The 59,864-nt window shown below is 35.2% G+C and overlaps 1 protein-coding gene across 1 annotated transcript; it reads left to right on the top strand.

Moving 5' to 3' along the window:
• Positions 1-5,168: 5,168 nt before the first annotated feature.
• On the top strand, positions 5,169-50,882 carry LOC145266511 (mitotic checkpoint protein BUB3-like). The gene is made up of 7 exons (XM_080122248.1): positions 5,169-5,282; positions 27,396-27,598; positions 34,133-34,202; positions 35,109-35,260; positions 38,752-38,935; positions 49,012-49,231; positions 50,584-50,882. The coding sequence occupies exons 2-7, from the start codon at positions 27,401-27,403 to the stop codon at positions 50,741-50,743; spliced, it is 984 nt and encodes a 327-aa protein (XP_079978374.1). The 5' UTR covers positions 5,169-5,282; positions 27,396-27,400; the 3' UTR covers positions 50,744-50,882.
• Positions 50,883-59,864: the final 8,982 nt, after the last annotated feature.

The following is a 59,864-nucleotide window of genomic DNA, read 5'->3' as shown; positions in this document are numbered from 1 at the left end:
AAAGCTAGCCAGAGAGATGAAAGATGAAGAAAATCAAAATAATACCTATAATAGTAGGAGCACTAGGAACAATTCCGAAAAACTTTGAAAAAAGAATGGGAGAAATTGGAGCAGCTGTTGCCATAATGCAAATTTATTTGTTTATCAAAAGAGGTGGAGAGTGGAAACCTGGGGAGACTTGTTGTCACTCAGCTTCCAGGGAACATCACAGGCTGTTATCAGGGAAAGATTTATGAAGACCTGTGTGAAAGCTCCTTGTGAATTGATAATAATAATAATAATAATAATAATAATAATAGTAGTATTAGTAGTAGTAGTAGTAGTAGTAGTATTACTACGACTACTACTACTAATAATACTACTACTACTACTACTACTACTACTACTACTAATAATAATAATAATAATAATAATAATAAATAATAATAATAAAGAGAATTGGGACCTTGGGAAGGCTTATTGTCACTCAGATTCCAGAGAAGATCAATAGCCACTGCCAATGAGAAATCAATGGCAAGCAACTGTTGCTATAATGCAAATTTATTTGCAAATGTTATCGAAAAAGCTGGGGAGTACAGGAAACCTGGGGAACTTGTTGTCACTCAGCTTCCAGGGAACACCACAGGCTGTTTTCAGGGAGAGATCTTTGAAGACCTGTGTGAAAGCTCCTTCTGAGCCAATACTAATACTACTACTAATAATACGTTATATTATTTATTCAGGATCAAGATTTATATGTTTATGGAGAGTGCATTTATATATTTACAAAATGTTTTAATAAAACTTTTTAAACAAAAATTTGGATTGATAGCTTTATGAAAAAAAAAAAAAAAGAATAAATAAAAAAAGTCGCACTTGAAAAGATGCCTCCACAAAGTGCATGTACCAGAATGGATGATCAAAGGTAGAACCACATTAATGCAAAAAGACGCAGAAAAAGGAAGCATCCCCAACAAGTACAAGCCTAAAACCTGTTTACCTACAATGTGGAAAATACTACCTGCACAACTGAAGGAACAAATTTATCATTCCCTTCATAACTGCAGACTACTCTCAGAAAAACAGAATGGATGCCAGAAAGGAAAAAGAGGAACACATGATCTATTATACAAAGACCAAAGGATCCTGAAGGAGGTAAAAAGTAGAATAAAGAGTTTAGCCTTGGCATGGATTGACCACAAAAAAGCGTATGACAGAATCCTGCAAGCATGGATAATAGAATGCCTGAGAATGTACAAAGTACCAGGCAAGATTATTAATTTGATAGAAAATACAATGAGAACATGGAGACTTGAACTGACAGCTGATGGACAACACATAACTGAGATTAAAATACAAAGAGGGATCTTCCAAGGTCATTCCCTATCACCACTAATATTCACGATAGTCATGATACCCTTGAACAATATACTAAGAAAATGCCAAGCTGGATACAAGTTCATTAATACAGATGAAAGAATGAACCATCTAATGTACATGGATGACCTGAAACTGTTTGCAAAAACAAAGGCAGAATTAGAAAGATGAATAAACACAACCAGAATCTTCAAATATTCGAATGGAATTTGGTAGGGAAAAGTGCACACTGCTGAGGGGAAAACTGGAAGCAACAGAAGATATCATACTACCCAGAGATGAAGGCACTAGATGAACATGAGAGCTACAAATACTTGGGAGTTCTGGAAGCAGACACCATCAAAGCAAGAGGAATGAAAGAGAAAATTGGAAAGGAATACCTCATAAGAACAAGAAAACTTCTTGAAAGTAAACTAAACAGTAGAATCCTTTTGTTTCTTTGAGACACATTAATGCCTTAACGTGGGGCGAAATGTTATCATTTGCAAACACAAATGCCTTTATGTTGGGGGAAATATAATATATTTTGCATACTGTTGTGCCCTACGATTTGATTGACTGCCATTGTTACTTATATAATGTGTCTCCAAGATGCTTGTAAGGTCTACATTTTGACCTGCTCCTTGTCCACCATTCGGACGGCTATTTACAGTGAACTCCATGATGACTACTGGACTTGCAGCATTCACCCTTGAAAGGCATTACTTAACTCATTGACTTGTTGCAACTATTATTTAAACAGCATGGCGACTTGAATCCTGCAAACGCAAAGATAAACCATGAACTACTACCCTAACGGGTGTTACCAGCTCTGTTCAATAGAAAGTTAAAGATGCAGTTTGGATTTTTTAGTTTGGAGAGGACTAGGATATATATATATCCTAATCCCGTTACAAAAGAAAATAATGAAACAAATGGAATGAAGGAAACAAAAACTCAATTGCTGAATAAAATAAACGTGTCGTTTATTTACTGTTGAAAGAATGAATGTTTTAGGTATAACATATGTTCATGTCCGCGCGGGTGTCATCATCGTTTGTTGTGGGACTGGTGGTGTAGAAAGAACAGGAAATGTGTATTCATCTCACGTTCAGGTCACTATCATTTGTTCGCGCGTGGAAAAAGAAGTGAGTAATGTAGTGGAAATGGAAATGATAGTCCAGCGTGTAGACAAAGACAAAGATATAGGGTTGACATCAGTAAAGCTGTGCGCCATGTTAGCAGTTAGCTATGCGGAGGTGTTCTCTGGCACAAGTTGTAGATAGAGAGAGAAAGTCAATCCAGGTTATGGAGACAGAAAGTGTATAAGGTGTACGTACTGTTTGTTAGCTTTTTGCCCCACAAAAGGGAGGCGGCTGGTTTGTCGAACCGTTCAGCTCGGAAGCTTATCTGAAATGAAAGAAGCTGCTTATTGCCCTTGCTTTTATAGTTGTGTTATATAGGGGTTTCATTGAGAGTCTTAGAGAGAGATCTAGAGAGGGATGTTGAAAGAGTTCTAAAGAGATAGAGAGAAGTTGTATAAGTTGTTGTACGAGAGACTTTGAGAGATTGTTCATGTTAGGAGAGATTCTTATATTTATTTTACAACTGTTCATTCTTTTCTTTTCTTGTGTAGAATGGAAGAGAAGGAGAGCTCTTAGAGTGAAGGGATATAGTGTTCAGACAGTTCGGACATTGTGTAGACATGATGATGTTGAGACGTGTATATAAATACATATAACACAAATATATAATACAATTGGACTTTACCTTTGTATAAGAAACATAAGACACAAGACGAGCTTTACAAAAACACTTAATGGTTTATTCTTCACACGGCCGTGTTCCATCACCAAGAATTCAAAGTCTCACATTTTTCCTTGAAGTGACGTCTCACTCCCAGACGACTGACTGTCCCTGAGTCTCTTCACTGACTGTCTAACTCTAACTAAAGTTTTTCTCTATCCCTCGAACTTTCTATTTTCCGTGACGTCATACATATGTTAAAACATGTGCATTCTTTCACGTGTCCTGGACATACGGGTCCAAACTTTTCCTATTTGTACAAAAGGAATTTTAACCTATATTCAATATGTTAAAAACATTATCTTATAAGCTGCATTCTTTCAATTTAAAATTTCATAATAAACTTGACAGCTCACATTCTTTTCTTGAAATATTTATTTATTCCTAAACAAATGTTTTGTTTTACGTTTTTAAATTCTCACACGTAATCTATTTCTAAACTAGATTACGAGGTTCGAATTTCGCCTATGCTATTTCATTTTCATTTTAAACTAAATTCTCCATTTTTATACTTACATGAAAAGAGGACAGCCCTTATCATGTAACAGTTGTTTCCGGTGGTCTTGTGCGCATGTGTGGATTTCTAAAAGCTAAATAATTAGCTGGGGTAGTTGTACCCCAGCTAATTATTTAGCTTTTAGAACCCTCGATAAAAAACGACAAACTCCTTTTAACATTGAACCTTTGCAAGTCTTTATTCCACGGGATAATAGTGGTGGAGCTCGAAGTTCTTGAGTCAGGTCCACGTCGGACTGTCGGTGCTGGGTGAGGAGGAGAGGAAGGTGTGTCTTCGCTCGCGGCTCTGTGCTGACTGTTGGATGTTCCCTGCACTCTTTTTGGGGACAGTAGGATCAATGCGCCCTGCCTGTCGATTGGCCAGTCTATGGCCAAAGAACTTACAGGGAAGCATTGATCCGTCAGAGGGGGGGGTTGCTACAGATTTCCTTTGAAAGGGGAAATGATGTTGTCCATGTGTGCGTACATGTGCACGCATATGAGTACATGTGTGTACGTTAGCGTGTGTGTGTGTATACACGTGAAGGTGAGTGTATATACGCGAACGTGAATATATGTACGTGTGTGGACGTGGGCGCGTATGTTTGTGTGCGCGTATGCATATGACAAGTAATATAGCTTGAAATGTGAACGCATGTTTTTGTGTGAGACTAGAAAAGGCTCATACAACTTTCATAAAATTTACATTGAAGTTTAAAAGTGAGCCTGTTATGATTTCTGATTGCTTTCTTTCATTCTGCCAAGGGCAAAACAGAGGTGGATAATATTTCACACAGCGCAGAAGTATGTTATGTTACAACCCACCTCTATATTATTTAATTGGAATTCATTATTGAGATGAGTTTTATTTATTAATTGTTATTTATTGCGGACTATTATCCTCATCTTTGCTTAGTTGTTGATAGAGACGTTGAATCTCTATGGTTCCAAGTAAGCATTGGCTGGAGATAGCGGTTTCAATCCTACCTAAAGCCGGCCAGAGGCTTACTTGGCCAAAAACGGGGTGAGATGACAACAACTATGGAAGGCTGTAATTGCAGTAGATGCAGTCAGGAGATTCAGAGTTCCTATCCGTCGCGGTTACCACCTGATGAAGGGCAGAGGAATAGTTGGCTGAAACGTTGTGAAAACAATTAAGAAAAGATGAGGATAATAGTCCGCAATAAATAAAAATTAACCCACCTCTATTTTATTCATTGCTAGATTTTAACTAAGAACAGAAACGGCAAAATAAGAGAGAAAAACCAACTGTTTCCTACATTTTTGATGGACTTAAATGTATAGTTTATATTTTTTCGAAAATAAATAATAGTAGAAGTATGTTTTTTGCCTTCGGTCAGTGAAAGAGAAATTCTTCTAGACCGAGGTAAATATTTCTATTCCAACCTAAGGTGCACCTTTTGAGGGAGCTGTTTTTTTCCCCACAATAAATAAAACTGACCTTGTGTCTAACTTTGTTATCATGGGGAAGCAACCGTTCCATAGATTTATTTTTCTAAATCGACTACATTCGGCTGAAGACCTTGTTGCTGTATTTGTTGTCTGAGGTGGCCGCGTATTATGACATCACGTTTCAAAAACAACTTTACCGCTTAATTTCTTAAGGAATTTCTTGTCATTTTTTTGTAAGTAAATTTATATTTTTACTTGGTGATTCCTTCAAATTATCAATGTTTCATCAAATTTGATGAATCAAACGTTTTATTTGATGTTTTCATTTTTCTTTCTGTTTCGATTTCATTACAAAAACACAATATTGTTTTATAAACATCGCTAAAAAAATGAATGTTGCTAAAACCGTTGAAGCACGTTTTTTTCCAACCAACATTACAATCTTTTCTTTTTTAGTTATTAAAGAAATGTTGTAACTTTTTATTTTAGTTATTAAATCATTTAAAACGTTCGTGAATTTAACATCGATAAAAAACAAGGGTTTGTATTACTGTACACGAAAAAGTTGTCAAAAAACAAATATATACCAAACTGGATATAATTTTTGTGTTTTTATTTAATGTAAAATATTTATTCAGCTTGAAAACATAGTGTCTACCGATGTATTGGAAAATTTAAAATGGCGCCCAACTCTCTCTTTGACACTGTATGTTTGGGAAAGGAGTTAAAATAAAAAAAATGGGTTTGTATTACTGTACACATAGATTCGAAAAAGTTGTCAAAAAACAAATATATAACAAATAAATGTTATCAAAGGCAAGATAAGTTACTTTTCTACCTAACTCAACTGGATATATTTTTCGTGTTTTTATTCAATGTAACATGTTTATTCAGCTCGAAAAGCATACAGTGTTTACCGATGTATTGGAAAATTCAAAATGGCGCCCGACACTGTCTTTAACACGGTAAGTTCAGGAAAAGATGTTATAAATAATAAACTAGACAAAATACTGTTAGAAATTCGCTCATTATATGTTACCGTGACATAAGTTGACATATATTCGGTATTTTTTTAATAGTATTTTGTCTAGTTTATTATTTATAAAACCTTTTCCCAAACTTACCATGTTAAAGAGAGTGTCGGGCGGGCGCCATTTTGAATTTTCCAATACATCGGTAAACACTGCATGTTTTTCGAGCTGAATAAACATGTTACATTGAATAAAAACACGAAAAATATATCCAGTTAGGTAGAAAAGTAACTTATCTTGCCTTTGATTTATTTGTTATATATTTGTTTTTTTGACAACTTTTTCGTACAGTAATACAAACCCGTTTCTAACAGTATTTTGTCTAGTTTTTTTTATTTTTAACTCCTTTTCCTAAACTTTCCGTGTCAAAGAGACAGTCGGGCGCGGGCTCCATTTTAAATTTTCCAATACATCGGTAAACTGTTTTTCGAGCTGAATAAACATGTTACATTAAGTAAAAAGATCAATGTCAAGTTTCTTTCCAACTCGTCAAAAAACTTTATAGTGACAACTTTATAGGTTTTCGGTGGTGCTGAAAACGAATATCACATTTAAATTTTGGGGCAGATAAGTAGTTTTCATGATATGAAGAAATTACTTTTTCCAAAAAGTGGGGGATCACTTCCTTATATAAATTTTAACGTAATGTGAGCACCCACCTTTTGGCCACCTAGTAATTTCATATAAAACAAATTTAACTGTGATATTCGTTTTCAGCACCCCCGAAAACCGGCGCTGTTTTTTTTTTTTTTGGTTAACCTGTACGGATAGGGTCCCGATGTCCCGCCTCTTTCTTTTTTTTTTTTTTCTTTATTTTTTAATTACATTTTCACCCCAAACAAGGCACATTGCCACTTTGATGTAGGGGGCTACTATCAGGGGCAGCAACTACTGGGGCACTATGTTGGGATTAGGGCAGCAAGATGTCGGTTCACGTTACACTTGAACTTCTGCATGTCAGTATAGTTGGAGAAGCAGAGACCTGGAATGGAATTGCAGAGTCTAGCGGTTTTGGGAAAGAAACTACTGAAGTAGAAAGATCTTTTACATCTAGGGATCTCTACTGCATGGGGGTGGGATTTAGCTGCCTGTCGGGTTTGTCGAGGGTGTCTACGTCGTGGGGGCACAAGTGTCTGCAGTTCGTCTGAGCATTCACCATTAAAATACTTGTAGAACAGGTAGAGGGATGCAATGTTTCGTCGATGGGACAGAGGCTGAAGCTTAGATGCCAATTCAGGGCCTATCGGATTTGCAACTCTCTTTTGAACCTTGTCTAGGAGCGAGAGACTAGCAGCAGATGCACCAGCCCAAATGTGACAACAATACTCCATAAATGGCCGAATGATGGCCTTATAGAGATACAGGATACTTTCAGGTGTCAGTAGTTTTCTAGCACGGTAGAAAGAGCCTACCTTCTTCGCAGCGGCTCTGGCAATGTTTTCAATGTAATTGTTCCAACTCATGTTTCCTGTGAACGTTAGGCCAAGCAGTTCGAAAGATGTACTCTCAGATAGGGAGCCACTGGCCATTGCTATTGGTGGCAGAGAAGGTTTCTTGTAATTATTGAAGGAAACCAGTTTGGTCTTGGCAGCATTGAATGTGACCATCCATTTTTGTCCCCATTCCACTACAGATTGGAGGTCATCCTCTAGTGTTTTTGCTATTTCTTTAGTTAGTGTTTTTGCCATTTCTTTAGTTATGTGTTCAGTTTTCCTGTCATGCCTGTTATAGAGTGTGGTGTCATCAGCATATATACCCATCTCAGAGGCAGTTTTGTCGGGGAGGTCATAAATAAATATTAGGAACAATAGAGGTCCAAGGATAGACCCCTGAAGCACTCCCGCATTTATATCATATTGTTTAGATGTACGGCCGTCAAGGACCACCTAGATTATTTTATTATATAAGAAAGATTTAATTATGCTAAGTATTCTACCAGTGTTACCGTATGATTTAATTTTCCTGAGGAGACCCTCATGCCATACCCTGTTAAAATAGTAATACACACGGATGAAAAAACGCTTTGGATAATCACAGATTTCAAGGTAGTTCTACTAAAATAGCCATATTTTTTAAACCAAAGCACTTCAAGTCTTCAAATTACTACTGTTTTGTTCGGAAATGAATATACTTTCAAATGAATTAATAAATATGAATGTACATTATATATTTTAAGAGTTTTGAGCAAATAAAGTGATAAAAATGTGAACGTCATAAAATGGCGTTTTCGGTAAGGTTTTGTAATGACCCCCCCCCCCCCTGTTTTCTAAAGGTCCGTACTGTGATTGTATGAAGAATTTCGTCATGAAATTTGGGAATCAATAAGAAGAGGTGTTAATCTTAATACTGTCAAGTGTCCGAAATATTTTTGACCATTTCTTTTTTTGTCGTGTTAAAAATAAGACTTTAATATGCCGAGTATCGAACATTTTGAAAAAAAAATTCTTCGGACACCCAGTAGTAAGTAAATCAATCTTTTTACTATCTTTATCAATTAAAAGTATTATTTTATATTGAGTAGGACCGCGGTAATTGATAATTTAAAAGGACCTACCCGAAAAAAAAAATTGTTTCTATTTCTCGAATTTGGTAAAATGAAGTTAATATTAATAGAAGCAGCAGCAGCTACAGCCTGTAGAATCAGCCATAGCACAGTTGTATAAACAAACACGCGTTCTTTAATTTTTATTCAAGAACGAATTAAGAAAAACAAAATGAAACATAATGAAAATAATTAAGAAAAACAAAATGAAACAAAATGAAAACATAATGAAATATGAATATAAATGTTCTTATGTTTAATTAGAGCTATTTTGTTATCAGAATAACATTAGTTTAGAACTATTCGGTTTTCAGAATGTATAATAACAACAATCCCAACCAATTCGGCATTATGAATCTGTTGCAATCTCTCAAATTTTTCGTCAAATTTAAAAACATGGTTAAAAAAAAAACAAAATAAACTTTTGTAGATATATAGCTTGCATGCACTTTTATTCTTTAAATTAGTTTTGAACAGCGAATTAAAACAATGTTTTACTGCGAACAGCCACAAATGTTTTTTTTCAAAATCAAAATAAGTATCAAAATCTCGTTATGCATAGATTCGAAAAAGTTGTCAAAAAACAAATATATAACAAATAAATGTTATCAAAGGTAAGATAAGTTACTTTTCTACCTAACTGGATAATTTTCTAGTGTTTTTATTTAATGTAACATGTTTATTCAGCTCGAAAAACGTACAGTGTTTACTGATGTATTGGAAAATTAAAAATGGCGCCCGGCCCGACTCTCTTTGACACGGTAAGTTTGAGAAAAGGAGTTAAAAATTAAAAAAAAAAAACTATACAAAATACTGTTAAAAACTCACCGAATATATGTCAGCCTATGTCACGGTAACATATATTGAGCGAGTTTTTTTTTTTTTTTTTTCATTTTCACCCCAAACAAGGCACATTGCCACTTTAATGTATGGGGCTACTATCAGGGGAAACATCTACTGGGGTACTATGTAGGGATTAGGGCAGCGAGATGTTGGTTCACGTTGCACTTGAACTTATGCAGGTCAGTACAGTTGGGGAAGCAGTGACCTGGAATGGAATTCCAAAGTCTAGCAGTTCTGGGGAAGAAACTACTGGGGTAGAAAGATCTTTTACATCTAGGGATCTCTACAGTGTGGGGGTGGGATTTTGCAGCTTGTCGGGTCTGTCGAGGGTGTTCACGTCGTGGGGGCACAAGTGCTTGCAGTTCTTCAGAGCATTCACCATTATAATACTTGTAGAACAGGCAGAGGAATGCAACGTTTCGACGATGGGACAGAGGCTGAAGTTTTGATGCCAGTTTAGGGCCTATCAGATTTGCGACTCTCTTTTGAACCCTGTCAAGGAGCGAGAGACTAGTAGCCGATGCACCGGCCCAAATATGACAACAATACTCCATACATGGGCGAATAGTGGCCTTATAGAGGTACAGGATACTTTCGGGTGTTAGAAGTTTTCTAGCACGGTAGAGAGAGCCCACCTTCCTCGCAGCGGCCTGGCAATGCCCTCGATGTAATTGTTCCAGCTCATGTTTCCTGTGAACGTTAGGCCAGGGAGCTTGAAAGACGTACTCTCAGCTAAAGAGTTGTTGGCCATTGCTATAGGTGGTAGAGAAGGTTTCTTGTAATTATTGAATGAAACCAGTTTTGTCTTGGTGGCATTGAACGTTACCATCCATTTTTGTCCCCATTCCACTACTGATTTGAGGTCATCCTCTAGTGTTTCTGCCATTACTTTAGATATATGTTCATTTGTTTTCCTGTCGTGCCTGCTATAGAGTGTGGTGTCATCAGCATATATACCCATCTCGGAGGCAATTTTATGGGGAGGTCATTTATGAATATCAGGAACAGCAGAGGACCAAGGATAGATCCCTGGGGCACTCCCGCATTTATATTATATTGTTTAGACGTACGACCATCGAGGACAACCTGGATTTTTCTCTTATCTAAGAAGGATTTAATTATGTTAAGTATTCTACCAGTGATACCGTAAGATCTAATCTTCCTGAGGAGCCCCTCATGCCATACCCTGTCAAAAGCCTTAGATATATCTAGAGCTACCGCTCTGCCCTCTCCCGCTTTGTCCAGTGAATGGTATATGCGTTCAGAGATCACAGTGAGGATGTCTGCCGTGGAACGGGCTTGTCTAAATCCATGTTGATGGTCGGTCAGAAGTTTAGCATCTGTAAGGTGCTGGACTAGAGCATGGTTAATTAAGGTCTCAAATATTTTGGCAAAAAGTGGGAGGAGGCTAATAGGGCGATAATTTAATGGGTCAGTTCTTTCGCCAGAATTCTTGAATATTGGTACCACAGAAGCAGTTTTCCAACCAACAGCTCGGAAAGCAAGATTCATTAAGGCATTTGTTGTAGAGTTTGGAGAGAATTGGAGCTACTTCGGCTGAGCACTTTTTTAATAGCACAGCTGGGATGAGGTCGGGTCCACATGCTTTGGAAGTGTCAAGGTTTTTTATGATAGCATGCACCTGAGCAGGGGTGATTTCCAGATCGTCTAGCGTGGCGTCTGTCCACATAGGAAAGTCAGGTAGGGGGTGGTTTAGAGGGTCCAGTGTAGAGTTGGAGGCAAACCGACTGGCAAGCATATTAGCCTTCTCGGTTGCTGAGCAAAGAACCTCGTGATTGTTGGTTAGTGGGGAAATTGTTGATTGCCCATTATTTACTACACTGTTGTAGATTTTCCAGAAGTCACGAGTTCCTAATTTTTGTGCTTCGATGCGTTTTTTAGTGGTTTCCCTAAATTCCCTCTTAGCTATCGCTATTTCTTTCTTAACGTTACTTCTAGCTTCTATGTACTTTTGTCTGTTTGAACTGGACTTATGTCGGTTAAACCTGCGGAATGCATGCTGCCTTTGAGCAATGGCAGTTGCGCAAGTCGAAGTAAACCATTGGGGAGAGTGGGGCTTGCTATAGAATTTCCGCATAGGAACATGCGCTTCGATTGCAGTTTTGAACCATTCAGTGGTCTCAGTTGCACACTGTTCAGCAGGAAGAGAAAAAATATTTCCCCATGGGGCGTCTCTGATAAGATCTCTGATAGCTTCCCAGTCAGCCTTTTTATAATATCTCGTTGTTTTGAGCACTGGCTCTTCAGTTTTGGGTCTAGAGTTTAGGGCGATTTCAACCATTATTACCGCATGATCAGCGTTCCCAAGTGGGCTGTCGGCTTTCGTTACACAATCATCAGGAACTGTGGTCAAAAACAGATCTAATAGTGATGCGTGTTGTTCTTCCTGATCAGGGAAGCGGGTTGGAAAAGTAACAATTTGCGATAGGGAGTGAGATACAGAGAAGCTATGAGTTGCGCTGCCTGCTGCATCTGTATAAGTAGAGAATCCAAGCCAGTTTTTGTGATGGACATTAAAGTCACCAAATACATGTACTTGGGCGCTAGTGTCGAAGGAGAGTGCTGTGTCTATGCTGTCAGATACTTTGTTTATTATGGTGCAGTCTTGGGTCGAGGGAGATCGGTAGAGAAAGTAAAAGTAGCTAATGTTGTGTTGCATGATTAGTCTAAAGCACATAAAGGCTTGATCATCCGTTTCTAGGTTTGTTTCTCTAGTCAAGGGAAGGGTATTACGAATGTAAACTCCAAGTCCGTGCATATGTCTGTCAGAGTCCTTACGGGAGAGTGGGAGATATCCAGGCATGTTAAAGTAGTTAGAGGGGATGGAGGAGTGTAGGTTAGTCTCACTTAGTGCTAAGATATCCGGGGTATTTGTTAGGAGAAATGCTTCAACATCAGCTAAATTAGTTCTAAGCCCACGGATATTTGTGAATGCAAGCCTCAAGGGAGGAGGCAAGTTGGATTTGTTTGACCCTAAGCCTGGTTTAAGCTTATTTTTAGATTGTACTGTCATCATGTTTTTTAACGAGTTTCAGTTGGGTTAGGGGAAGCCGAACAGGAGGTTATGCAGAATATCACACATGCATCACAAGTAGACCATCAGCTGACCCTTTTTCAACTAGGACTGTGGCGTCAGGAAAGCCCACCGGGGATGAGTGCAGGGTCCCTTTCCATGCGCGCCATGGCACTGCAAACATCCCGATATTATTCAACTGTTGATGGAGCAGCCGCTCTAAGCGCTACCAAAGAGTTAGGGCTCCTGTACTACCAGTCGGAAACAGCAGCCAGTAACTGTCAATCCGGTACCCTCAACCCATCAGAGGAAGGTCAACCCAATCTAATTGCTCAGGCATATGTGGTACTCAAGCATTCTCAAGTGCCCAGCTTTAGGGGTGGGGTGTGTCGGGAGTGGGGAAACGGCGTTCATTGCCCTAGACAAGAAACAAGATCTACCAATGGGTGTTTCTGTCGAATCACTGTGATAGTATCTCTGCGCCTGACTAATAGGCAAAGAAGGAGTATGGAAGCCGGGCGATAGGCAGGACCTATCTACTCTTTAAGTAATTTAGGTATTGCAAACCGGTAATTTGTTTGAGTCACCAGCTCTAGGAAGGTTGTCATCCAAGACTGAAGAGGCCTACCTCCTCTTTGGTTTAGTTTCAGAGTTTTCCTTCTCCTAGACGGATGATCTGGAAAGATCTACTGGGTCCGTCACCACTGAGAGGGTTTGCTCCGCGCCTGGGTTCTAATCCAGGTATTTCTGCGACCCCGCGTGGTTAGTTAATGTTATTGGGTTAGTTTGTAGAGGTTATATCTGCTAAATAGTTACACTCCTCAAAGTGGATTAGGGATATTGTTATTTCATTGTTACTGGATAAAGGGGTTGAGTAGAGCTCATGCAGTGTAAGCAACTATGATTGTAAGGAGGCTTGTTAGGAGGAGATAATGTGGTTTGAGGCTTTCACTTTTGTATATATATATTTTTTATTATTTTTTTTTCCTTTTTTATTTTTATTTATTTATTTTTTTTTTTTATTCATGTGAGCTTGGGTCTAGTATAATATTAAAGTGTGAGTAGGTGTTAAGAATTGAACTACGAGTTGTGCCAAAACTATATTTTAGATGATAGCAGGGCATGAGATGCAAGTGCAATATAGTACGGGTAAAACAGTAAGTTTTGAGTCATGCATAATTTGGTAAATAGATATATGGCTGGTTTTAGTAGGTGCGAATAAAGTTGGAGGTACAAGGTGAGTTTCTATTATTGAGAGAAGATGTTTTCAGCTTTCAAGTAAAAGTTATGGACATTTAGCATAGCAAAGAGCATTGGTTCAGTTTCGTATTAGCGTTGCAAAGCTATCTAAGAGGAGACAGTTGTGTAATGCAGTGCGGTGTGCTTTGCTTCCGAGTACATACTTTGGCTGTTTAATACCAACTGGAATAGGAATGAACTCCAATGCATGTCTAGAGGGTAGAATTGTATAGATGTTTAGTGATGACTAAGCAGTTAGCATGTGAGAGTCAGGGGCTGGAAGTTAAAGATTCCAGTACAAAACGGAGTGAAATGTAGGAGTTAAGTGGCGGTTTGGTGGGAAGGAGCAGATTGTTAGCCTTCAAGGGATAGGGGTTATTAATTTACAAGAAACAGATCTACATTAGGATTTGGAGTGGCAGGTAAGTTTTTTTTTTTTTTTTTTTTTTTTGCGCATGCAGGCTAGACAGAGGTAATCGTCTTGGAGGTAAAATGTATATTGGGATTTCGTAGCTAGCAGTTAGGTGTTTGTTCCAGTTACAAGAACTAGTTCATGGCGGATCGGAATTACGTATTTTGTATTTATAGGAAGATATTAAAGTAACGCACGGAGCATAGCATCCACTCAGGAAGAATAGCTCTAGTATCACAGCTAAGATACTGCATATTTAGGTAACGAATAGTGAAAGTTAAATTAGATGGCACTTTTTTTTTTTTTTTTTGCACCTTACCATGGCTGTTACTATTAAGTATTGTACTTAAATAAAGTTCTTCTGTAATCTAAATAAGCTAAATAGGGATTCCCCCTCCGCATTACTACGTCGATGTGACATGGTAAAAAAGAAATTAGTCAGGAAATTGTTTTTAAAATAAGTGAATCAAGAATGGTCAAGATGTCTGAGAAATAAGATAAAATTACATCGAAAAAAAATAAATAAATAAAATAAAATAAAATAAAAGGGTTAGATTTGTTTGGTTTAAAAAGAGGATAGAATAAAATATAAAATAAGATAAAGTGTGCAAAGAAAATACAAAAAATGTACTTAGCTAAAAATTAGATCTTCGGTGTGGTGGCAAATGGCTCTCTTCGACCACCATGCAAGTGACGCTAAGGAAATTCTAACCTTACTATGCCAGGTCATTGGAGTAGGGGGGGCACACCTTACATTTCTGGTCGTTTAGTGAGAGCTTTCCCTTCTTTAAGGAGAAGGAAAGGAAAGAAAACCAATATTCTGCTTATATATTTTGAATAGATCCTGAACTTCGTCACATTTAGATTTTACAACAGTAACTTGGCCAGGCATGAATTAAATTAAAAACTGGGCAATTAGGCTGAAAAGAAATATAGAAGCATAGAAGCATAGATTTTCTAGCAGTATTTTGTCTACTTTTTTATTTTTAACTCTTTTCCCCAAACTTACCGTTTCAAGAGAGTCGGGTGGCGGGCGCCATTTAAAATTTTCCAAAACATCGGTAAACACTGTTTTCAAGCTGAATAAACATGTTACATTAAATAAAAACACTAAAAAATTATCCAGTTAGGTAGAAAAGTAACTTGCTTTTGATAACATTTATTTGTTATATATTTGTTTTTTTTGACAACTTTTTCGAATCTATGTGTATAGTAATACAAACCCTCAAAATCTATATCAATATTCTTGAAATTTTAAAAGCAGTTAAAAAACACATCAAACTACAATTAGGAAGCTTTTTATTTCGTTAATTTTTTTTTCTACTTATTAAGCGAAAGATATTTTTACAACCTGCTCCAGCGTAGTATAAACGGCCTATGGAATTAACACCTTCAACCTCGAAAATAGAAATCAACAAATTTATGGAATTTTCTTTGAAATTTCGCAACGCAGTTTCTTATTAAATTAAAACTAAATATATAATATAAAGCCAATAATTATGAACCGCTAACAGTAAATATGAGTGATGAACGCTCTCTTTGAAAAAAAGCTCTCTTAACTTCACCTCTAATCCAAATTATGTGTGGCAAGTCTCCTCCTAAAACACTCTTTAACCCTAACAATAACACTAAGTTCGAGTGGCAAGCCCCCTCCCCCTCCAACAAAATACCTCTGTAAGCCACATACAAGCATTTAAAACAAACGAACAAAAAATAGATCCTTCCTTAAAGAAAATACACATAAAAATAAATTGGTTAACTGTCCTAAAATGCTAGAATGGCCAGGAAATGGTGAATTATTTTACATTAAATTTTTGTGAAACTAACCGCTCCCCACTCTAATATTGTTTTTGTTAGCTTTGTCTCTGTCAAGTTTTCAGTATGTTCACACATAATTTTCCTTAGCCCTACAATTAATTCAAAGTCCGAATGGCAACCCTCCACGTATTCTCATTGCATAGAAACGCTCTTAAAACTACACATAATCATCTTAAAAAAAAAAAAAAGCATGCATATTTTCCCATAGAAAAAAAAACAGTTAACTGCCCTAAAATGCTAGAATGATCTGTAATAGGAAATTATTTTACATTCAATTCTAAAATAATTTGTTTATCTTTCATTAAAGTTTTTCATGGTATGTTATACATAATTTCCTAAAAAGGTAGAATAACATTTTGGAGGGGTGGTCAGAAGGAGTTGAGTGGGGTTAAACAGAAGGTGTTAATCTACAATAATACCAAAGAAATATTGCAATATATTAATTTTTAAATGGTCTTATGTTTAGATTTAAGTTTTTTGTACATAAAGCACATTACAATTCAACTTTGAGTTCTCCAACTTCTTTTCTGTTTATGGATACATGGCATTTTTAAGGAATTGCTGCATATTTATGCACATTTACTGCAGGTTATTTGGAAACCATAAACTTTGGGAGATTTTCAGTTGCATATTCTGATTCCTTGTACAAAAATACACTTATACAGTAAATTTCATTTTTTAGTCTTGTGTTTTAACAAAGATATGACATTTTTACTGAAAAAGTAGTGTAAAAAATGTGACGAAACGCATATGGTCTTAAAGAGGGGAAAATATCCAAACGTGTGAGGCACAAAAATAGCCATAACTTCCTTAATTTTAATCAGATTTTAAAAATTTAAAAAGATTCTTTCTTAGCTCATCAAGCTCTTTCTATTCATACCAATATTGAAATATTTCAAGCTATTTCAATTTTTTCATGTGTATTGCTAGTTAAAAGCCTTAGATATATCTAGAGCTACCGCTCTGCCCTCCCCCGCTTTGTCCAGTGAATGGTATATATATGTTCAGAGATTACAGTGAGGATGTCTGCTGTGGAACGGGCTTGTCTAAATCCATATTGTTTGTCAGTCAGAAGTTTAGCATCTGTAAGGTGATGGATAATTATGGTCTCAAATATTTTGTCAAAAAGTGAGAGGAAGCTAATGGGGCGATAATTTGATGGGTCAGTTCTTTCGCCAGAATTCTTGAAGCAGTTTTCCAACAGCCTGGAAAGCATGATTCATTAAGGCATTTGTTGTAGAGTTTGGAGAGAACTGGAACTACTTCGGCTGAGCACTTTTTTAATAGCACAGCTGGGATGAGATCAGGTCCACATGCTTTTGAAGTGTCAAGGTTTTTTATGATAGCATGCACCTGAGCAGGGGTGATTTTTAGATCGTCTCAGGTGGCGTCTGTCCGCAAAGGAAAGTCAGGCAGGGAGTGGTTGGAGTGTCCAGTGTGGAGTTTGAGGCAAATCGGCTGGCAAGCATATTAGCCTTCTCGGTTGCTGAGCAAACAACCTCGTGATTGTTGGTTAGTGGGGGAATTGTTGATTACTCATTATTTACTACACTGTTGTAGATTTTCCAGAAGTCACGAGTTCCTAATTTTTGTGCTTCGATGCGTTTTTTAGTGGTTTCAGTAAATTCTCTTTTATCTGTCGCTATTTCTTTCTTAACGTTACTTCTAGCTTCTATATACTTCTGTCTGTTTGAACTGGACTTATGTTGGTTAAATCTGCGGTATGCATGCTGCCTTTGAGCAATGGCAGTTGCGCAAATAGAAGTAAACCATTGGGGAGAGTGGGGCTTGCTATAAAATTTCCGCATGGGAACATGTGCTTCATTCAATTGCTGTTTTGAACCATTCACTGGTATCATTTGCGCACTGTTCAGCAGGAAGAGAAAAAATATTTCCCCATGGGGCATCTCTGATAAGATCTCTGATAGCTTCCCAGTCAGCCTTTTTATAATATCTCATTGTTTTGAGCCCTGGCTCTTCAGTTTTGGGTCTAGAGTTCAGGACGATTTCGACCATTATCACTGCATGATCAGCGTTCCCTAGTGGGCTGTCAGCATTTGTTATACAATCCTCTGGAACTGTAGTCAGAAACAGATCTAGAAGTGATGCGTGTTGTTCTTGCTGGTCAGGGAAACGGGTTGGAAACATAACAATTTGTGATAGGGAGTGAGATATAGCGAAACTATGTGTTGTGCAGCCTGCTACATCTGTGTGAGTGGAGAATCCAAGCCAGTTTTTATGGTGAACATTAAAGTCACCAAATACATGTACTTGTGCACTAGTGTCGAGGCAGAGTGCTGTCAGAGACTTTGTTTATTATGGTGCAGTCGAGGGAGAGCGGTAGAGAAAATAAAAGTAGCTAATGTTATGTTGTATGTTTAGTCTAAAGCACAGTCTGAGTTCGGGGGAAAAAATTGTCTGACGTGAGCGGTGTCGAGGCGAAAAATTACCTCTTCAATAAATGCTGAGTTGTTAATTTAAGAAAAAAAAAAACAGTTCAAATAATTAGAATTAAAAAAAATAAACAGTTCAAATAATTAGTAATTTTTACCCTCTTATAAATTCCACAAATAATTAGAATTTTTGGTATACCAAATTTTTTTTAATTCAACAGTTCAAATAATTACAGGTAAAATATTCAGATAAGTTACAACAGAATACAGACCACTCTAATTTGTTTTTTGTTTTTTTAGGGGTAATCGAGGTCGCTTACAACAAATCTGATACTCAAACCGGGGGCAAATTTACCGTTTGCATGGTACTAACCACGGCCACCGAGAGTAAGAAGGCCTGTTAACTGAAAAATGTCTGCAGGCAATAGGTATGGTTTGTCAGACTGTCAGTACTATATAAGGGCCATTTGAAAAAGAACAAAATATTTTTAAAAAGGAACACAGTCTGATTAATGCTTAAACTGAACTTTATTCAATATAAGATATAAATATTATCTATGTAAAATTAAGTAATTTTAAAGCAATATACAATTTAAACCTGATAAAACTGAATTATGAATTTAGGGAACAAATAATTAAAGAAACATTAAACAAATATTTTTTAGCCTTCGGAACAAGATCAGTGTAGTATCTGTTTTGATGCTACACTTGACCTTTTCTGTCCTCAGTCGTTGGAGGAGAAATCTTTCATGACTGAGATTATTTTTGTTCCTATCCAGAGTGCCCCTTATTGGATTTTCCCCACAAGATTATATGTTGAAATATTTAAATAACTATTGCTTTAAAGACAGAAATTATGTTTAAAGTTTCGGTTTTCTGTTCTTTTATGTCCATGCCTTCCCCCCCCCCCATGTTTTTCATCAAAATGTGTAGCGCATTAGTTTTCTCACAAGCCATCATCACTGATCGCTCACTGGCAGTAACCTGTGGTGTTCCCTGGAGACCAAGTGACAACAAGTCTCCCCAGATTTCTCCACTTCTTGACCACTTGTGCAGATGATTACATGTTATTGCAACAGCCATTGTCACTGATTTCTCATTGGCATCAGCCATTTGGTGTTTCCTGGGGTTTGGGTGACAAAATGCCTCCCCAAAGTACCCGATTTAAACTGCACACTTCCAGTGGAGATTTGGTCAGTACTCTCTCCCCTCGATCTTCCCATCCTCCCTGACCCTTCACAACTAGTTAGTGTGATGCCAGTCGATGTCATCTACACCAGTTTTTTATTCTTGGCCTTCGGGACAAGATCAAAGTGTAGTATCTGTTCTTCAGATGCTGCACTTCTATTTCTTGTTCTCTTTCGGTGGATGAGAAATCCTTCACGACTGAGACAATTTTTAGTTTTGTACCTTTTCTCCACGTTAAAAAACGACCCTGGTGTCTAACTCTGTCCCGTGGGGAGGCATAGTAAATAGGTACACCAGTTTTTTATTATTATTACTAGTGTTGGGACGATTCCTAATTTTTATATGATTCTGATTCCAGGGAAATATTGATTAACGATTCCGATACCAAGTACGATTCCGATTCCTAGGGAATTATTGTTTTAAAATATAGCAGGTAGTTTTATACTTATGGTCGGTAGTTCCCAAATATGTTCCCTAACTTTGGAAGAGATATTTTATGTCTACACCGTCATGTTTTGGTTTAAATAAAATAATTATATAGTAAACTAAACGGAAAAATTAGCAAAATTTATTTTAGAGAAAATTTATTTTACTTAATTGGAATACAGAAAAAAAAGCAAATAGAATTTATCCTTCAGAGCAAAAACAAATAAAATAGAATTTATATAACAGAACAAAAACAAGAAAATTAGAGAATAAATTAATACGATTCATTATTTTGGTCCTCATAATTAACAGATTTAATGAATTAAATAAAAAAAATATAGCGGAAGAGAAAGAAAATATATACTAATTAAATATAAAAAAAGATAAATATTTAATTTAATAATTTATAAATGAACGTGCATAATGAAAAAAACAATATACCACGTGACATGGCACTGTAGATACAAAATAACCCTTCCAAAGTTAACGACCATATTTGAGAAATACCATTAATCGAAAGTTTTTGTGTTTTATACCAAAAGGTAGGTATAGCGAAAAGTTACAAGTAAAGGAATTTCAAAAACGATTTTTTGTTTGGCTATTGATAGTTGTATTTGTGACGGCAGTTCTTCACACCTCCATAATTCACAAAGAGTAGTTAACACCTTTTGTTTTTTCTTACTTTTTCATTGCTTTTACACGTTTCTAACGTGAAGAATAAGTTTAGCCAAATTAATTTTGAAATAGGTTATATCAAAGGAACACATATAAAAATGATACCACTATAAAAACAAATGAAATACTAGATAAAATTGAGCAAAAATAATTACCAAAATTACAGAAAAAGATAAAAAAAAAAAAAAAAAAAAATGGTGAAGTTTGTTGAGTGAAATGAATTATTAAAAGAAAATTAATTGAACTAATAGAAATGTTAAATAAAAAAATGTCACATTTCAATATTTTTTTAATAATTCTCAGGGTTGTCGAAATTAAAAATTAAGTGATTTTTTTTAATTAGACTTCTTTCGAAGCTTGTTACCTTGAAAAATACATTTTAAACCCTGTTTTTTTTTAAATAAATTGAAAAAAAAAAACGCAATTAAAAAATTTAATTGATAATTGAAACTTTAAAAACATATTAAACATTGAAAAATTACTTATCTCACAAATTAATGTCCAACAAAGTAGATCCAGTCTTCATACAGGAATTCGGTTATAATAAATATATCTTTACCAAACTTAAAAAGTAAGTCTTTTTTTTTTTTGGAGAGAGAGTGCTTTAAAATCGCTGGGGAATGCCGCCTTAAATTTTAAAGAAGTAAATTTTAGGAGTTTAGTGCCTTTCAAAGACGGTTATCATAATTTATTATCATCATTTAATTTCCTTTTTCCTCCCCCCACACCTTTCCACGTGGTTCAGTACTTAACTAGTGCTCCTGTTGCTGTTAGTCAGCTATCTTTACCTAAGTTTTAATTTCTAGTTAAAAGAATTTTTCATGAATAGAATCAGCATTTTAAAAAATTATTTTTTTAGTTGTATATATTGTATTTACTCTTTGAAGTTAAGGAGGGTTAAAAAGATTGGTGACACCTAGATGGTCACTTAGGCAAAAAAAAAAAAAAAAAGACACTGCGATTTCGACCCTCACTAATAAAACTGCTCTGAGTGACTTTTGTTCCTTTTCTTTTTTATTTTGCTCCTCCAATTCATTTGGATGCTTCATAGTTAAATGTTTTAACATGTTGGTTGTGGTCATGTTAGATGGTTTTGTTCCTCGCGATATTTTAATTTGACGGACTTTGCAAATGGCTTTCAACTCATCATCTTCATCAACTTCAAAAAGTTTCCATGCAAGACTTTTTTTGGACTTTGAGGCTATATTAGAAAATTCAGTTTATCTGTAAACAAATAATTTACTATTAAATTTTGTTTTAAAGCTAGTCACTTATTTGGATAATTAATTGAAAATAATCCGCTAAAAAAGACAAAAATATAAAGGGATGGGGCGGTAAATTGTACCAACCAGTAGTTAACAAAAAAAACTCATGGAATTTAATTTTTGAAACCAATATATAAAAGTTTACATAATGAAATTCAAATATGCATTTTCTTTTGAATTTTTTTTTGGTTGACTGTGTTCAATTCACACATGGTTGATGTGGTTCAATATTGCTAAACTATAAGTCTTAAAGAAAATTCTATTTATAAATACTTTTTAAAATTAAATTTTTTAATTAATCGTAAATATTATTTAGACATAAAAATTACTTGATTACGAAACCTTTTAAAAAATATATATTAATTTCTTTTTCGTTCGGCAAAAAACTGCGTCAAACACTTTTTTTTAATTTTCAATTTAAAATTCTAGAAAAAAGATTATATTATTCTGCTTTTAATAATCAAATTCAGGGTTTTATCTTTCTGGAGAAAAATTTTTTAAAAATAATGGATTTTATTTCAATGAAATTAAAAAAAAAACAACTTGACTAAATTGAATTAATTACCCTTAAATTAACGAAGGGGTTATTTAATAACTTTAGGTTTGGAAGAGATAGGTATGGGGTCGTTTTTTTTGAAACTTCAAAAGAAGCCGACTACTGTCAAAATTTTGCGAAATAATACGTGATCAATTTCATTTTAGAGATAGCCTTCTTTTAAAAAAGAAAAAAAAGTATATTGTTCTATCAAACCTTTTACTGTTTAAATAATTTGACTTTGCCCGTTTTATTTTAAGAAAATATAAGTTGGAAAAGCATTTTCATTCACTATTAGAAGATTTGTCAGTAAAAAAAACAGTCGCCAAAAAGATAAGCGTTTTTTTATTTTTATTTTTTTTAAATTTTTACTCGCAATGTAGAGCCCTGCATACTTCTTTTCAAGTTAACTCTTTTGTAGTTTTGATTACAATAGATCTGAATGAATGAACCTTGTAAGGGAGGGGGCACTAAGCATTGCCCTGTTAATAATGAATTTCTTTGGTTTCTTTTTATAACATGCTACATTTCTCTCTTGCAGTTAGAAATATCAGGAAATGTTTTTATTTTTTTCAACATCAGACTAAAAAAATCCTAATGAAGGAATCGAAAAATTAAGGTATTTTTTAACAATGCGATTCCGATACCTCCCAAAATCCACGATTCTTACGATTAACGATTCCGATTCATCGTCCCACCACTAATTATTACTATAATAATTATAAGAATAAAGCTGCTTGTGCAGTTTACGCACGTGTATTCAAATAGTATTTTCAAGTTAAATTTTGGGTTTGTATTAGTGTACATATAGATTCGAAAAAGTTGTTAAAAATAAAAATACATAACAAATAAATTTTATCAAAGGCAATAAAAGTTACTTTTCTACCTACCTGGAAATGTTTTTAGTGGTTTTACTCGCTTTAAAACGTGTGATCGCTTCGAAAAGCATACAATGTTTATCGATATATTTTAAAAAGAAAAATGTCGGCATGTTTGGTAGAAAAATTACTTATCTTGCCTTTGATAACATTTATTTGTTATATTTATTTTGACAACTTTTTCGAGTCTATGTGTACAGTAATACAAACCCGTCATGTAAATTATTTACAGTTAAAATGTTATAAAAAAAAAAAAAACTTGAAGTTTTAAAAATATTTCAAAGAAATAAATTACCGTAAACTGGGATGACACTGGCCACCCTGGGTGACTTTGATCCTTTTAAAATAAATATAAATTATAATAATAGTATGATCACTGAACTTTAAATATAATTTCCAGGTCCTATACGATTTCATAATTTTACAGACGCGTTGTGGTGCAACAGCAAATATTTGCTGCAGAGTTATTTACACATTTATTTATTTCTTTATTTTATTTTAATGGCTCAGTCACCCCGGGTGGTCAGAGTCACCCCATCTTACGGTATGCCCGGTGCTAAAATATTGATAATTCACTAATTGTTAAAAAAAAAAAAAAAAATGCCGTGAAAAATGCTTACTTTAAAATATTTGAAAATACTCAGTGAAAAATTTTATTATTTAAAAAAAAAAAAAAAGAACGGACTGAAAAAATATTACATAAAAATTGTTTGTTTTGCAATAAAAAAAAAAAAAATAAAATATTTGACTTTCTCCGATAAAAATACAAGTTCAAACACGAATTCACTTATGATATTTTGATTAAAATTATCCCAAATGTGCAATTATAATAATTATTATCCGAATGGAGAATTGTTCTTTCTCTTTAGAACATACATGGACAATCGGTAACACATATTGGTAGCCATATTTTTTTTATGTTTGTTAGCATGACCACGTGGTTGAATACCAGAAGCTGTCTATACATACAACCTAATTAGGAAGTGACGTTACGCTATCATATGCATCGGCCTTCTTTCTCGGTAGCCACGTATTAACCCCTGAACCCACAAACTACTTTCCGCCATGTTACAACTTCCGTTTACGCGCGCGCGTGGCAGCATAAACGACGGCTTGCTTCACCTAGCAAACTGCCTTCTCACATGGCGTACCAATCTTCCGTGGAAAATTTAAAATTAGCTGAAAAAGAAATAAAACAAGAAAAGGAAAGCACTCCAAGTTGGGGAGGAGGGGGGTAATTAAATTGTTTTTTTTCCTGGAACATAGAATTTTTAAATTTTCAAAAAGTACATTATAGCACTTTTTGTGTGGAAAAAATTACGGACTGACATTTTTTAATGACTTACAATTAAAGAAAAGTACTACAAATTGGGGGACCTTTTTTTTTTGTCTCGTGTAGTTTTTAATGCGGTTTACAAAAACATAAGCACCAAACATTTTTATGGTTTTCGTTCTTTTTTTGCGAGAGGGGGATTCAATTATAGAACTTATGTGGCTTAATAGGTGCTTCTGCAGTTTAGTTAACCGTTTTTCTGTAAGTAACGCACTGACATTTACCGATTTGAAGATTTTACTATTTACATTGGGCGCGTGAATGGGGGGGGGGTGTTGGGCCGCGCTTAGGTCAGATGGCTTTTCCCCCGAACTCAGAATGAGGTGGGACATAGGGACCCTGTCCGTATAGGTTAGCCTTTTTTTTTTTTTTTTTTTTTTTCACTACGAGATTCGTTCATTTTTTTCATTATAAAACTTGTATAGTTGTTAACAGGTGCTTCTGCAGTTTAATATTTCACAAACATTCTGTTTACATTAGGAGGCAGTGGAGGGGCGGTCGGTGTTGTGGCGGCCGTGGACAACACAACACCACCCGCCCCTCCACCGCCGCCTAATGTAAACAGAATTTTTGTGAAATATTAAACAATTCTTCTGCTAGGTTAATGTTGGTACGTTACTTACCAAAAAACGGTTAATTAAACTACAGAAGCACCTGTTAAAAACTATACAAGTTCTATAATTGAATGCCAACCTCGAAAAAACCCAAAAAAACCCTGAAGTATATTTTTGCAAACCGCTTGTGTAAGCTTACTGACAGTATAATTAGCGTCCTAAATTATGAAAAAAATTAACGAATCTCTTAGTAAAAAACAACGGTTTTTCGGGGATGCTGAAAACAAATATCACAGTTAAATTTGTTTTATGATCTGAATAAATTACTAGATGGTTAGAAAGTGGGTGCTCATTTTACATTAAATTTATATAGGAAAGTGATTCCCCCACTTTTTGGAAAAGTAATTTCTTCATATGAAAACTACTTATCTGTCCCAAATTTAAATGTGATATTCGTTTTCAGCACCAGCGAAAACCTTTAAAAGTTATCATTTTAAAGGTTTTGGAGTAGTTGGAAAGAAACTTGACGTTGATCAATAAAAACACTAAAAACATATCTAGTTAGAAAAGTAACTTACCTTGCCTTTGATAACATTTATTTCTTTTTCGAATCTATGTGTACAGTAATACAAACCCCAAAACAATTTTGTTTTACCTTCTAATTTGTTTAAAATTTACATTTTAAAATAATCATTGCGAGAATCTTATTTAGAATTCAATCTAATTAAAAAACAAAAGAATATGGACAAATATTGGTAAATTTTTACTATGTTCCCTTGCATTTATAAACACCCCAACCTTCCCATGTTAAGAACGGCTTTCGGAATAAATACCCCAACCTTGCAAGCTGTTCTTAATATAGGGTGGTTGGGGTGTTTATACTACGCTGGGGCAGGTTGTAAAAAAATATCCAAATCTTTTTGATATAAGTACTCATCACAGACGTAACTCGGCATTCGCTCGTCTTTTCCCAGAACGCTGAGTTACATCTTTATTTTTAACTCAGGAAACAAAAACATGGTAATGTCACTAAATAGCGTACGTGGGTGATACAAGAAAATACGTCTTGTGTAGGCATTAAAAATGTTTCTTAAACATCATTACATGAAAAGTCATTTCGTGTAAAAATTTAATTTATTTTACCCATTGAAACTCTAGAAATGCACGATTAAAATGTGTAAACATTGAATGAAAAATATTCAAGATGGCTGCCATCCATAGAAATTAAGTGGAAATAAAAGTTGTTTAATGTGTAGATTCCATAAACAAAGCTTTGGTACTTCACGGGGACCCTCCATTTGCGTATGCACTTTCACAGAGCAGTCATTAAAAAATAAAACCGTTTATGCAGGGTCCACGTCCCCCATGAAGTACCAAAGCTTCTTTCTTAGAACTGCACGCTTGTGGAACTCTGTTCCGTTTTCCTGCTTTCCAGTTTACAATCACGACTATTGTAATAATAGATGGCCGTGCTACAATATGGTTATCTGAAAGTCTAATGTAAACAAGTTCTTGATAAGCCGTTCCCTTAAGTAATCCAATTTACCAAGTTTCCACTATTAACGATTACTATGACATTTTCCCTTTGACCTCTGTACACTCATTAACCCTTATCCTCGAGTGGCCTCCGGATCTTGATAAGTGGTGACTCCTTTGTAAAAAAAAAAAAAAATTCTTTTCCTTTTAATTTCTTTTAATAACAGTTGTTTTATCTACCACTAGTTTCTCCCTCTACGATAGAGTTCAAAAAAGAGTTTCCAAGGTCCTGCAACTAAGCTCCAACTCCGGCATTATGCCATCTATATGTATGTACATACACACACACATCTATATATATATATATATATATATATATATATATATATATATAGCCATGTCAGTACTGGATGGGTGACCATTTGGGAATACCAGATGTTGTTTATAGAAGGACGTTGACACCTCCATGCAAGAACTACAAAAACCTAACATTGTCACCTGATGGAGATATAAAAGCAACTACCTGTGATATTCCCTTGACATTTGCTTCTTTGGAGAAAGCTGATCAACCTATGTTGAGTGAATGCCATACAGCAACAACAATGAATAGTAAAGTGAATATTTACCCCCAAAACTAAAAAACCTGCACAAAATATTTTTTTCATATTTAATTTGTGAAGATCTTTCAACATTTCTCGTTTTAGATCTAATGGCTGACCAAGTAAATGAATACAAGTTAAAAAATCCACCAACGGATGGCATTTCGGCTGTCAAGTTTGGCCCAAATTCTAATCAGTTCCTTCTCGTGTCATCATGGGACACAACCGTCAGACTCTACGATGTTGTCAGCAATACTATGCGGATGATGTACAACCATTCAAGTCCGGTGCTCGATTGTTGTTTCCATGTAAGTATTTTTTTCCTGTTTTTTTTTTTTTTTCTGTTTTCTCTTCTAATATTTAATTTTTCTTTTTGTTTTCTGAACTACAAAAACTTTTTTGCCATCTTCTCTTGCATAACGGATTTATTTGCCAAACATGATTTAACTTTTGATGGCATTCACTGAGAGTGGGTTGAGCCAGTTTTTCACACAGTGTCCCAAATGAACACAGATCACACACTACAGCGGCCAAGATAGTTATGGGCAGTTAGTACCAGGACCATCCCCGAACACTGTAGACCTGTGGACCGAATGTAAGTTCAATGTCAGTTTTAATGGTGTGTAACATTGTCTTCAACTGGCCTTCCAAACATCTTCACCAATCTTGGAGTGGTTCTAGAGCTGTTGTTTTGTAGACGAACTCTCCTGTGTTGCAGCATGCAGCACAGCCAAACCAACAAAGTCTCCTGTTTAAAAATGCTTGGATAAAAGGGATGATCTTGCATCTCGTCCAGCTTTGTATATTGGAGACAAAATGGTGCTAGCAGACTTACAGAATTCGGCAGAAGCAGTATAGATCAAACATTACCAACGTTTTAAGATCTGCAGCTCACATTGGCCAGCTCTTGCAGCTGTAGAGAAGGATTGTCTGAACAAGTGGCTGATAAATTTGGATTTTCGTGCCTCTCGTGATGTCGGGATTGAAAGTATGCCGTTGATTGCCAAACATGCTGCTGCAATAGAATTTGTTGTCTACCTTTTCTGTTAAATAATGTGTGTTGAATGAAGGTTGTTGTTGCATCTTCTTCCCTCGCTTGTATTCCATGTCGAACCGCATTGACCCATGTGCAACAGTCCAGAGCAAGTTTACGTAAGATGGTTAATCAATCACAATTTTATCGTTAAAAATTTATTTTAAGAAAAAAAGGGTGGGGGGTGACTTCTCATTTTAAAATGGATCCATTCTTTACTATTATTCGATTTGTTATATTATTAGCACTGCCTGGCATCGCTGAGATTATTATTGTTATCAAAGTGCAAATGTTTTTGAATACAAAATATGCAGAGAGAATGTTCAATAGCCAAGATGAATTTTGAAAGATAAAACAATCACGTTTTAAGTCGCAATGATAAACAACTTAGGAATTTAGTTTTATAAATAATGATGTAAATATGTGACAAAGATCAGGTGTCTGATTCTTTGTGCTATGTTGCAGATAATGACGTAGTTAGGGAAGTATTGGACTGTTAATTAGAGAAGAAACCAGTTTGAGTCTGAGAGTTGGAGTCTACAATCACGGAATTAGACGGCCTCTAAAACGCCTGGGAAAGCTATTGGGCGCAAGAATAGAAAAATGTGGACTACAATAAGTGTACAAACCCAGAAAAGGCGATCGAGACAGAATAAAAGGCTCGTATATGTAAAAAAAACTATGAGTCGTGTCTTGGTATTTTCTTTTGGAGAAAGAAATTAATTTGCAGCATTCACAAAACTAAAAAGAGAGAACAAGGTATGTGTCCATTTTACTGGTGTCCTAATGGATAATGGATTGGAACAAAGTTTAGCATCTATTCTGATGCTGCACATCATTTAGACCAATAGAGACATGATCTCTTTATTAACAAATTTTGCAAAAAAATACACATGCTACATAAAAAAAATAAATATTAAATATATCCCCCTTCTTTTTTAAAATAAACCTTTCTTTATATTAAAATTCAATCGTATGATGAAAAATCAAGCAACTCGGGTTTTCTTATCTTTGACTTAAAAAATTTTTTTTTAACTCTGTTTTACCTCAAACAAAGCATATTGTCAATTCGAACGTAACGGGTTACTATTTGAGATTGTGTCTAACAGGAGACTGGTAGAAGTTAAACAGCAAGATGTTGGTTCACATTACATTTAAACTTTTTGCAGGTTAGTGCAGTCAGAGAAGCAGGAAACGGAAGGAGTAACAAAGTCTGGCAGTCTGAGGGAAGAAACTATTAAAGTAGGTTTTCTGGCATCTAGGGGCCGCAATAGTGAAGAGATGGAATTTTGCTGCTTGTTGGGTTAGTTAGGAGTTTTTATGTCAAAAGTCAACTGGTGTCAACCCGAAGATGAAATTAAAAATAAGTTACGTGTCAGTTTTGTTCTAGCAGGAGAAAGTGACAAACCCAGAAAAAATTTCTCAAGTAATGAAGATGGATGAGAATTCAGATGTGGAGAAAGTTTATTTGGATGTTGAAGCTATTGAGGTTGTCTGGAAGTTTTGTTACCCTTTGGTGGTAGCAATAAGTGGGACAGATTTCAAATCAGTTTGCATTCTGGAGATGAAGCGTGTTCGAGATACGTGTATTTTAATTTTTATGTTTAATTTCAAATGTTAATAACTACATTCTATTTCAGTACTTAATTTATATTTTTATTTCCTGATTGTTTTATTTAATGATGCCGTTTTCTCGTCATAAATGTTTATTATATCTACCAAGTTGATTTCATGAACAGGTTAGGAAATTGTATTCATTGTTAATTCGTGAGAAGTGAATCTATCACCATACTTTCCCTTTAAAATACACGCCAGTGAGACTTTATTAAGTACGATACTCAATAGATTTTTTTTTTTTTTTAAAGAAGAGTAGAGAATGCTTTGTGGAAGCGTTGTCGACAGCTCCCGTTACTCTCGCTTCTCTTCATTTGTCACTCAGTCCTTATTTTTATAATGAGTGATTTTTCTGACAAGGAGAGAAGAAAAAGCTGTATTCTAGGTTGGCAGTATTTTGCGTGAACAGTCGACAGAGATGTCGGAAATTTTCTGTCTATGTCTATCCTTGTAGCCATGTCACTAATAAGGGTGCTGGAGGTAAACGTTTTATCTGGGCTGACGTTATCCGCCTGATAGTCAGGGACCCGAACCTTGGATTAACCACTAAGGAGGCTGTCCTATCAGCAGGTGCAAAGTACTGGGGCTGCTGTATTGTCATTTGGTGAATGGATTCTGTACCATGCAGTAGCTTCTGGTGGGGCCTCTCGATGCCATATTAGTGGGTAATTGTTACGGTTTTATCTTATGTTCTACAGAAACAAACATTCTTTGTTACTTTTCTCTCTTAGTTTCCCCTCTCTGTCCTGCTCTAAGCAAGTTTGACGACCTAGTCCACAAACTCCAAAATTCCATCATGACAAGTTTCAATAAAAAATACACGATTAAACCCGGATCTGAAACTTCCAACGTAGACCCCCACTACCATGTCTCCTTCTCCAACATCAGGGGTCTACGTTCTAACCTTCCAGAGGTTGAAACCCAATTACAGGAGACTAAACCAGACCTTTTATTTTTAAGCGAAACCGGAATTGGACAGACTATTTCCCTAAATGAATTCGTAATTAAAGGATACTCTAACTTAACTTCCAAATCTGACCCCCAAGATCGCCATGGGCATGGAATATGTGCCTATATAAAGATGGCTTTCCATGTGGTAGGGACATCTCCAGAGAAGATCCTAACTTACCCTATATGTGCTTCTGGGTGGCACTAGCTCACACTACCGCATTTATATTTACTCTCTATCGCCCCCATAACAGCAGAGTTACTATCTTTAAAAGCATATCTGAGAAAATTGACCAAGTTCTATCAGCATATCCTTCAGCTAACATTCACGTATGTGGAGACTTCAATGTTCATAATGTGGAGTGTTTGACCCACTCAAACAAGACCGATGATGAGGGGAGGTTCTGTCATGATTTCTCCATTGCTTATGACCTCACTCAGATTGTTCATGAACCCACCCGTGTGCCCGACAATGACGGCCAATATGCGAGTCTCCTAGACCTTCTTCTCACAACTTGCCCTGAATTATGTTCAGTTTCCGTTCTGTCTCCACTTGGATCTTTCGACCACTCAGTTGTATCAATTAAGATAAAAATGAAATGTAATAAGATGTACCTCTCCATCGTACAGTATATCGATACACTATGGCTGACTGGGATAGTTTCCGTACATTTATATCGGATCTTCCTCTGCGTTCAATGTTTAAAAGGATGTGTCGTCTATAGTATCAGACCTGCCGGAATGGTTAATTGTCGGTATAGACCATTTCATACCCTTGAAAAAGTTCCAGCAAAAACCTAACAGCCAGCCATGGTTTTCTCCAGAATGTGCTGCTGCTATTGCGCACAGAAATCACTTTTTCCACTGCTTCCAACGTAATAGATGTATGGAAACTAAAGCCGCTTTCAGGACTACCAGCAATCATTGTAAGAAAGTAATAAAGAATGCAAGAGAGTTATATGCTCAGTCCATCAAGTCCAAAGTAGCTGAGCAGCGGCTTGGTTCCCACCAGTTTTGGCAAATAGCAAACAGAATCCTGAACAGAAGCGGATGCTCTATCCCAACTATCATCAATGGACCTGAGTTAATCTCGTCAGCATCAGATAAAGCTAAACTCTTTGCCAAGAACTTTGCAGCTAATTCTGCCCTTTGCGACCAAGGCCGCCAACCCCCAATATTTCCTCCTGTATCAGAAAACACGCTATGTGATATACAAATATCTGTAGGTGATGTTGCCAAGCGAATCAAAAACCTTGATTCTAGTAAAGCAACTGGCCCTGACGGTATTCCAATTATAGTACCCAAAAGACTTCAACCAGAACTAACGCCCATACTTGCAAAACTGTTTAAACGTTGTCTTAAGGAGAATTGCTTCCCATCACCCTGGAAAATCTCATCAGTATGCCCTGTATTTAAGAATTCAGGTGATCGTTCATCCCCCCTCTCAGTACAGGCCAATAAGTCTCCTGTGCGTCATAAGTTGCTGGAATCTGTGTTAAATAGAGAAGTAATCAACCATCTCAACAAAAATAACCTTCTTAGTGACACACAATATGGTTTCCGTTTTGCTAGATCTACAGCAAATGTGCTTATAGTTATATCTCATAGGATTAGCAAATCTCTCGACAGAGGCAACCTTTCTAGGGCAATTGCTCTTGACATATCTAAGGCCTTTGATAGGGTATGGCATAAAGGTTTACTTTACAAGATCTCCAGCTATGGTATAGCTGAAAATGTCTTCTCAATTATTAAATCATTTCTCTCTGATAGATTCATAAAAGTAGTAGTTGATGGACAAAAATCTGAAGCTCACAGTATAAATGCTGGAGTCCCTCAGGGGTCCATCCTGGGCCCAACTCTTTTCCTGATCTACATTAACGATCTTCCAAATCACATCCTTACATCATTCGTAGACATTTTTGCTGACGACACTACCATCTATGGTAGCACATCTAAGACAGTAAACGACCAAGTTCTCTCCTCTGATCTTGATCACATTGTACAATGGGGAAAGGAGTGGCTGGTTACTTTTAATGCATCTAAAACCAAGCTTCTATCTTTACATCATCAATGTTCTGATCCCCATCTGGCATCAATTAAAATGAATGGCTCTCGTCTTGGGGAGGCCTCAAGTTTTGACAAGCTTCTGGGCTTGACCTTTACTCCTGATCTTAAATGGAATACATACATCAAATCTGTTGCGAAGGCCGCTGGAAAAATGGTGGGATCCTTCTCTCGATCCAGTAGATATCTCACTGCTGATGCAATTCTCTATCTATATAAGAGACAGATACGTCCAAGGATGGAATACTGTTGCCACATATGGGTAGAAGTTGCTAGAAAAGACTTGTCCTGCCTTGATAGAGTTCAAAATAGACTTCGTAGCCTGGTGGGAGATGTCCTTTTTTCTTTGCTGCAACCTCTATCTCACAGAAGAGATGTTGCAAGTTTGTCTGCTTTATCGTTATTTTTATGGAAAGTGTTCGACTGAGCTTCAATCTCTGGTCCCCCCTCGCCAAACTTTCACAAGAAACACTCGTCTAGTTGAAAACACTATCAATAATTCCCCCCCATTTTTTATCTGTGCCTAAACCTAAACATAGATTCCATGATCAAAGCTTCTTTCTTAGAACTGCACACCTGTGGAATTGTCTTCCGTTTTCTTGCTTTCCAGCCGTCTATAATATGGTTGTCTTCAAGTCCAACGTGAACGAGTTTCTGATGAGCCGTTCCACATAAGTTAATAAATTTACCAAACTTTCATTACTATTGATTGTTATATTGTCCTTTTGACTAATGTACACTCTTTAACCCTTATCCTTGAGTGGCCTATCGGCCTTGATAAGTGTGACGCCTATGTTAAAAGAAAAAAAGATGCTCTTGTGATTGTAAGAAATAGCAGTGAATTGCGTACGTTCACAGAACTTGTTATTACAAACCAGTAGAGCGTTATCACTGTAAACCGATGGAAGTATCTATTAGGCATGTGTATGCAGTGTGATAATGTATGGAAGTGAAACCTGGCCATTGAGGGCTGAGGACATGTGTTGCATGGAGAGAAATGGGAATAATGTGATGGATATGTAATGTGAATCTTAAAAGGCAGCATGTAAAATGGATGTTGTAACGAATATAATGATGATGATGATGATGATGATGATGATGATGATATTACTAATAAAAAACTTGTTTTTGTTTAAATTGTTGTCAAAAGTAAAAAAATTGTTTTTTTTTCTATTTAATGTAGGATTCGGTTCATGGTTATAGTGGTGGAATTGATGACACCTTGAAAATGTATGATTTTAATACGAGTACAGGTACGTATCGATTTTATTTGGTACTGTTGAAACAAAAGCAATACAAACTTTCTTTTGTCTTGCCACAAACCCCATGATCCAATCCGCAGAATCAAAAATTCTCCGACTGATCTTTACTCTTGATCTGAAATGGAACACATACATCAAATCTGTTGCCAAGATTGCTGGAAAAATGGTTGGATCACTGTATCAGTCCAGTAAGTATCTCAGTGCTGATACAGTCCTCCAGGTTCAATGGAGTACTGTTGCCACATCTGGGCAGGAGCTGCTTGGCACACCTTATACTGCCTTGATAGAGTTTAAAACCGGCTTCTAAACCTAATAGGTGATCCTCTTTTCTCTTCCCTGCAACCTCTTTCCCACAGAAGAGATGTCGCAAACCTGTCTCTGCTCTATCGTTATTTTCATGGCAAGTACTTGACTGAACTCCAATCTATGGTACCCCCTTTCCAAACTTTAAAAAAAAATACTCGACTAACTACAACCACTATGATTTCTCTCACTCTCTTTCTGTGCCTAAATCTAAATGCAGATTTCATGAACAAAGCTTCTTTTCCAGAACTGCCCACCTTTGGAACACTGTTCCGCTGGCCTGCTTCCCGGTTGAATACAACATGGTAGTCTTCAAATCCGATGTAAACAAGTTCTTGTTGAGCCGTCCCCAGAAATAATCAACCAATTTACACTATAAACAAACTACCTTGCAATCATTAGCCCTTATCTTTGGATGGCCTTCAAGTCTTGATAAATGCTGACTCCCAAGTAAAAAAAAAAAAAAAATGTTTCCTGATAGTTAATATTTATGAAACTTCATTTTTTATATTTTTCAGATTTGTATATGCGTTACCTTTTTAAAAATTATAAAGTAACGAATTGAGATGAATTTTAACCACTTTTTCTTTTTAGAGACAATTGTTGGTAAACACGATGCTGCAATTCGTTGTGTAGAATATTGTCCAAGTGTGAATGTTGTTATTACCGGAAGTTGGGACCAAAGTGTTAAATTATGGGATCCTCGTTCACCATGCAGTCCTGGAGGTCTTGCCCAACCAGACAAAGTAAGTCACTCTACCAGCAAATCCTTATTTGATTCAAACTTAGAATCAGTCAAAGTTTTTTATTCTTCACTCAAAAATCATGCTTATTAATTTGTCGTTGTACCCACTTAGCGTTGCCTGGGTGTACTTTTACTTGCAGTTTTTCTAAACTGTTTTTTTATTTTCCTTCAATATTCTTAGTGCATCTTTACACAACATTCTGATACACTAGGTACATGTTCAGAGAATAACCTGATTTTTCCGTGGATGTTGTGCCATCGTATTCAGATGGCTTGTGTAAAAAACATGATTGTACCAAATATTGAATTTCAATGAAGAAAAACATTAATACAATAAGAAAATAATTTTTAAATCGGTCTACAATAAATTGCATGAATAAATATTTTTTTTTTTTGTAAAAGAAATGTATAGCAACAAATGAAACATTTTTTGTTTTTTGTGAGAAATGTTACTATTTTAAGGAGGGTATGTTTTGGGTGGGGAGAGGGTACGAAAAAGATTATTTTATGATAAAATGCATTTTTTTTTATCTATTTTTTTTTCTGTTAAGTTTAGTGAGTAAGATTCTTTATTTCTGTTAAGGTTGGGGGTAATTCTTTTTCTTTTTCAAGATTGGCTGTAAGCTATTTTTAAAGAAATGTTTTATTTCCAAGGTTAAGGGGTAAGCTATTTTCTTAAGATATTTGATTATCTGCTGGTGATTTTCTAAGGAAGTACTGTTTGTAAATGTTTTTTAGAAAATTTTCCAAATCAGTTATGGTTGGTGACACACTATGAATTTTGAACACTTGCAATGTCATGGGAGATGTATTTCTGATTAATTTCCATTTCAAAATGAAAGAACTTTTTTCCGAACTGTAGCATAATCTGCAAACTCACTAGTTTTTACTAAAATTTATTTTTTCATCATTTAAATTTTTGCACAATTCAAATTATTTTCTTCCAATTTATTAACTGTCATTGCTGCATTGCCTGAACCTTTCATCATATTCCAGCGGTTTATGTAAACTACTAAAATATGTCAATGGAACATTCACAGCAAAAAACAGATCTTTCTCTGCAGAAGTATCATACACTAATTAAAAATCAAATTTCTTTTATTAAGTTATGCTGAAAAAGATTTAAAAAAGATTGTTTTGTTTCCCAACCCTCAAAACTTATATACAAATGACATGCCAACATTCTGTAATGTCTGCAGGTTTATGTATGTGGACGATATGTGTCTTGCAACCCAATCAAATGACTTGCAAGCCATCAAAGATTGATTAATGTAAGTGTTCATGCAGCTGCCTTCATACTATGACAAGTAGCATCTCCACCCAAACCCGACGGTAAAACTAAGATGTATTAGTTCATCTTAAGAACCACCTAGCCCAAAGGAAGCTCAATATCACTTGAGGAGGTCAAGTCTTGGAAAACACCTCATACACAACTGATCTCAGCGTGACACTGGACACGACACTGTCATACAGAACCCACATCGAGAAGCTCCACAGGATGCTATCGACACACAACAGTCTGCTCCCAACTGACTACCAGCTCTTGGGGAACTATGGTACCGATGTTACGCCTGCCAGGTTTAGCACTGTGCTACTCAATCACAGAATACTGTGCAACAACATGAGCTTGTTCTTCTCATGTTGCAAAGATTAACATTGAGCTCCACAAAGCATGCAGGACAATTACAGACAACCTGAAATCGACTAACTGCCATCTGTCTACAGGATGTCCAGAATCGCTCCACCACAGATTCGTCAAGAGGCGATAGCAAAGGCAGTGTGACGAGCAGACCAATTTTCCAGTAGTTTTTTTTTTTCTTTCTTTTTTTAAGAAATTCAAGTTTTGATTCTTGCCCAGAATTTTCTTTTATTAAAAAACAAAAATGAAACATCTATATGATGCATGTACCTATAAGGAAATGAAAGTATCATATTCCAATAATCATGTAAATTAATCAAATAGTTTTATTTTTAAATAAGAAAATTAAATTTTATTGATATCCAAGACGTAACTGCAGTGCCTGCCATTTTGAAAAAAAAATCTATTTAAAAGAAAGAGAAACAACTCAACAATAATTCATACTGTATTTTTGATTGTAATGCCTACCAATTCCCATTAATGACTTAAAAATGATATTTATAAAAGTAAAACTATTTGATAAATTTATATGATTTTTGAAATATATTTTTGTTTCATCATGGGTACGCACATCTTACAGATTTTTCTCTTTTTTTTAATATACGTGAAATTCTGGACAAGAACCCAATTTTTTTCTTTCGAATGTGTTTTTAATTGTTGTATTGTTTTCTGTAAATTTTGGTAGCCATTATTTTTTTTTTTTTTACCATCACGTAAGTAGTTCTCAAATTTGATTTAAAAGTTTGTGTATTTACCGAAGGATGTAAGCCTAACCCTTTCTTTTCAATGCAAATGGAAGTAACTTTGTTGGATACATGTTCATCCTTTTTGTTTAATTTGGTAGCCATTTGAAAATAATTCTGACTTGAACAAAGTATTTTCTGAAATGAATCAAATCGAATTATGTTTTATTCTTAATATGTTGCAAAAATCCATGAAATGAGCATATGAACCAGAATCAAATATTGATTTTCTAGAAAAAAAGTTATTGATGACAAAAATCCATGAAATGAGCATATGAACCAGAATCAAATATTGATTTTCTAGAAAAAAAGTTATTGATGACAAAAATCCAGAAACAGTAAGTATGTATTAGATTTAGTGCTGATCAAGTTTATAAATTTGCTCTAAAAAAGAAAACAAAACACAACTTTTTTGTGAATGTAAATAGTTGAAGATGATTTAAAAAAAAAAATAGTCTGATTTTGTACAGTTTAATTCTATAAATTATTTAAAAAAACAAAAAAAAACAAAAACCAAAAAAAAAAAATGAATTATCTGTGAATCCACTCAAATCACCTCTCTATTCCAGTGATTCACAATATTAAAAACACATCAGCATTGTCTTACATTATTTTCTTTGCATTCACTTTCTCCATATATTTATTATTATTTAGCAAGAGATTGGATATATGTCTTCCATTTTGAGTGAAAGTCAGTCGTAGGAGCTTATCAAAAAGAAGAGCTTCTGCAAAGAGAGCCATTCATTTTAACTGGGGCAAAGATCCAAGCATTGGTCATGGAAGAAGAGAAACTTGGTTTTGGAGGTGCTAGAAATAACAAACTACTTTTTTCTACGCTGCACCACTTGTGAGTGATCATAATTGAATGAATTGTTAACACTTGATATTTATCCAAATTGACATGTTTTGAAGTTAAATGGCTAACCCCTAAGTACAGTAAAAAGACACTGTAAACTCATTGTGTGTCATTAATTTTCTTCTGGAAATCAATACATTATGCATATTAGATCATGGGTAACAGCTACAGGTTGTTGTCAAAAGAACGTTTTTATTTTTATGGTAGTAATCATCATGATGTTTATTAATTCTTTGACTTTTTTCTCTTTTTAGGTTTATACTCTAGCAGTGTGTGGAGATCGGCTTGTGGTTGGGACGGCTGGGAGAAGGGTTCTTGTTTGGGATTTACGAAATATCGGTTACGTTCAACAACGGAGAGAATCAAGTCTCAAGTTTCAGACTCGATGTATTCGATGCTTTCCAAACAAACAAGGATATGTTCTCAGCTCCATCGAAGGTGAATTCGTTTTTGCTCTGATTATTTACTTTGCAAATTCATTGAATTGTTGCATATTTTTTAAAGTCCGTTGAATAAACCACAAGTGTTTGGAATCTGCATCAAAAGTGTCATCTTCTCTAATGATTTTTTTTTTTTGACTGTTTATCCACCCCAAAGAAGGTACAGTGCCACTTGGATGTAAAGGCGACTAGAGATACTATGTAGGGAGTTGAGCAGCAAGATGTCTGTTCCCTTACATTTGAACTTTTGCATGTCGGTGCAATCAGGGAAGAAGGAACATGAAAGGGAATTCCAAAATCTAACAGTTTGAGGAAAAAAAAACTAATAGAAGGCTTTCTAGGTGTGAGATTTTATTGCCTGTCTAATTAGTTGGGAGTGTTTTACGTGTAGGAGTTGCAAGTTCTTTGAATTTGTTAGAGTACATTCCATTAAAATACTTGTAAACAGACACAGAATTGTCACATCTCGGTGATGAGACAAATGTTGGGCTTTAGTTGATAGTGCTAGGTTGGAGACCTTTTTTTAACCCTTTCTAAAAGCGAGAGACTAGTGGCAGATGCACCAGCTCATATGTAGTAACGATACTCGATGCATTGACAAATGCTGCCTTTGTAAAGTACGGGATACTCTCCGGTTTGAGTAATTTTTTAGCATGGTAAAGGGAGCCCACATTCTTTGCAGCAACTTTGGCAATGTCTTCAAAATATTTGTTCCAATTCATGTTGCTTGTGAATGTTAAGCTGAAGATTTTTAATGAAGAGCTTCAGGTATTGTATTATTAGTCATGGGAAAGTTTCTTGTAATTGTTAAAGGAAAGAAGTTCTGTCTTAGCAGCATTGAATATCACCATCAATTTACATCGTCATTCCGCTACAGACTGGAGGTCTTCCTCTAAGTTTTCAGCCATTAACTTTCATTTTCCTCTTGTGTCTGTTCTAGAGCGTGATATTTCTGATATTGCAACATATGTGCTGCACTGCAGATTACTTGTATATGGCATAATTGTTACGGCTTTACCTTTTCGTGTGCTACAAAAAAAAAAAATTTTTCCTGTCTTTTTCTCTCTTACTTTCCCTCTCTGTACTGCTCTAACCAAGTATGCCGACCTATTCCACAAATCCCAAGACCTCAACATGAAATATCTCCAGAATAAAAACTCAAATAAACCTAGAACCCCATCTTCCAACGTAGACCCCTACTACCAGGTCTCCTTCTCCAACATCAGGGGTCTACGTTCCAACCTTCCAGAGGTTGAAACCCAATTACAGGAGACGAAACCGAACATATTATTTCTAAGTGAAACTGGAATAGGACCGACCACTTCCCTAGATGAGTTCATAATTAACGGATACTCTAACTTAACAGCTAAATCTGACCCCCAAGATCGCCATGGGCATGGGATATGTGCCTACATTAAGGATGGCTTCCCGTGTGGCAGGGATATCTCTAGAGAAGATCCTAATTTACCCTATATGTGCTTCAGGGTTGCACTTGCTAACACCACTGCATTTATATTTGCCCTCTATCGGCCCCACAACAGCGGAGTTACTATCTTTAAGAGCATATCTGAGAAAATAGACCACATACTGTCTGGACATCCCTCGGCTAACATCCACATCTGTGGTGACTTCAACGTCCATAACGTGGAATGGCTGACCCATTCAAATAAGACAGACGATGAGGGGAGGTTTTTTCATGATTTTGTCCATTGCTTATGACCTCACTCAGATTGTTCGCGAACTCACCCGTGTGCCCGATACTACTGGTCAATATGCAAGCCTCCTAGACCTTTTTCTCTCAACTTCCCCTGAGCTATGTTCATGTTCCGTTCATTCTCCTCTAGGATCTTCCAACCACTCCGTTGTATCAGTTAAGATAAAAACGAAATGTAATAAGTCCCCAGACGTACCCCTCCACCGTACTGTATACTGATACTCTATGGCTGACTGGGATAGCTTCCGTACATTCATATCTGATTTACCTCTGCACTCCATGTTTAAAAAGGAAGTGTTCTCTATAGTATCAGATCTGATCGAATGGTTAATTGTAGGCATAGACCAATTCATACCATCTAAAAAATTCCAACAAAAACCTAACAGCCAGCCATGGTTCTCCCCAGAATGTGCTGCTGCTATCGCGCACAGAAATCACTTTTTCCATAGCTACCAACGTAATAGATGCACTGAGACTAAAGCTGCTTTCAGGACTGCCAGCAACCACTGTAAAAGAGTAATAAAAAATGCAAGAGAGCTATATGCCCAGTCTGTTAAATCCAAGGTAGCTGATCAGCGGCTTGGTTCCCACCAGTTTTGGCAAATAACAAATAGGATCCTGAACAGAAGTGTGCGTTCTATCCCAACCATTATCAATGGACCAGAGGTCATCTCGTCAGCTTCAGACAAGGCCAAACTATTTGCCAAGAACTTTGCAGCTAATTCTACCCTATGCAACGAAGGCCATCAACTCCCCATATTTCCTCCTGTAACACAGAACAAGCTAGGTAAGTTACAAATATCCGTGCATGAGGTCGTCAAGCTAATCAAGAACCTTAATTCCAGTAAAGCAACTGGCCCTGATGGCATCCCAATTATAGTGTTAAAAAAGCTTCAACCAGAACTCGCTCCCATACTTACGAAACTATTTAAGCGCTGCCTTAAGGAGAAGTGCTTTCCGACTCCCTGGAAGACCTCATGAGTTTGCCCTGTATTAAAGAATTCAGGTGAAAAGTCATCTCCCTCTCAGTACAGACCAATAAGTCTCCTGTGTGTTATGAGTAAGTTGCTGGAATCCATATTAAATAGAGAAATAGTCAACCACCTCAGCAGGAACAACCTTCTTAGTGAAACACAATATGGTTTCCGCCCTGCAAGATCTACCGCAGATGTGCTGACGGTTATATCGCACAGGATTAGTGAATCTCTTGACAGAGGCTTCCTTTCTAGGACAATTGCTCTTGACATATCAAAGGCCTTCGATAAGGTATGGCATAAGGGTCTACTTCACAAGATTTCCAGCTACGGTATAACTGGAAATGTTTTCTCAATCATTAAATCATTTCTCTCCGATAGGCTCGTAAGAGTAGTGGTAGATGGACAAAAATCGGAGGCCTGCAATATAAATGCTGGAGTCCCTCAGGGGTCAATCCTCGGCCCAACTCTCTTCCTGATCTACATCAATGACCTCCCTAAACACATACTTAAATCATTTGTTGACATCTATGCTGATGACACGACCATCTACGGCAACACATCAAAGGCTGTAGATAACAAAGTTCTCTCTGATTCTCTCTCCTCTGATCTCGAGCGCGTGGTTCAGTGGGGGAAGACATGGCTGGTTACCTTTAATGCATCCAAAACCAAACTCCTATCCTTATATCATCAACGCTCTGATCCCCATCAGGCATCAATTGGGATGGATGGTTCTCGTCTGGGTGAGGCCCCGTGTTTTGACAAGCTTCTGGGTTTGACCTTTACTCCTGATCTGAAATGGAACACGTACGTCAAGTCTGTTGCCAAGGTCACTGGAAAGATGGTGGGATCCTTCTACCGCTCCAGAAGATATCACACTACTGATGCAATTCTCTATCTATATAAAAGCCAAGTACGTCCAAGGATGGAGTACTGCTGCCATATCTGGGCAGGAGCTGCTAAAAACAGCCTATCCTGCCTTGACAGAGTACAAAATAGACTTAGTGGTTTAGTGGGGGATGCCCTTTTCTCTACCCTGCAACCTCTCTCTCACAGAAGAGACATTGTGAGCCTATCCTTGTTTTATCGTTATTTCCATGGCAGGTGCTCGTCTGAACTCCAATCTCTGGTCCCCCCTCGCCAATCTTTCACGAAAAACACCCATCTAGCTGAATCCACTGTGAAAAATTTCCCCCACTCTTTATTTGTGCCTAAATCAAAACGTGGATTCCATGAACAAAGCTTCTTTTTTAGAACTGCACGCCTATGGAACTCTGTTCCGTCTGCCTGCTTCCCACCAGACTACAACTTGAATGTGTTCAAGCCCAACGTTAACAAATTCCTAATGAACCGCCTCCTTAAGTAAACACTTCATCAAATCTCCACACTAACGTAATGTACTTGCAATAACCCTTATCCCTGAGTAGCTTCCGGGCCTTGATAAGTGGTGATCACTGTGTAAAAAAAAAAAAATTAAAAAAAAAATAAATAATTGTGTTGACACGCCAGTTCTCATTAGTTCGCAGAAGTTAAGCAACGTTGAGCCTAGCTAGTTCCAGTGTGGTGACCGTTTGGGAATTCTAGGCACTGTATGTAGTGGGAGGTCATGTTGGTGATATTCTCGACGTATGATCAAACGAAGTAGTCCAGCGGGTTCAGGTCAGACGAGGAAAGAGGCTAGTGAGAAAAGGATACAAAGTTGTAGAACTCCTTCTAAAGTCAAGCCTGGGTGTCTTTGGACTTGTGGGTTGGCACAGAGTCCTGCTGTCACACCCAGGATCTGCTAGTGGCCACCTGATTGCACCAGCGTATCACCACATTCTTTGGCACATCCAGGTACACGTTGGTGTTGACTTTCAGCTAAGTTTGAAGATGTGAGGTGGCCCTCACTTGAAACCACACCAAAGACCATAACCGTGGTTGGAAACTTCATTGAGTTGTGCCCTCAAGCAGTGAACCGTTCAAATTTGCATTTTGAGGGTACTGGCAATGGTCCTGTTGTCATAATTTGGATCGGTAGAGAGCATGAGTTGTGCAGCTTCAATCTCGTTCGTTGAACATTGTGTCACTTTCAGACATTGTAGAAGGCTCGTATCGCTCTTGGGATTTGTACACAACTGGCCAACTAGTAGATGGGCTGAAACAAAATAAAAGAAAACCGATTTTCATCAAAGGGAAATGGAATCATGTCATCTTTACTTGGGCGACAATTTTATCATTCCACTCTGGTACATAAATTTCAATTGGAAAAACATTTGTTTAGTAAGAACACTTTTATAAAATCAATGCATAATGGACTAAAAAAATTGTAAAATGCTGAATTATGTTGAAAACTATAAAATATTTTGAAAAAGATACAAAATACTAAAAACTGCTGATTAAACAATTTTTTTTAAAAACCTGTACCTTTTACTTTATACTATTTTAATTCATATTTTAATTTAAATTTTGATTAAAAAATTGTCAACTAATATATTTCTAATAGTTTTGCTACTTTATTTTCTTTTTCACTTTTTGTGTTCAATTTAGTTGACTTTACGTGGAATCACTTTAATCTTCAAGTCTTTTGCTATTCATTTTCAATTCCAAATCTTTGATTATGGCTCCTATTTGTGAAAATCTTAAATCACAAGAAAACTCTGAATGCTTTCATCACTGATGACATAAGAGAAAGAATCATATTTATAGAGAAAAAACGTAAAAGTTTGTTTACATCCAAATTTTCTGAAACCCAGAAAAATAAAGAAAATATTGCAAATTGAAAATTAATGCAATTTTGTTATATTTACCATTTTTTTCGTATTATTTGGATTCTCCAGACTATTGTTCTCGTCTTGAGTGTTATTTTCACAACATTTCAGTTGATGTAAATGGCGATCATGAAATTTAATTCTAAATAAAAAATAGTCGCATCTTAATAAAATTTAAGATTTTTTTGCGTTGAATAAACTAGCTGAAAAAATAAGGTTTTTTTGTTTGAAACAAAAAATAGTCACGTCTTTCATAATTGCCAGTACTGTAATTTTTCTTCAACAAAACATTCAAATATAAGTAAAATATAAAAAAAACGAAAACAAAAAATTATCTATCACATTTACTTTTGTATTTTTTTTTACATTAAATAGAGTAGTTAAAAAAATAAGCTTTTGTTTGAAACAAAAAATAATTGTATCTTTTTTCTTACAATTAGCGCCCGGAATTATTGTAGAAAAAAAAAAAAAGTAATCTCTTAGTAAAAGTAGAGTTACGTCCCTTAGAGGAATCGGTCTTTTTGTATGATTAACAATTTGTTGTTGGTTTTTTTTTTTTATAGGCATCACTTATCAAGGCCAAGAGGCCACTCGAGGATAAGGGTTAAAGAGTGTACAGTAGAAATTGGACAATATAGTAATCGTTAGTAATGGAAATTCGGTAAATGGCTCATCAAGAACTTGTTTACGTTAGACTTGAAGACAACCATATTGTAGTCAGCTGGAAAGCAGGAAAACGGAAGACAATTCAACAGGCGTTCAGTTCTAAGAAAGAAGCTTTGATCATGGAATCTACGTTTAGGTTTAGGCACAGATAAAAAGTGGAGGGAATTATTGATAGTGTTTTCAGCTAGACGAGTGTTTCTTGTGAAAGTTTGGCGAAGGGGGACCATAGACTGAAGCTCAGTCGAACACTTTCCATAAAAATAACGATAAAGCAGAGACAAACTCGCAACATCTCTTCTGTGAGACAGAGGTTGCAGGGAAGAGAAAAGGATATCTCCTACGAGGCTATTTTGAACTCTATCAAGGCAGGATAAGTCCTTTCTAGCAGCCCCTGCCCAGATGTGGCAACAGTATTCCATCCTTGGATGTACCTGGCTCTTATATAAATAGAGAATTGCATCAGCAGTGAGATATCTACTGGATCAATAGAAGGATCCCACCATTTTTCCAGCAGCCTTGGCAACAGATTTGATGTACGTATTCCATTTAAGATCAGGAGTAAAGGTCAAGCCCAGAAGCTTGTCAAAACTTGAGGCCTCCCCAAGACGAGAGCCATTCATTTCAACTGATGCCAGATGTGGATCAGAATGTTGATGATGTAAAGATAGAAGCTTGGTTTTAGATGCATTAAAAGTAACCAATCACTCCTTTCCCCATTGTACCACAAGCTCAAGATTAGAGGAGAGAGAATCAGAGAGAACTTGGTTGTTCACTATCATTTGATTCTTTCTTTCCACCAAGTTTTTTTTAATATTTGTTTAGGGTAGTTACACATAATTGTATAAAAAGTAGAATCTTATTTAGTTTTTAAAATAGGTAGCTAGGACGTCCTATATAATATGGTAGCGTGTGTGTTATTTTTGTGTCGCACTTACATCTTGGTCGTTTGTTATGTACTTCCATTTCTTGTAATAAATAATTTTACCAAGAATTCTTCATAAGTTTTGGTTTCAGGTGTTTTATGGTCGACGGGTGTTGCTAGATTTTATATTGTCCAAATGTGAGTTTTAAAATTAATTTTCAATTAACAGAAAAAATAGCTTGTTCTCTAAGATGCTATGAATCATGTCAAGATGATTCAATGTGTTAACTGTTTAAATGAAACTTATATGAAGTTCTGTTTCTGTGTCAGTTTTTCAGGGGTAATGTGGTTTTGTCTAATGTTTAATGTTTAAGGCTGATTTGATCTTTATAATTATTTTTTATTTTTTTTCTATGGAAATTGCTCCAGACAAGCTATGAAGCCACTTGATGTAAGAAGCTTAAAAAATCAACTAATTCAAGGTCAAAACTTGCCAAGGATAAATGTTAGATGCAATAGATTCTGACCCAGAAAACAGCAATTCTTTCCTCTTTGTCAGAAACATTGTTCATGGAATATGAGGACTAAAGCACAATAAAAGCAAGAGTTACTTTAATTATGATGTCGTCTTTAGCATGAGATGACATTACAATTTGTGAAGAATTTGTTTGAAATGTGCATTTTTAGAAGTCCATACGATGCAAAGATGTCATGGATAGACACAAACTGAAGCAAATAAAAACATACACAACGGTTGAATAAGTTTTGCAGATTCACCTTTTATTAATACAATAAATATCTATATGGTTATGTATATATACACGCACACACATCAGGTTCTTGTGATTTTTAACTTTTAAATTCAGGTAAATATATCTCGGCTCAAACAAAAATTTATTGATTGAAATAATCACCATAAGAATGAATACACTTCTGCCAACGCCAAACAAGTGTTTTTATGCGAGTAACGTAAAACTCTTGCGTACTGCTGGTGATGATGAAGTCGCTGAAGGCGTTTTTGATATCACTTAGGTTTTTGAAGCATTTCTCGTGCAGAAAGTTGTCGAGATGCTTGAAAAAGTGGTAGTTGGTAGGTGAGAGATCTAGAGAGTATGTCGGATGAGACAGTTTTGTAACATAATTTCTTTAACTCATGCAGCGTGCGATTATGCATTGTTGTGGAGAAGAATTGGGCCTTTTCTGTTGATTAGTGCTGGGTGTTGTCAAAGTTTCTAATGCATTTGATCCATTTGTTGACAGTACTTCTCTGCCGTGATGGTTTTGCCTGCATTCAAAAAATTGTAATGGATAAGACCAGTCGCAGACCACCAAACAGTCAGCACAACCTTCTTTTGCTGCAACTCTGGCTTCGGAAAGTGTTGTGGAGTTATGTTAGTGTCTAACTACTGAGCTGAGCGTTGCCAGTTGTAAAGAATCTACTTTTCATTGCAAGTCATGATCCGGTCGAGAAATGGGTTGTTCCTGGTGCATAAAAGACATAACAGCATTTCTTTTGGTTTGGTTTATAGGGTTTGAATGAATTCATTATACTATTATATATATATTACCCCTTCCTTTTCAGTTATTTCTATTTTTATGTGTTTACTTCATTATTTTATATCTTTACATTTATTATAGTTTATTTAATAATATATTAACATTATAAATATGTGTATATAAAAAAATGATAAATATGTATATATAAAAGAATTATAAATATGTGTATATAAAAAAATGATAAATATGTGTATATAAAAAATTATAAATATGTGTATATAAAAAAATGATAAATATGTGTATATAAAAAAATGATAAATATGTGTATATAAAAAATGATAAATATGTGTATATAAAAAAATGATAAATATGTGTATATAAAAAATTATAAATATGTGTATATAAAAAAATGATAAATATGTGTATATAAAAGAATTATAAATATGTGTATATAAAAAAATGATAAATATGTATATATAAAAAAATTATAAATATGTGTATATAAAAAAATTATAAATATGTGTATATAAAAAAATGATAAATATGTGTATATAAAAAAATTATAAATATGTGTATATAAAAAAATTATAAATATGTGTATATAAAAAAATTATAAATATGTGTATATAAAAAAATGATAAATATGTATATATAAAAAATTATAAATATGTGTATATAAAAAAATGATAAATATGTGTATATAAAAAAATGATAAATATGTGTATATAAAAAAATGATAAATATGTGTATATAAAAAAATGATAAATATGTGTATATAAAAAATTATAAATATGTGTATATAAAAAAATGATAAATATGTGTATATAAAAAATTATAAATATGTGTATATAAAAAAATGATAAATATGTATATATAAAAGAATTATAAATATGTGTATATAAAAAAATGATAAATATGTGTATATAAAAAATTATAAATATGTGTATATAAAAAATTATAAATATGTGTATATAAAAAAATGATAAATATGTGTATATAAAAAATTATAAATATGTGTATATAAAAAAATGATAAATATGTGTATATAAAAAAATGATAAATATGTGTATATAAAAAAATGATAAATATGTGTATATAAAAAAATGATAAATATGTGTATATAAAAGAATATTATATAATATTGTTTTTACTGTATATGTATTCTTTTATATATTATACATTTTATATTGAATTTCTAATATAGTTTTGGATTTAATGTGTTTTGATTAATTTGATATGACTTAGAAGCATGAGGATGGCAGACAATTTATTTGTCTAAATATTTTATTTTGATAAATCATTTTGTTGTAATCATTCTTATTACTAATGCGAAAACTAAGTATAAAATCTATCAATTTTAACCTAACATGAGCGATTCTTAGAAACTCTGACATAATGCTACTGTAAAACATATGACAGGCACTATTTTTATGCAGCATACAAACTGTGTGAAAATGTATCATACTACAGACGACCTCAAGTTGTTAGGAAGTATAAAGAAAAAAGAAAAAATTAAATTCATTGCATTTACATCTTGTAAAATCTGATTTTCCAAAGAAAATATTTGATATTGTTAAAATGTAAAGTCTTATTCACTTTTTTTTTTTGAAGGTCGGGTTGCTGTTGAATATCTTGATCCAAGTCCAGAAATTCAGAAACGGAAATACGCCTTTAAATGTCACCGGATTAAAGAAAATGGGGTTGAGAAAATTTTCCCTGTTAATTCGATTGCTTTTCACAATTCCCACAACACATTCGCCACAGGTGGTTCCGACGGATTTGTCAACATTTGGGATGGATTCAATAAAAAGAGGCTTTGCCAATTTCACAAGTGAGTTTTCACACGTGTGTTTGTAAAATAATTTTTTTAACAAATGTATTTATAATATAGTATTTAAAATATTTTTTTATAATATTTGTTGTGTCGTGGAACAACAGTGAAAATAAGAATAATCAAGTCGAGGTTCGGTTAAGGAACAAGTGTATTAACAATAATATATAAAGATATGAAAGCGTGTATATCTGCTGGGCACTCGGCTAGCAGTTGAAGTGCAGTCGCATCTCTCTCACCAGTCTTGGAATTACTAGCGCTTTTTATAGTGCTAATCGGTGTTAATTTTTCTGTTCAAGGAAGGCCGGTATAACAATATTTATAATATACTTAAAATCTATTATTTTTAAAACTTGTGTCAGGTTATTAGATTAGTTGGACCAAGTGTAAGTGCTGCACCCCATTTATGCTAGCAACTGGGAAGAATGTATTTTAGTCTGTTGTTGTGAATAAATAAAATTATAATACCTTTTGTATTTCTAGAGAATGGCATGATGTAATGAACTTCCTTTCGATGATGCTTCCATCATCTTGACCTTCCTACTTGCATCTCTAGTCTATATATGAAAACCTACTCTTTCTTTGTTGCCAATTCGATTCTATTTTTTATTGTTTATAAAATTGAATTCCTAAATCTATTTTATTACATAAATATCTCTGTAATATTTTATTCATAAACATTCCTAAATCTAAGTTAAAATTTCTCCGTTAGATTTTTAACATAAATTTTTAAAGCTAAACATTCCTTTCTTTCAAAACATTCTCTCTGCACATCTTTTTCTATATAACAATTAACAAATCAATAATAATCATCGCTCAGACCTCAGGCATTGCCTGCCACAACATATCACAGATACTATGCTGTGATCCTAACCAAAAGACACAACACCTTGTCAAAATTCATACTAGCTGACTTGATCGTTATTGATGTAGGGTCCCTAATATGTAGCAATATTAGAGAATAGCCTCAATTGTGAGAAAGTGCTTAGAGCAATAGATAACCGACTTTAGGAGAAGCAGTAAGAGCAATGGATCTAATATCTGAACCCGAAGAACGATTACGATGTAATGATAATTTTATTTTCTTCATAGATTAGCATATCCTTTTCCGCATCAGATGTGGATTGATCATTAGTGATGCTGATACAAAATAATTATTTTTCCACACAAAATTCTTTCACATCAGTTTTGATGTGCCATTTTTTTTGAGCGATTCTTTCCAGTCGTGATGGACTCGAACAAGGCTGATTCAAGAAAGATGAAATTGAAATCGGTTTGAATTTTGTTTGAAAAGTTTTCTTTTTCATTGTAAATCTGCATTCTACTTTTCTACCTTTGTGTTTGCCTTGCAGGTATCCGACCAGTATCACTTCATTGGCCTTCAGCCATGACGGCAGTACTTTGGCGATTGCATCTTCATACATGTACGAATTTGATGAAATGAAAGAAGTTCCAGAAGATGCTGTTTTTATCCGGAATGTTACGGACCAAGAAACGAAACCGAAGTCATAGAATGATTTAAGCAAAACATGAAACATTTTTGACGGAAATTTAATTTGCTGGCAGAATCAAGCATCAGACATTTTCTCGTTTGTCATCGAACAACAACAAAATAAAATAACTTCTCTTAGAATCTGTTTGTCCTCACAAATGGTATTTTGTTTTTGAATAAATAAAATATCTGAGAGAATACAAGGGTTGTTCCAAAAGTAAAGCCTCCTATTTTTAACTCAAAATGTTGAAGAGCTACAAAGACGGGAGTGTTACCATTAAAACAAGCGACCTTCTGTGCGCCAGGATTAATTTTTCTACATAGTCACCACCATTCTTAATGCACTTTTGCCAGGAATTCAGTGATGCATCTCTTCTTCTGACGCACATCCATGACAGTAGTGTTGCGTTCTTAGAGTTTCACACTATCAATATCTGCAACAGAGAGATGAAACTTTCAAATCATGAATGCATAAATTTGCAATCTCATAATCCATTCGGGCAAAATTAAAAAAATATGAGGCATTACTTTTGGAACGCCATTTTATAGTTAAATATGAAATTATGGGAAAAAATTATTGAAAGCAACTTGAAATTTTTTTTTATCTTGTTTTTAACTACCGAATGTACAAACATTATTCTTTGTTATTTTTGTAAATTACAGAATTTCTCATTCAGTTTTTTAACTATTCAACGTACAAATTTCACTTCTTGTTCAGAATTGCCCTATATAAAAAATAAAGAAAAATCTGTATAATGTCTGCACCTGTGACACAACGAAAATTGTTATTAATGGGTGGGTGACATTGTCTGTTGCGTGTATATTTCATAATGTGTATCTTTTGTATGCGTGTGTGCGTGATATGTATATGTGTGATAGACATGTGTTGGTGCGTGTGCCTCTTTTTATTTATGTATGTAATCGTGATACGTGTTCATTATGTCTTATCGTGTGTGCATGTGTGTATAACCAAATGTTGGCGTACCTTTATTCTGCCTCTTGGCTTTGTCGCTCGTAGCTGCAAAGGGAACTGCATGCACAAAATAAAAATTTGAGGCTTCTTTTAATTAATGCTTAGTTTTATTCCTTCTTAGTCTTGGCAGTCCCATTCTTTCTTATTGGCCGTTCTTAACTCTTTTTGTGTTTCTTTCTTCGACGCATCTTTGCACTAATCTCGACATGTTTGCTTTGTCCAAAATTGGAAACCAGACTAACTTGCATGCGAGAGAAAAGATATCTTCATCTCTTTCTTTCATGCTCTCTCTTTTTCTTTCTTTTTCTCTTTCTTTCCTTATTCTCTTTCACACGTACCCAATTGACCTATTTCAGGTGCTATTGTCAACCCCAGCTACAGAGTTTGACATAAGTCAACAACTTAACCCTTGAACTTGCACTAACTGACCCTCACAGCAAAATCACAATTTTTAACATGCCAGTGTAACCCGGGATACATATCAAAATATCATATTCCAAAAATTACGTAGATTGATAAAGTACTTTTAAATAAGAAAAATAAATTTTACCAGTATCCAAGATATGGCTTTCTCACCCACCATTTTGAAAAAAAAAAAAAATGGCAAGAAACAAAGGGAGATAACTCAATAATTCATACTTAATAGATTTGTTGTAATGCCGACAGCTTTCTACTAATCGCTTAAAAATGATTTTATTTATAAAAAAAGAACTACATGACCAATTTATCTGATTTTTGGAGTATGATATTTTTATTTTGTCACAAGTATATAACATCATAAAGATTTTTTATTTTATTTTTGTTTTTTAATATGAGGGCAATTCTGGACATGAACCAAATATACAGAGAAAGTGAATGCAAAAATCTCAAGACAATGCTGATAACTTTTTAATGTAGTGAGTTTTTGCGATAGACGTGTGGTGAGTAGAACATTTTTTTTTTAAAACTCACCTTCACCCCAAACAAGGAAGATTGCCACTTGAACGTAAGCGGCTACTTGCCTAAGAAAGATTTAAAAGATGTTGGTTTACGTTACATTTAAACTTCTGCATATCAGTACAGTCAGGGTAGCAGGAAGGGAATTCCGCAGTCTAGCTGTTTGAGGGAAGAAACTAGTAGAATAGAAAACTTTCTGGCATTTCTAAGTGGATTTGTTGGAGATATGTACGTTAAGGGGCAAAAGTGTAACGAGTTCATCAGAACACATTCCATTAAAATATTTGTAAAACAGGCACAGAGATGCAACATTGCGGCGATGGGATAGGGGTTGAAGCCTAGTTGAGAAAGTGGGACATATTAGATTGGAAACTCGTTTTTAGGCCCTATCCAAGAGGGAGAAACTAGCAGTAGATGCACCAGTCCAGATGTGGCAACAATACTCCATGCATGGGCGAATAATGGTTGTATTGACATACAGGATACTGTTACGTGTGAGTAATCTTCTAGCACAATAGAGGGATGCTACCTTTCTTGCAGCAATTTACACAATGTCCTCAATGTATTTGTTTGAATTCATATTTCCTGTGAATGTTAAGCCAAGGAGATTGAAAGAAGGATTTTCAGGTAGGGAGTTATTTGTCATGGATATCAGTGGTTGGAAAGGCTTCTAGTAATTGTAAAAGGAGAACAGTTTAGTCTTACTAGCATTAAATGTTACCATCCATTTAAGTCTTCATTTCACTGCGGTATGGAGGTCATTTTCCAAGGATTTAGCCATTGCCTTAGATTTGTGTACTTTCATTCTTCCCTCATCATCAGCAAATATACCCATCTCAGACACAATATTATCGCGGAGGTCATTAACGAATATCAGAAATAATAGTAGAGGCAGTCTTGTATTAATGTTATGCTGTTTGGATGAACTTCCATTAATGACAATCTGGATGATCCTATTCTCTAAGAATGATCTATAATAATATTTAGTATTCAGGTGTGCCATGTTGAACTTGGGAATCTGCACAGAATTTTGCGTGAAACGTTTTAATCCATGCCTTCATCTCATCAACCAACAGCCCATGATATTAACAAAGCATTTGGCCCAGGAACCAGTACTGAATGCACAACACAATGGTGGTTTAAGAAATTTTGTGGTGGTGATGAGTCTTTAAGATGATGAGCATAGTGGTCAGCCATCAGATGTTGACAATGATCGATTAAGAGTTTTAGTCGAAGCCAATTTATGCACAACTGCTTGAGAATTTGCTTCTGAATAAGATGTATGCAACGATTTCCAACCACTTGAGAGAGATTGGAAAGACAAAAAATACTTGATAAATGAATGCATTACGAATTGAACAACAACCAAAAGAAATGTTGTTAAGAAGTGCCGTCTTCTATTCTCTTATGCAACAAGAATGACCTGTTTCTTTTTTTTTTTTTTTTTTTTTACATAGTACGTCACCACTTATCAAGGCCGATAGGCCACTCAAGGATAAGGGTTAAAGAGTGTAGAGTAGTCAAAAGGACAATATAGTAATCGATAGTAATGGAAGTTCGGTAAATTTGTTAACTTAGGTGAAACGGCTCATCAGAAACTTGTTCACGTTGGACTTGAAGACAACCATATTATAGAAAGCTGGAAAGCAGGAAAACGAAGACAATTCCACAGGCGTGCAGTTCTAAGAAAGAAGCTTTGATCATGGAATCTACGTTTAGGTTTAGGTACAGATAAAGAGTGGGGAAAATTATTGATAATGTTTTCAGCTAGTCTAGTGTTTTTTGTGAAAGTTTGGCGAGGAGAGACACTTTCCATGAAAATAACGATAAAGCAGAGACAAACTCGCAACATCTCTTCTGTGAGACAGAGGTTGCAGCGAAGAGAAAAGGACATCTCCCACCAGGCCACGAAGTCTATTTTGAACCCTATCAAGGCAGGACAAGTCTTTTCTAGCAGCTCCTGCCCATATATGGCAACAGTACTCCATCCTTGGACGTATCTGGCTCTTATATAGATAGAGAATTGCATCAGCAGTGAGATATCTACTGGATTGATAGAAGGATCCCACCATTTTTCCAGCGGCCTTGGCAACAGATTTGATGTACGTATTCCATTTAAGATCAGGAGTAAAGGTCAAGCCCAGAAGCCTGTCAAAACTTGAGGCCTCCCCAAGACGAGAACCATTCATTTTAATTGATGCCAGATGTGGATCAGAACATTGATGATGTAAAGATAGAAGCTTGGTTTTAGATGCATTAAAAGTAACCAGCCATTCCTTTCCCCATTGTACAACGTGATCAAGATCAGAGGAGAGCGAATCGGAGAGAACTTGGTCGTTTACTGTCTTAGATGTGCTACCATAGATGGTAGTGTCATCAGCAAAAATGTCTACGAATGATGTAAGGATGTGATTTGGAAGATCATTAATGTAGATCAGGAAAAGAGTTGGGCCCAGGATGGACCCTTGAGGGACTCCAGCATTTATACTGTGAGCTTCTGATTTTTGCCCATCAACTACTACTCCTATGAACCTATCAGAGAGAAATGATTTAATAATTGCGAAGACATTTCCAGCAATACCATAGCTGGAGATCTTGTGAAGTAAACCTTTATGCCATACCATATCAAAGGCCTTTGATATGTCAAGAGCAATTGCCCTAGAAAGGTTGCCTCTGTCGAGAGATTCCCTAATCCTATGAGATATAACTGTAAGCACATCTGCTGTAGATCTAGCAGAACGGAAGCCATATTGTGTGTCACCAAGAAAGTTATTTTTGCTGAGATGGTTGATTACTTCTGTATTTAACACAGATTCCAGCAACTTACTCATGACGCACAGGAGACTTATTGGTCTGGTCTGTACTGAGAGGGGGATGAACGATCACCTGAATTCTTAAATACAGGGCATACTGATGAGATTTTCCAGGGTGATGGGAAGCAATTCTCCTTAAGACAACGTTTCTCGACCAGGTTGTGACTTGCAATGAAAAGTGGGTTCTTTATGATAACTAGTGACACTCAGCTCAGTGGTTAGATGCCGACAAAGCTCCGTGACACTTCCCAAAGCTTGAGTTTCATCAAAAGACGGTCATGCGACCAGTCTCATCCATTACAGTTTTTTGAATGTATGCGAAACTTTTACGGCAGTGAAGTCAACAAATGGATGAAATGCATTTAAATCTTCGATAACAACACTCAGCATTAGTCGACAGAAAAATTCCAATTTTCCTCTATGACAATATTTGAGATATTAGAGATGTGTTTGAGACAGGAGAGAGTGGGAAAGGACATGTTCAAGATATGAATGCTCGGAAAAGTGGGATTCGAGACGTGTTTGAGTCCTGCAGGGACAAAAAAGGTTACACATGGCTTGGGAAGGAGAAATGAATTGCTTTAATAAAAAAAAATGCGTTGTGGGAAATATCAGATATAAAAGCTTTTTTGAAAAAAAAGAATATGAGTTGATTTTTTTTTTTTCTTCTGTTTCTTTGATATAATAACTATGTTATAAGTGGGTAGTGGCATCTCTTTATAGTCATGGCAGCAGCCGACATTGCTGTGGTGTTTTAATAGCTGAAGCAGTCGTGTTCACTTATCTCTCATTTGGATGAGAGCAGTAGCTGTATTTCTCTTTTCTCTCATAATGGATTTAAAATATAAAAGAAAAAAAAAAGTGCCAACAATATTGTTGCTCAATGCCCCATGCGCTTTTATTGCTGTAATCTTTTATGACTTTATATGAAAATCCAAAAGAAGTCAGTTCACAGGCCAAACAGAAGCACATCTTTCTTTTTTCCAATGATTTATCTCAGACTTCCTGTACATGACGTCATATCCGTACATGCACTTCTAACTTCTAATTCAGTGGTTCCCAAACTTTTTTTTACACATTATTGATCTTTTTACTTCTTACAGCACACCTATAGGTGTGTCAGAATTTTTTGGAGAATTTTTGACACCCCTAACACAAAACTGCGAATAAAATATAAAAAACTCGTAATTTCTCTTTTTAAAGTGGGTTTTTATTTTCTTTATGGAATATAAACTATTAAAGTCATTTAAAAAATAATAGAAATATTTTTTATTTTTTAAAAAACAGTGTTTACAAAATGCCTGCTCGCATTCATGCAGCCATGTTTTTTATGTAATGAAATCAATTGAATTTTACGAGTTAAATTTTTTTCAATTTTCAAACTTTAAAAATCTATCAAAATTTTTCTATTGGTTAAATTTTTATGATATTTTTCAGGTTCAATGTGAAATTTTATGCTCTTTTCAATAAACTGAATATAATATTCTAGACAAGCGCTTTTTTTAAAATTCATCCTCCCATTTTGAAATGTCTATTAAAAAGAAAATAATGAATTTTCTCACCTCAAATTTATATATCACAAATTAAAGATAAAAGATCAATAAATAAAATAAGCTAATATAAAACAAAAAAAGAACAGTTATTTGCAAATTTACTTGTAAAATCCAAAGTTTAAAACCTTTTTATTTAAAAACTATGTTAAATGTAAACAAATTTTTTGAAGTGAAACCTTATAATCTTGTTATATTGTCCAGACAATTTCATAGAATTATGATAATTTTTTTGTATTTCATTCAATTTTTTTTTTTTTTTTAGATATTTAAAAAAAAAAAAATTCACCCCATAAAGAAGAAATAAAATACATTAAATCAAAAACTCATGTATTTCTTTGAGAAAAGAAAAAAAAAAAATTCTCGAGTGTTGTTTTTTTAAAGGCAAAAACTGATAGGTAAAATGTGATTATTTTTTAACAATGATAACATATTTCTTCTCACACAAGGCTAGACGGCTAACTGGAATGTGTTGTTTTTACGTCCTTCTATCGATCTGTATTTCAAAACAGGAAGAAACAGTGATTTGGCGCTTCGCTAACACCGTAACAATGCTTACGTAACGGCGGTCCTTTCAAATAGCTGCTTAAAAATATTCTTTTATTTTTATTTTTTAAATACATGGAATATAAAATATAAATATGGACAAATTCTCATAAATGAAGAATGGAAGCATCAATTGATTAGTATTTTATATAGGTAAGTGATTTTTTTTGAATTTGTATATATTTATTATTTTCAGATTAAGTTAACATTCGTTGAATTTCGTGAAATCTTTTTTAAAGAAAACCGATTTGAGATTTCATTCTTACAATGCTACAAACTATGTAACTTTCGACCATCTTCAGGTGCATCTTGTCGAATTTGAGAAATCTTTATAACAGGAATCTGTATGGAATTTCAAATGAAACCATAATTGTATTCTTAATATTCAGACTGAAGACTGAACGTTTAGAAGACAGTCATTTAGAACTGATTTCAACTAAGCACTTATATCCGTTGTGCTTGCAATGACGCATAATGCAATTTCCTGCGAGGCATAAAGGTTCATAAAGATGACAAAGTTCACCTAAAGATTTGAAAGATTTTTCCCCCAAATCAACACAGATTAGACGATTCTTGTAATGAAATATTCCCTGTTGATTGAGGTATAATGCTGATTTTGCGCAGTTCTAGGGGGTCCACTCTCTTAGGCTTTGCCCTTTCTCTTTGAGAAAAGGCTTATTTATTGCTAATTGCCTAGGAATACCGACAGGGCTTCACAGGAACCTTTCGTAGGGTTAGAGTGCTCCTCCTTTAGGGTGCTGATTTTAAAAGTGCACTTTCTGACTTTAGTGTCACAGTTCTCAGGGTGGGAGAGAAATAAAAACCGCACCTAAAGAAGGTTAGAAATTATATCGACTAAAAAATTGTGAGAATGACATCAAGATGAGAAAAAATAATTCTAATAATTCGAATTTTTATCCACTTTGCATCAGCAATCTTCCAGCAACTTATGTAACTTGCTGGATGATGCTGAAGCAAAGACTGCCAGACAGTTAATTCAAAATGTGGCATTCTCTTTCTTTATTATGTCAAAAATGGCCTTCTATTTAGAAAGCCATTCTTAACATGAGAAAAGGGAGGAGTTCACTTCGACATAGTGTGTCGAAAGTAATTTTCGACCCATCTATGGCAAATTTGTCAGCATCCAAAGATGCCAAAGCAATTAGCCAATCAGCTATCAGAACTCAAGTTTCAATGAAATTATAGCAACATTTTTGATACCATGATTTTCAGTACATTTTGCCAAAATAAATGCTCCTTTTTTCCTCATGCTAAGAATGGCTTTCTAAGTAGTGAGCCATTTTTGACATGGAGAAGAAGGCAAACATCACATTTTGAATTGTTTGGCAGTTTTTTTGTTTCAGCATCTTCAATAGATTATATAAATAGCCCAAAGATGCTGATGTGAAGTTATAAACCGGATAAGTACCTGTCTGTATTTTTGAGATGAGGTGTTTTCATTGATTGAGATTGTCGGACTCACTTCCTCATCTTGATTGTTATTGTCACAACGTTTCGGCTGTTTTGCTCTCCGGCCTTTGTCAGGTGTTTTGTATCAAACTGGGGAACCGTTTGTTAGGAGTCTCGAACCTTACCCTTTATTATTATTACAGGGGTAGAGAGAAAACCTTGAATAACACATAGGTGTAACATTAACAAAAACCAACTAAGAATTGTCCTAGTGACATATGGCCGAGTGGTTCTAGACGTTGTATCAAAGTTTACAGTTACCCAAAGGTGCTGAGCTCAATCCTGAACGAAGGCAGTGAAAAGTAACATTCAAAACAGAGAATAAGCAACTATGTCCCAGAGCCTAACTGGAGTCCGAACACGGTACCCTCGTAATAATAATAAAGGGTTGGGTTCGAGACTCCTAACAAATGGTTCCCCAGTTCGATACAAAACACCTGATGAAGGCCGGAGGGCAAAACGGCCGAAACGTTGTGACACTAACAACCAAGATGAGGAAGTCAGTCCGACAATCTCAATCAATGGATAAGTACCTTCTAAAAATAGTGGCATTCTGGCATATATCTCGAGACATTCTTAAAAGTAAATCATCATCATCATATTATTATTATCTCATAAAACATTGTTAAATTAAATAAAGTAGTTGAAAAAAAAATTATTTCATAACCGTATAATATTTATTTCTTGTAATTGTTAACTTTCATTTTAATGTAAAACAGTTTTAAAAGTAAAAAACATTTTTATTTCACAAAAAAGTATTGTTATGCAAAACTTCTTATAATAATAAAACACACACTTATACTACTAATGATTCGTCTAAGAATGTGGTAAATTTCTTTAGTTAAAATATCTG

This window comes from Euprymna scolopes, chromosome 4 (assembly GCF_053919585.1).
Source record: "Euprymna scolopes isolate OS-2025 chromosome 4, ASM5391958v1, whole genome shotgun sequence".
Classification (NCBI taxonomy): Eukaryota; Metazoa; Mollusca; class Cephalopoda; order Sepiida; family Sepiolidae; genus Euprymna; species Euprymna scolopes.
This window is presented reverse-complemented; position numbering and strand designations above follow the sequence as displayed.

Coding starts and splice junctions, on each gene's coding strand:
- LOC145266511 (XM_080122248.1), top strand. CDS start 27,401: ATGGCTGACCAAGTAAATGAATACAAGTTAAAAAATCCACCAACGGAT. Junction 27,599..34,132: donor TGCTCGATTGTTGTTTCCAT/GTAAGTATTTTT, acceptor TATTTAATGTAG/GATTCGGTTCATGGTTATAG. Junction 34,203..35,108: donor TGATTTTAATACGAGTACAG/GTACGTATCGAT, acceptor TTTTCTTTTTAG/AGACAATTGTTGGTAAACAC.